The 71,472-nt window shown below is 48.5% G+C and overlaps 2 long non-coding RNA genes across 3 annotated transcripts; one reads left to right on the forward strand and one right to left on the reverse strand.

Moving 5' to 3' along the window:
- Positions 1-269: 269 nt before the first annotated feature.
- Positions 270-12,165, reverse strand: LOC140707671 (uncharacterized). 2 transcript variants are annotated; one of them, XR_012087853.2, is made up of 4 exons: positions 12,055-12,165; positions 8,763-8,938; positions 8,167-8,228; positions 270-4,667 (listed from the first exon to the last, which is right to left on the reverse strand). It is a non-coding gene; the product is annotated as an uncharacterized LOC140707671 (long non-coding RNA). The 2 variants fall into 2 exon arrangements; XR_013545738.1 differs by lacking the exon at positions 12,055-12,165 and adding an exon at positions 10,692-10,822 and having other exon boundaries at positions 8,763-8,936.
- Positions 12,166-12,234: 69 nt separating this feature from the next.
- On the forward strand, positions 12,235-31,216 carry LOC140707672 (uncharacterized). Its single transcript, XR_012087855.2, has 3 exons — positions 12,235-12,344; positions 19,464-19,662; positions 29,988-31,216. It is a non-coding gene; the product is annotated as an uncharacterized LOC140707672 (long non-coding RNA).
- Positions 31,217-71,472: the final 40,256 nt, after the last annotated feature.

The following is a 71,472-nucleotide window of genomic DNA, read 5'->3' on the forward strand; positions in this document are numbered from 1 at the left end:
TCCCAATTTAGTCCAAACGGATTCATAACACTTCAAATGGTTTTGGATCCCAAATAGAAATTGGAATTTGAATAATCTGTTGCGATTGATTGATTGATTGATTGATTGATTGATTGATTGATTGATTGATTGATTGATTGATTGAAGCATATGATATATTGACATACGAGAATTGTTTCAACTGCAGTCAGACTAAAGACAGATAGCACCATTTGTTGTCTGTGCAAGTCATCTTTAAAATTTTGCTTTTTCTTTTAAAAATTGAGATATTTTTCTTCATTTAGTTTACCATAAAATTCAGTTCTCTTTATTGTTTTATTTATAGTTGGTAACAGATATTGAAAACTTATGTAAAATCAGTTGAATGCTCAGTCCTGCTTTTTTGTGTGTGTGTGTGTGTGTGTGTGTGTGTGTGTGTGTGTGTGTGTGTGTGTGTGTGTGTGTGTGTGTGTGTGTGTGTGTGTGTGTGTGTGTGTGTGTGTGTGTGTGTGTGTGTGTGTGTGTGTGTGTGTGTGTGTGTGTGTGTGTGTTTCTTTTTGCCCTGTCATCTTCTTCCTAGTATTGGACATATCATACCCGAGCTCCTGAAAATGTGTGTTAAGATCAGGTTTGAAATGCTAAGGTGACACATTTCAGAAAAGTAAAGATGGTGATAAAGACAGCAACAGATACAGTTTCAGTATGAGCACTGAAGAGCTCAGACTGAAAAATAAAGTAACTTAGCTGAAATACTGCATTTGAATACATGATGCTTTTCTGCACTTGCTTTTTGTTCTGCACAGACATTGACAAAGATACTCTTTTGGAGAAAAATTCTTGCATCTCCCAGCCTGTATGGCCATGAATTCAAGAAAGGAACTCACAGCAAGAAAAGAATAGAAAAGATAAGATAAGATAAGAAAAAGTAGCTTTTATCTGGCTGTGAGTATATAATTAACACAGATGCAAAATTAAAAATTAGGCAGACAGAGCAGAAAAAAAAAGAAAGACAGAACACACTACAGAAACAAGATAGCTGTACAAAAATGCAATTTGTTGTTGATGTCTTTTCATTCTGTCCCATTCAGGGAGATGAACCAGAGTCCCTGTCTCGTCCTCTGAGCAGCGTTGCCATCCAATGTCATCATCCGTATGACATCTTCACATTCACCCTGGGATCTCTGATTGGCTGGGATCCTGCAGGGGAGAAGAACGGAACTCAGACCCAAGAGGCCACGGAAGTGGCGTCCAGGCAGTAGCAAATCCAAAGAGCAGTGACCGCAAACAGGCACAGGAGCACGAGCCGTTTCAGCTTGTGGATCTTTGGATGCTGAGGCAGGGCTCTTTTTGACCTTTTGTCCCCAAATTGTTCATGGGAAAGCATCCAGTTCTGTCGTGAAACGACTGGTTCCCTTATAATTAGCAGAGTACAAAATACAAAACAAACAGCTACGGCGCAGGGGAAACACAAAGGAGAGAATCGCTTAAAACATCCTGGTTACATCCCAAGTAGAAGAGGACAATGCCCAAAGCAGCTGGAAGCGGATGACAGAGTCTGAAAAACTGGTATTTTAGGGGTTAAACTCATATCAGAGGGAAGCATCCTGCAACCTATTTAAAAGAGGGGTGGCATATCCTTCAGGTTTCCGGGAGCTGCCAATGACAGGTTTTTCCTCACCTCGGGGAAGGCATTTCATTTAGTAAAGGATTTTGTGGTGATGGGAAGTGCAGAAACCGCCTTGGGCTTTTGTGTGTGTGTGTGTGTGTGTGTCAGTGTCACAGGAGGCCTTAGGGACCACTGCTGCCCACGGTTGCCTTTCCTGAATCCTTGCTCCACCTTCTCCCTCCTCTTCCTTGTTCTCCTGGAGCAGACTCCAGACTCTGCCAGGAGCTTGGCCAAGATCAGCAACAGCAGCCATCTTTGAAAGGCTGAAAGCAAAACCCTGGTTTTTGGAGTCATGTGGAGCTCCTGGGAATTTTCAGCTTGCCATTGTTGTTAATTCTGTTGATTATATTTGTCAAAACATGACATAGTTTGTGCTGTGTTTTCCGCTTTCCTTCTTCCCATAGTTAGATTCCATGTCTTGCAAAGAAAGAAGGCAGGCAGGAAGGCCAAGTTATCTGGAGAAAGGAGGCGCCTCCCCAGCTGAGAGGTCGGCCGCGCTGGGTCTTCGGCTGCTCCCTGACAAGCCCGGCTGTCGGTCACGAGGCCGCCTTCCCAGCATTCCAAGGCAGCCGGGTGCCATTGTTAGGAGCGCTCTTGGTCCCAGTTCTCTCCACAGTTGTCTAGGGGCAAGATGTTAATGATGCAAAAAGGCCCCTGGGGGCTTCTTGAACAGACAGGCTGTCTCGTGGATCCATTTGTGGAACAAAATAGCTTTCCTTGGCTCCAAGACACTTCCAAACCAGAGAGGTTTCCTTTCTGACTAACGGCTCATTCCCCGCTCATGGGAAGATTCTAAGTTGGCTTCCTCCTCGGGAGCTGCCTGTCCCTCCAAGTTTTGTCCATGACCAAATAAAGGCACGCAGGTTGATGCCTGACACCCTTGTGCCCTTCGAACGGGTCGGTCTACATGCATGCTGGTACGTGTGCATGTCCCACAAATCTCTGGCAGAATTATTGGTCCACCTTCATTCCTTATGCACAATGCCCTGTTGCAGGTGGCCTCTGAACCTCTTTTCAACCAGAGGTTCACCCTGTGTGTCTCTCACATGCATTGCTACGGAGCACTGCGCACACACAAGGACAAACCCAGCGCTCAAGCCACAGAGCATCTGCATAGCTGTCTGGACAGGATGTCCACACAAGCCTCCTGAGAGGGGAGTACAAAACCTGGTTGGTTGTCAACCTGTAGATGCTCACCATGAAAGTCCTTACAGCCAGCCATCCTGCACAGAGAGAGTCCAAAAAAGATAGGCATCTGGATCCATCCCCACATACAGCATGTTACAGTAATCCAGCCAGGATGCAGCTAAGGCATGAGCCATCATGACCAGATCAGACCTCTCAAGAAATGGGCACAGCTGGCACACTAGTTTTAATGGTCCAAAAGCACTTCTGACCATCTGCCAAAAGCTGGGCATCCAGACTCAGCGATGAATCCAGGAACATCCCCAAGCTGAGAGCCTGTGTTTTCAGAGGGAGTGGAACCCCATCCAGCACAGACTGCATCAGTATTCCTTGAACTGACCAGGAGCACCTCTGTCTTGTCTGGATTAAGTTTCAGTTTGTTCACCCGCATCTACTCCATTACTGATATGTACCAGTCACTGATGTAAAGCTGAAACAGCTTCCTCAGATTTAGATGGAAAGGAGACAGAAGAGTTGGTTCTTATCTGCATACTGGTGACACCGAACCCCAAAATTCTGGACAACTTCTCCCAGTGGTTTCACAGAAATGAACAGCATAGGGGACAAAACAGAACCCCGATGGACCCCACGGGCCAGCGGCCAGGATGTCGAACAGGAACCAGATAGCACCACCTTCTGAGTAGTTCTCCCCTCCAGGAAGGACCAGATCCACTGTAAAGCAATGCCTCCAAGTCCCGTTCCAGAGAGGTGGGTCAGAGGGATACCATGGTTGAAGGTATCAAAAGCCACTGAGAGGTCCAGCAGAACCAGGAGGAACACACTCCCCCTGTCTAGTTCCTGGTGTAAGTCATCCACCAAGGTGACCAAAGCAGTCTCTGCCCCATAACCAAGCCTGAAGCCAGACTGAAGTGGCTCTAGATCATCCGTCTCATCTAGGAACCCCTGGAGCTGAGAAGTCACAACTCGCTCCAACACCTTGAGGAAGTAGGGTCCAAAGAGGGCTTTCTCAACAATGGTCACGCTATTGCCCCCTCTAAGCCTAATGTCAACATCCCCCCGGCTGCCTGGGACACCCAAGAGCCCAACTAGAGACCTGCTAAAGGAAAACGGCAATGGGGTTTTCAAAAGCTCTCTCGGCCACCCTCTTTTCATCCTCCCTAGGAAACATCAGCTATCAGATCATGAACTGTTGACCTCAGGTTTGGGGCTGAGCCATGATCTCCAGATCTTTGGAGGAGCCTTGTTGGATTGCAACCTCTCAGCAGGAAGGCTCCGTTCCTTTCTCCACATGCTTGGCTTAGTCTACCACGCACAGTCTTTGGCTCCATCTGTAGCTTCATCTCAGAAGGAAAGGTCGGAAGGCCCAGAGCCTCCATCTCCCTTGACATGCTGATAGGTTCAGTGGTTGCCTCACAAAAGCCAACAAGAAACAGCTTCTCCTGCCAGACAACTGGGGGTGGGGGCGGGGGGCTCCAGCCAGCTAGAGTCCTGGAAAGGCAGAACAGCTCCAGAAAGGCTCAGGGTGTGTGTGCACCCTTGCCGGAAGAGCATTTTGCTCTTTTTTCAGGGGTTATCAAAGGAGAAGCGGTCCCTATGAATGATGGATAATCAATTCTAATCAAAAAGGGCTGGGACTTTCCCTTTCTATGGGAAAAATAAAGCACATGCTCTTGAGTTTACATCTGCATGAGTAACATTAGCCAACTTCAGGAAGCAAAGAGAAAATTAAAGCAGTATCACATATTCTTCCATTTTGATTTCGGGAGAGGAAATGGTGCTGTGCCTGCAGAATGAGGCAACCAGAAGAATGTGATGTATATCCAGACATTATTTCTTCTCTGTGATGACAATGAGTGTCTGGACACATTGAAACATCCTGTTGAAAAAAATAGGGAAAATGCCATGAGATTTTGTTTGCTCCTACATTTGGCGGAAAAGAGCAGGGATTTTTCTCATCATCACTTGGGCTTCTCCCCACCCCCACCTCGCGCCACGAGATGCTTTGATTCGACACAAAATACAATATTGTTAGTGCAAAATGCATGTTTTTAGCTCAGACAAATGTTTCTCTGTGGTTTCTTCTCCCCATAATGTGAAAAATAATTCCGGCTCTCATAATCTTGCACCTGCGAGAACAAAATAAGCAAATATTGGCATTCCTTGCCCAAAGTAGCCAACTATTTCTGCCCTGTTGGCTGTCAGAACCGAGCCAAAAATCTCATTTAGCCATCCGAAGAGTTTTGTTGAGATGGGGGAGTAGCTGCCTTTGGACGTCGCAAAGAAGGCACAAGTGGGGGGGGGGACATACCTTTACGGTGGACGGATGTCCGTCCTCTTGCTTATTGGCCCTTAATGGTGCCATGTCGACCCATTTTGAGTAAGTTCCACCACAGCTACAGAGCTCCCAAATGCAGTGATGGCTTGACCATGCACACAAAGCAAAACAGAGAAAGGTTTGATACAAGGCCTGGCTGCTCTTGGGCCAGCTTGAAAATCCCCTGTATATTTCCCCGAATATCTCTGTGCTGTTCCAGGACTTCTGCCTTGGTGATCTATGGCTCTAGCCTTTGGTGGATGCCATGTGTTCTCTGTGGGGCTGGGGGGGGGAGAGAAGAGGATTTGGAGACGCTTTTTGCCAGACCATTCCAACCAGTACAGTTTTGCCAGTGGCTGCCAAGGCTATGAACTCTGTTAAGAGTTTTGATTCCCCGACTACCCTGAGCAAGCTGGAGAGACCTGCATGTCCTTTTTATTTTGGTTACTGGGACCTCAGTGTCTCCTTGCTCATAACACTATTTTAAAAACAGAGTTTGAGAAGAGATGAGATTCTGGCAAGCCAGCCTGTCACCCCCACCCCCTCACATGTGTCTTGAATTCTTTGACTCGGTGAGCCATGCCCCAAGCAAAGATGGATCCCCCCCCCCCGCAGCTCCGGCTCTCAGAGGGACTCCTGTGCATTTCTCGTTAGTGGGGGTGGAGGGAGCATGAAGCGAGGGGGGGTGCAAATTGCTCCCAGGTATCGGTAGCAGGGAAGCCTGCCTATGTCTCTCCAAGGCGCGCCCCTCCCTCTCTCTGCTTTCCAAGAGAACCAGGTGGAAAGTTTCTGTCTTTGTGTGACAATCCCCAGAATCCACCAGCCAACCGGCCAGCCGGCCGACATCCTCCTTGGCCAGATTATACCTGCGAAATTCTGCGAGCTGTTCCCGTACACAGGAAAGGTTCCCGAGACTTGGATTTCCAGAGTTACACCACTGGACTCAGTTCAGAAGAACCATGGATAGAAACTGGTTGGGAATGTGGGCAGTTCAGCATGCAAAGGAAGGGTCCCTTCCAGCAGTGCAATTCTGAGATGATGATGATGATTGATGATGATGATGATGAGAGGAAGGAAGTGCCTGTCAAACAAACATGCTTGGTAGACTGCATGCTTTCCCCAATTAACCGCCCCTCTTTCCCCAATTAACTGACTTCTCTTTGGCAGTCCAAGATGACCCATCTCCTGTTTCTGCTCTTTGCTGGGACTCCACAGAGCACAGACTCCCTTTCTTTTTCTTTCTTTCTTTCTTTCTTTCTTTCTTTCTTTCTTTCTTTCTTTCTTTCTTTCTTTCTTTCTTTCTTTCTTTCTTTCTTTCTTTCTTTGAAATAGTTTTTTTATTTTCTATTATTATAACCTACACATAAACATATAACACAGAAACTAAAATGCAATTTAACTGTGTTCCCCACCACCATAAGCGGGACCTCTTGCTGTAATCTTCTTCCTCCACCTGTATTCATCTTCTTGTTTCTTCTTCTATTGTCCTCTTCTCCAGAATTGCATTGATTCTTGATTTGGAGACCCTCTTTGCAGGCTTTGGAGACTTGATTTGCAGACTCTCTTTATTTATTTGTTTGTTTGTTTGTTTGTTTGTTTGTTTGTGTTTGTTTGTTTGTTTGTTTGTTTGTTTGATTGATTGATTGATTGATTGATTGATTGATTGATTTATATCCCGCCCATCTGGTCTGGTCGACCACTCTGGGCGGCTCTTTCAAGCATCTCCGCCTCACGCCCACCATTTCAAGTATTTGCAAAGATGCAGAAGATGACAGCCAAACGAAGAGCAGGAGAACTGATCTATTAAATTCAAGGAATGTGAACCAAAAATTAGGGATGCTGAAATAGCAGTCTGATTAAGTTAAAATGAAGAAGACATGGCAACCCCATACTGAAGAGCCACACAGAAGAGATGAAAGGATGGCAAATGTCTTCAAAGAAGAATCCTTTGATGAAGAATCTACAGTGGTAGAAACTGAAGGGGAAACGGCTCTGAAATAAATCACCAGGAGGAGATGGGATGCCAGCAGAACTATTTCAAGCTATGGAGACTGAATCTATTGAAATCTTGTCATATGCCATCACATGCAGAAAACATGGCCCACAGACTAGAAATGCACAATGTACATTCAGTCCACCAAAAAAAGAGAGAGAGAGAGATAGTAGAAACTGTCATAAATAATAGGACCATTGCATTAAATGCCTGATATTCAAGCTGGATTTTGAAAAGGAAGCAGCACTAGAGATCATATTGCAAATATATGTTGGGGACTGGAGCATGCCAAAGAATCTCAGAAGAAAATCAGTTTGTGGACCTTGAAGAGGTAGATCATGTGAAGCAATGGACTGTCCTGAAAGAAAAGGGTGTGCCCCAGCATTTGATTGTCCTGATGCCTATCCTGCAAAAAGCTACTGATAAGACAGAATGAGGAGAAGCAGAATGGTTTCTTTTTAAGCTCGATGAAGTTCAACCTACCTCCTGCCGGAAGTATTTCTTCTCAGCCATGCAAACCAGGTCCAGGAAGCCAAATCTTTCCTAACAACACCCAGGTGATGAAACCCACTGAGCTACTTCTGCTCTATGGATGCTATAGCTCACCAGTGAAGTAACAAATGCTTCATAGTATTAAACTCTGGCTGATTCCACACATTCAAGAAAATGTGCCTTTTCTGCTGTTATAATGCTTCCCCTCTAGGCATGCAGTTGCTTCATACTGTAATTAGACTTTCAAATGCTTACCTCCTGATCACCAATCGAAAACAAAAAGCAAGCTCATTTGGCCATTTCTGTTGCAAACTGGAGCACATTTTTGCAGCCATCTGATCATCCCCCTCACCAGTTTCTTTGCCCCTTCAGACAACTCTCCCCCCCCCGCCCTCCAGAGTACATCAATGAACATCTCAGAACCTGGAGGTAAAGCAACAGACGGGTGGCCAAAGAAGATTGTTCCTTTCTGTTCGGCTAATTTCCTTTTCTACCAACCATGACCTTGGAGGATGTGTAAAGCAACGTTTTTCAACACTGTTTACCAGTCCAGGTGTGTCTGTTTTCCAGCTTTACCTGTACGTTGATAGGAGCTCGCATCCGGAGGGTTTCATCGTGTGACTTTAGTTCAATGCGGCCTGGGGTAGGGCAAAAGGGAGATGTGGCCACATTGTCTGATATGAAGCGACATGTGTAGGTAAAGCACACACACATTTTCCTTCACAACACGATTGCCTATACACTTAGTTGAGGAGCTGGAAATAAATCCTCCAGCCATGGATCAAGCCATTAAAAAATGATCCAGGCAGGATTTTGGCTTAAAATTATTACGGAAATATCTGCACTGCTATTCTGCTAGTTGTTCACCTCCAAACTCCTCTAGATCAATCCAAATCTTTTCTTCTTTCGCAAAAAGCAACTATTCCGCCTGTTCCCCCCCCCTTCCATGTGATTGCTTCCTTTCCACATCCATTTCATGACAAGTCTGTTTGCTGCTTTTGGCTGCCGGCGCTTGCGTCTGTCGGAGAACACAATGGGCCCTCTATTCCCTGCTCCGCCTGTGATACACACGCGCCGCCTTAAACGTGTGCCAGTGGCAACCCCCCATCCTTGCATCTCTCTTGTTACAGGGGACGCAGATAGAAAATAATCTGTTAAAAAAAGTCATTGACCTGGTCGTTGTTCCTGAGGTTCCGCTGACAGCTGGGCCTCCTTTGAAGAAGGGAGCAGGCTCCAGAGTCTTTCCGTTGGAAGTGAGTGCGTGTCTGCATGCGAAGGTCTGGTATTGTTTGGTAGTAAAACTTGGCTTCCCCAAAGAAAAGGCCGTCCGCAAACCAAGAAGACCACTCTGCAAGGAACAGGCGAGAGGTATGTTAAAAGTGTTTCGTGTACTCCTGCAGGTTTCAGTCTCTGAAAGGCCTACATTGTCACAATGAGGAGGTAGGCAATCTGGGAACTACGAGTGAGGTGGCTGGCCACTTATACAGACCCTCCCCCGAAAAGAGGTACACTGCAAAAACAACAACAAGAACAGGAACAACAAGAACAACAGAATAGCTACAATATTTACAGTAGACAACATTTGCTAATCTAGAGACAAAGATGCAAAACTAGAAATAATAAGACATAATTATCATATGCCATCAGATCAGTTCTTCTGACTTAGACTGGCCTGTTTTCAAGGTTTACCAGGTAGAGAAAACTCAGAAGTGGTTTCCCCTTCCCTTCCTGTAGGGGGCGCCCTGTGCCTGTGCAGCTGGCCCAAGGTCACCCAGGCTGGCTGTACTCGCAGGAGGCCCAGTGGAGGAATCAAACTCCCAACCTCTGGCTCTGCTACCAAACCACTGAGCTACCACTGAGCCAGCTCAATAACAACCATGTGCCGCCACGTCAATTCTGATTTATGATGACCTCCTTTTTTTAGCTTTGTTTCGTATAATTTAAAGAGAATTACAAGGGTTGTTGTGGGTTTTTCAGGTTCTTTGGCCATGTTCGGAAGGTTGTTCTTCCTAACGTTTCTCACAATTCAACAAAACTTGGCTTTCAGCTCTCAAAAATACTGCGTGCAAAAGGTCAACAACCACTACACACAAAAGACCAGCTAACGACACCCATCAGTCACAGTGACAGATAATCTCTCCTCCTTATCACAACAGTACACCCACAACAAGACACACTAATCACCCATCCCCTGAATAGGACAAAAGCCTATCTCACAGCCATAAATACTCCACTCCCAAGCCAACTACACCAGAGCACAGAGTGCTGTCCTCTGAAGATGCCCATGGCCACAGAGACTGGTGAAACTTTAGGAAGAACAACCTTCAGAATACGGCCAAAGAGCCCGAAAAACCCACAACGACCATCAGATCCCGGCCGTGAAAGCCTTCGCGAATACACAGAATTACAAGGCTTCACTAGAGTGGAGACCACGACAACCAGACCAATGTGCCTTCTGCTGACTCTGCTGTCCAGGTGAGCAACTTCCAGACTCTCTTTCCCCTCTTCTTTTGTAGAGTTCTAGTCTTTGAATAGACTTGGACAGGAGGGCCCCTCCATTAGAGGAACATTCCAAAGAGGGCTGTCCTGTTCCATCCCCTTGAACAGACACGTGTGGACACCCTCGCCTTAAGCGACAAGTGGCTCCTAGTCTAGTTCCCAGTAGCCCTCGGGGAGTGATGAGTTCAGACCTGGAGCAAGAACAGCCTGCCCTTCACCCAGTTGCCAGGTGAGCAGGGAGGAGGCAGCCAGAGGGCAGAAGGAGCGGCAGAAAGAAGAGGGACAAATCTAGGTCTCCTTTCGAGAAAAGCTTCCGAGGTGGTGCTACGGCACTGGACAAGGATCAGCAGGGTGGAAGGAGAAGAGGACCCACAGCGAGAATCTCTAGGGGCACATCGAGTCCTGCAAGGCCCTGTCCAAACTCTCCTTAGCTGAGCGGGAGCGACGCCCATCTGTCTCCGAGATGGATTCATCCCAGCATCCTTTGAGCGGCAGGGCCTTCTCATCCCATGAAATTTTTTCGGAGGCCCATTCCCAAGGCAGCCAAGGACTGACTGCCTCCTGTCTGGCCGGGAAGCCAGCCTGGAAGAAGGAACACCCACCACTCTCTCTCTCTCTCTCTCTCTGGACGCTCCGTCCGGTGACTGGATGACCCAAGGAATTGGGAGGCTCCCCAGGGGTTTCCTCCCAGCCTTCATGGTTTCTCCCTGTGGCTTCTTGGCCTTGATGTCTTCTGGAAGAAAGAGAAACCTCTGGCACAGCTGGGTATTATCATAGCCGGGAGGGAAGACCCATCAAACCCAGTCGGCCCAATACAGATGGATAGACGTAGTCGGATGGGCCGCGAAACAGAGCCGGGGGGGGCAGCTCAGAGCCTGACACGTTGGGCCGGGCAGCTGGCACCAGAGGACCAGGGTCAAGCCTTTCAGAGGCCACAAAACGTCTTGCTGCGGCACAAGGACAGGGCTAGAGGCAAACCTTGGCTCATTTCAATTCCGCTGCTGAGAAAGAAAGAAACGGCCAGCATTTTCCTTCCGGTGGGTTTTTGTGCATTTCTACCTCTTCTTGCAAAAAAAAAAAAAAAAAAAAAAAAAAACACCAACCTTACGGAACTAATATTTTTGGCACCAAAAAAAAACCCTTGCGTTTTGCTCAGAAAATCTTGCATTCTGGGCAAAATTCAAGGTTTTTGACGCAACGCCCCCGTTTTATTGCAAAAGCCCAGCTTTTTTGTTTTTGTTTGTTTGTTTGTTTATTTTTTGCGGGTCCAAGCGGCCTCTGGCTTCAGGACGGAAAAAAAAACCCCAACACCCGCAGGTTTTCTCTCTCCAACAGCCCTTCCCGGAACCGCGATCGCCAAGGCGCGCGTCCCGTGGTTTCCCGCGCTCCCCTTTTCGAGACCGGGCCCGCGAGTCCGCGCCGCTTCGACGGCAGGGAAGACGCCCCGCGGTCCAAATCCCGAAGTCTGAGGAGCGTCTGCCGGTGCGAACACGCGACCTCTCTCTGTGCGCGCGCGCGCGCGTTTGCTTTTTAAACCCCGCACGGTTCTGCGCCCGAGCGGCTCCGGGGAGAAGGCGGGCGCCCAGATGGCCGGGTGCCGCGCACGACCCACGGGCTTCCCCGGCGCCCCTTCCTGGCCCTGCGCCCTGGAAGCGCGGCGGCGGGAGAGATGCGGGCCGGCGGGCGGCCGAAGGAGCCCCCGCCCGGCCGCCGCGCTTTCCCGGAGAGGCACCGCCCGCGCCTGCCCAGGCAATGGAGTGGCGGCGAGGAAGCGACACCTCTGCCCGGGGAGCGGGGAGCGCCCGCCTGGCAGGTGTCCCGTCCGCCTCTCCTCGCCCTGCTCCCGGAGGCCGGGCCCGGCGGTGCACGAAAAGGACGCGCCGGGCCGCCTCACACAGGAATATAATAATAAGTCTTTAAGGTTCTTGGTGTTGCTCCCACGCTGACCAGATCCCTCCTACTTACGGTGACCCAAGAAAATGTCCTGCCCTGCTCTGCTCAAGGATGGGACTGTCTTTAGGGAGTCAATCCACCTCCTATTTGGCCGCCTTCTTTTCCTGTTGCCTTCAGATTTTCCTGCCATTGTTATCTTCTCCAGGAAGTCTTGTGAGCCATGATGTGCCCAAGGTAGGACAGCCTCGGTTTTATCCTTGTTGCTTCCAAGGAGAGCTCAGGATGGATTTGATCCAGGAACCGCTTGATCATCTGTCTGGTGGTCCATGATATCTGCAAAATTCTCTTCCAGCCTCTTTAAGGTGCCGTTAACATTATTGTTTATGTCTGTGTTTTTCTTTTTGTTTTGTTTTTATTTGGATAGGTCTTTTTTCTTTCTTTTTGGTAATAGCTCGTATTGAAACGTCCATCATTCCGCCCTGTCCAGTGGTATGGGAGTATCCAAGGCAGTCTCTCCTCATCATTCTCCCAGCAGAGCAAGGGCAGGCGGTCAGCAGAGAGAGCCTAGGGAACCGGGGGCGAGGGCCACAATGCAAGCGAGCGGCGAAACCAGAAGGCAGGGCTGGAGAGCAAGGCCGGAGTTGGAACTGAACATCAAGACCCAAAAACAGGAGAAGGGCCTTCTGCCTGAGAGAGGTCTAGTTGGAAAAAGGATGTACATGATACACTTTCCTCTTACCCGAGAAAGACCTTGGGAGATTCTTTATAGGCACCTCGCAACTGTAATGGTTAGCTCCTTTTTGGCAGGCAGGTTGCGCCTTCAGATCGGGGTCTCTCTCTCTCTCTCTTTCTCCCCCCCCTCTCTCTGTGTGTGTTGTAACCATATGCTGAGGATACCTGTGACAAGCCCCTTTTGTTCCTCCTCTCTCAGCACATGCAAGGTCCTCATGCTCTCCCCCTGGAAAATCCAGTCATGCTTCCCAGCTGGTGGGACTGCCCGTTGAAGTTAGGTCGGCATGCTTCTCTTGCTTGCTGGGTGCCCCATCCTTCCTCTGTGTCCCTGAAGCCCATCTCTCTTTCCGTCTGCCTGATTCCTGGGCTGGAACGGTCTCTGCTTGATGGTTGTCTGGAATCCTGGCCTTGGTTTGTCCACCTGCAGTTTCATGGTGCGAACACTGTGGGGCTCGTTTCAGGTTTTGTTCCCGGGACTGGCTCTAGCCAGTGGCTCTGTCACCGAGTACCACCGGCATCATGCGTCTGACACTAGATATTCCAGGCTCTTCGCACCTATGACGGAGCACCCCTGGCAGGGCAGCTGCTAGGACAAATTACAACGGAAGCACGCTTCGGCTTAGGCTTCCGTTCCATCAATCCCTCTCTCCCGAGAACAGGCATGATTAATATTTAAGCCTCTGTGGGTTGATTAATATGGTGCTTTTCATCGGCTGGTGTCCAGCCTTGAGGGCAAGCATCTATTCTGGCACCTCTGCTTGACCAAAGCTCTCAGGAGATGCCACGGGAACGTCACAGGCCTCACCACAGGAGCTGGAAGGTCTGAGGTGGAAATCTGTCCGCAGATATCAGGGTACCTTGTGGAGCTGCAGGAGATGGGGGTGAACTGCCCAGAGCACACATTTATGAATGTTTTAACAACAAACCACGAATCGGTTTGTTGATTTATCAGTACTTGGCTGTCTAGAAGAAAAAGCTGAGCCTCTCACTCCCACAGCCTGCTCCTTCCCCGCTCCCGTATCCCTACCTTGTACTGCTGACTTCTCCTCCTCCTCCACTGCCTAGGTGTCCGAGGAACAGCTGATCCATAGGGGCATAGGCAGACAGGGAAGCCACTGTTCCAAAGCGACCAAAAAAACCTAAAGAAACACAAAAACCTCAGATAAATATTTGTCGCTTTGTATTTGTCAGGGTCTCTGGAATTGATGAATATGTGATGAATCAGCGGTTTCCCACAAATATCACAATTTATTTTTATATTCATCCCTAAGTCTACAGGAAAACTTCCCAGGCTGAGTGTCAATCCAAAGTCTTGGCAGGCCTTGCTGAATCGATTTATGAGTTGTTGGAGGTCTTCAGCAGAGTGGGCAACAATGGCTGCATCGTCTGCAAAGAGGAAGTCCCTCATGCATTTCAGTTGGACTTTGGTCTTCGCTCTCAATCTAGAGAGACTAAAGAGCTTTCCATCTGATCTAGTCCGGAGATAGACACCTTCTGTTGCAGTTCCAAAGGCCTGCTTCAGCATGACAGCAAAAAAGATCCCAAACAGGGTCGACATGAGGACACAGCCCTGTTTCACTCCACTTTGGATTTCAAAGGGATCTGATGTTGAGCCATCAAAAACTACGGTGCCTTTCATTCCCTCATGAAAGGACTTGATGATGTTAAGGAGTCGAGGTGGACATCCAATCTTGGGAAGGATTTTAAAAAGGCCATTCCCTGCTAACCAAGTCAAAGGCCTTTGTGAGATCTATGAAGGCCACTAAGAGTGGCTGTTGTTGGTCCCTAAATTTCTCTTGCAACTGTCTGAGGGAGAATACCATGTCAGTGGTGGACCACATTATTTTTAAATAAATAATAAATAAATATTTATTAATGCACTTTTAAAAATTGTTTTTTCACTCCCTTGGCCTTTCTGTTGAGCCGAGGCAGTGTATAATTTGCCAATATCCTAAAGTAGCTCTTTTCTTGGCCACCTCCCGATAGGAGCCATTGACAGGAAGCCTGGCATTTGGTTCGGTTCCAGCGATCACACATGCTGGAAATGAACCGAAACTGAGAGAGAGAGATCTTATCAGCACCCAAAAAAGGAGAAGCCCCTGGCAGGGGCCAGGAAGGTACGGGTAGCATTGCTCTGGGAGTGGCTGGCTAGCTCGAGCAAAGATGTCATCCGACGGCCATCCTGAGGAGTCAACCAGCCCATCCGTGAGGTGGGCCCAACAGTGGCTATATACCTGTGTTGTCAGCCCCATGCTGTCTTTATGGAAGTGGATGCTCCAACACTGGAGGCCTTCAAGAGAAAATTGGACCACCGTCTGTCAGATCTGCTTGGATTCGGGTTCCTGCATTAAGCCAGGGGTTTGGACTTGATGGCCTCGGAGGCCCCTCCTGACTCCATGATTCTAGGGGTCTTAAGTTGCTTGATTTTTCAAACAGGAAATGTGATTCTTACAAGGAGAGGCTTAACGATTGACTCAGAAGAAAGAGTTCTGATTTTAATAAAGGTAAAATAATACTCTTATCAACTTGAACTTAAAACACAGGCAGCAGACAATTTGTAATCTGCTGCAGTCTTTTTTTGAAACCAGTGTTTCCATGGGGACCACAGAGGGGAGCGAACGGCTTGCCCTGCGCGGCGGCTGCCCACGGGCCACTGTTTGCTGGCCCCCTGCTTGGAAATGTCCAAGTGCATCATGATGATTGTTCCTCATCTTGTCTACGAGTCCCTTGATTCAATGTACAGCCCAGACTAAGGGCCCAGGCTTAGGCCTGAATTGTTGTGCATCGAGGCAGAGTCCAGTTCAAACTGAAATTTGGAAATCTATATTGAAATTCAGAAAGCCTAATCTGCACACCTCCTGTTTGTTGTGTTAGAAAATTTAAATGGCTGTTGCTTTTTTTGTCTGCATTTCAAAGAAGATGCATGACACTTGGAAATGTGGGAGCCACCTCACAGCAGTTCGTTCCTACTGTATTGTGCCAGAAATTATATGTATAGTGACAGAGTTCTGACTCCTGTCCTCTGAAGATGCCGGCCACAGAGACTGGCGAAACATTAGGAAGAAAAACCTTAGGAACATGGCCAAACAGACCGGAAAACCCACAACAACCATTATATGTATACAGTAATTTGACCCTCTGAATGCAAATCGTAGGTGTTTCCATTTTTGCAAACTGTCTTCATCTTGAAGCACCTTCCAACATAACTGAACTGCAGCAATCAAACATTTAGGTTTCAGCTTCTCCACTGATAAGGCCTGGCTGAAGAAACAGAAAGCCAGATGGAGAATGAACCAATTCCCCAGCCCTCTTCTGGGATTGGTACCCCCACCCCCAGTTGTCTAAAGCCACTCAGCCGAGACAGACAACAACATTTTGATCACAGGGCATTAAAAAAGCTACTTGGATTCCTAGCAAATGTTTCTCTTGGACTTTGGAGGGAGCCCAGTAATGGTCAGGTACAATAGCCACAGAGACCAACCCTTTCAATGTCTGGGGCCAAGTAAAATCAGTGACAGCTCCACCAAGAATGTTGGAATTCTATGATTAGATGAGCCAGAGAAGAACAGTTCCTGAAGGGGTGGAGGAGACCGTCCAGAGGAGCTACCGTTCTGGCGTCTGGGCTTATTGGACCGTCTCAGTTCTCTCCGAGGAAAGGAAACTCATATAGGCCACAGGAAGTGTTTCTCGTGCCCCCAAACTTCTAGTGGAAAGTTTTGCCCCGCAGAGAGGGTGCAGGTAGCCATGCCGAGATCTCCTCTGGAAGAGCGGTGGGTCCTTCCAGTGTGGGAGCTGCTAGGAGAGGTGGCTGCTTGAATTGGAAGTGGAAAAGTGATTCCCGACAGGTAGGCGTTTACAAGAAGGTGCTTCTGCTGGCTATACCTTCTTTCTGTCTCAGGACAAGCCCCCTTCCCCTTGGAATGTCAGATCCCAGAAATGGCATGACAGATCCCAGCCTTGTAAATCTACTGAAACTTGGCCATTTAGAACATACGAGGAGTCTTAAACTTGGAAAAAGACAGTGACCAACAGCAGCCATGAAGTCGGTGGCGTACATGTCTCTGGGAGCGGACAAGAGTACGACAGAGTTCAACGTTTGTCACACCATTTGATCCCTGGTTTTGCCTGAACGGCGTTCCCACTGCCGCACACGGGGCCAGACCTGACCTTTGCAGGAGACGTGTGACCCCAGGAGGTAGAAGTGACATTTGGGAGCATTAGCCCTTAAAAACCCAAACGGTGACAGTCAGTGAAAGCGCAATCATCATTTCTGAGAGTTCCGCCATGGAACATGGCCTTCTCTTTCTCTCATCACCCCGTCACATTGCAATTATTTTGTCAGTTTATCCCCAAGACCTGCAGGAAATAGGAAAGTTTGAAAAAGACACTATTTGGAGGGCGGGTGGGCTAATGCTGTCTTTACTTTCTTTCCCCATCCCTTACAAACTCTAAGTTGCCAGTCAAAGACTTTGTTGGCTTTGTGGCGAAGAGGTCAAATAGTTTGGATGGAGCTTTTCAAAACACTAATGAAAATGGACATATTTAATCATTAAGATCAGTTAAAAATAATATTTGTTTTTTCAGAGATCAAGGATTTGTCAAGCCATTGTTGTTCTAGTAAAATCCTTCCCCGTTGAATCATCCACAGCCAGAAGGCTAAAGCAGGCCATGTTGGAAGGGTGAAAAACAGAGGGGGGGGGAGAGGAGGATGGAGGGGGCTCCTTATTGATCCCAGAAATGGCAAACAGGAGAGACTGGGATTGGAAGGGCCAAATAGAGAGTTTTTCCCCAGGACTACTCATGAGGAGCCTTTATGACCCCTGAGCTCCTGTCTCTCCTACCCACAGATCTGCCGTTAGAACTGCTACCACATATGTTCCAGCATTTTATGCTCTTTAGACTTCTCTAACAGTCAGATCCAAGGCAATAAATCCAGGGGATGGGGGGAGACAACCCATTTTAACCTCCTTGGGATTAAAGGGGCAGTTTCGGATTTGGGTTGGCTTCACTCTCTCAATTTGACCACAGTGCTGCCCGCTCATACTGCTGCTTGAGGTGTGGGATACCCGAAGACCATTTGGCTTATTTGGTACAGGAGATCCTTCGGGAAATGAGCATTTCCAAGCCGGCAAACCACCAAATCACACTTGGTTCTTCAGCCCTATTTGGCAACTTGCTCGAATATATGAGGGTTTTCCAAAGGAAGATAAGGCCACCTTCCTGGCAGCTCATGAACATTTAACATGGCAGTGAACATCATACAGGGCACCTAACTTAGTTCTGAGGTAGTTATTCCATAGAATCATAGAATTGTTGTCGGGTTGGAAGGGACTTTGGAGGTCTTCTAGTCTGACCCCCCTGCCCATGACAGGAGACTTCAGACCATCCCAGACAGAGGGCTGTCCCATCTTTTCTTGAAAACCTCCAGTGATGGGACCCCCACCCCATCGGGAGGCAAGCTGTTCCACTGCTTGATGGTTTATTTCTGGCTGGGAGAGGAAGCCTCACGGGCTCCTCTGCCTTGTCCCTTCCTTTGCACAGAGGGTGTGCTGGTCCACTCACAGATCTGGATGGGCAGCCTGCTCATGCAAGACTTGCACAAATGCCCGGGGGGTCTGAAAGGTCAGGTCAGCTCGTGGTCAGTGGGAAGGGCTGGAGGAGGTGAGATGATCCCTCAGGCCAAGTCAAGATCCAAAGCCACAAATGAAGATCCAAGGGGCCAGGTTAGGGGTGGGGGAGGAATTAATTCCTATGAACTCACCCTGGTGAATTGGGGCATGCCTTTAGGTCAAAGCTGTGCTTTTCAGTAGCTTGCCATGAGAGTCAGGCGGGTGGTGGGAGACAAACAGGTGTCCTTTTGAAAATATGTGCCCAAAAATGTCTACATCTGGAGGGAAAAAATACAAGCGCAAAGAAGCATGTTTGGAAGAATTAGACAATGACCCATGAAAAGGGCATACATTCAGAGAAATGTGCCTCAACAGTTTGAGTCAATGGAGAAATCATTTGTAAGCATCCCTAGATTTAATAAACAAAATCCATTCCTTTAAACAAATGCATCCAGAACAGATAGGTTTTTGAAAAATGTACACACAGAGAGACATATGGATGTGGGCCAAATGTTGCTGAGGTTCTCATTCTGCCCCAACTAATATGACTCTGGGGCACAATGAGAACCTGCGTGACCTCCTAAAGCAGCCACCGTTTATATCCTATACATATACAGTACTGTTTATAGGTCAGTCTGTCCTCCCGACCAGGGACAGCGCTGTATCTGGCCATGATGCGGTTGAGCGTAGCAGTAAAGCTGGGATCAGGCCCACCTCCCTCCCCCTTCCCCCAGTGGTTCAGGCCCCCGAAAGCTGCCCTGGCAACCCAACATTCAAATCAGGGCCACAGAAATCTTTCTATCTCAACGTGGTTGGCCTCCTGAATGTCACCCGTATTTGCCTCCCATTTTTTTATGAAGCTGCAAAACTTTGCATTTTTATACATATTTTGCCTGATTTCTCTCCCCAACATATGCATTTACTTGTGCATTTTGACTCATGTACAGATTTTTCCTCCATTGGCTTTTGCTAGATTGTACTTATTTTCACAACTGCATGGATTTTTTTTGGCCTTCCCTTCCCTGGATTTTAAAATGTGTACATAGTTCTATGCAGTTTTGTTTCTTGAAAAAAAATCCTGTGATCCTTGCAAATTTTGCAAATTCTCCAGGAAAGCAGCTTTTTTTTTTCCTTTCTCAGAATGGATCTCAAAAAAAGCTCCTTTCACTGAGACTGTTGAACACATGGGGAACACTTTCCCACCTCAGGCTCCAGACACTTCGCTGCTTCCATTGGATTCCTCAAGCCTTTCTGGCATGTAGGCTCTGAATAGGTGCAATGGACAGCTTTGGACCATCGTTTGCCCAGGACTGAAATCGGGAAGGTAACAAAGGGACAGGTGAGCGTCGCTCTTGCTTAGTATCCTTAGGAGTAAATCGGTGAATTTCTTCTCCATCGGAAGGGATCTCCACCCCCAGCATCCCCCGTCCTGCCGCATCCCTTACTTCAGTGACGGAAGGGTCCTCCGTTCCCGCGGCGTCAGAGCCAGTCCTGACCTCTTGTAGCTCCCAATATGTTCACAGTAACATCCACAGCTTTTAAAAACCGAGCATAATGCCTGCAAAGCCTTAAACAAACAGGCGGCATGTTTATACGAGATGATATGGTAATTGTTTCTTTTGAAAAGCTGATTATTAAAAGCAGGCTCGTGCACAATCGTGGGGGTGGGCAGGGTGGGTGAAATAAAATACACATTTCAGCTTTAGCCAGACTGTTTTTGATCATCCCCCAGTACTTCGCTCAACACGTGGCAGAAATTTCACTCTCTCACTCTTTCTTATAAATCTAATTCTCAGCTTAAGGTGACAGTAATAATATGTTAAATACCGTCAGATTATTAGAAACACATTCATTGAAAATTGCCCATGTAATAGATGGTTATCTGTGACATCACGAGCCTAAATACATGCAGATGTTGCCCAGATGAGTGAGAGAGAGAAAGAGAGAGAGAAAGAATCAGAATGTAACTATATTTTGTTTTAGGGGCTTTGAGCCTCCGTGAAGTCTATTTATTTGTGCATTTTCTAGTCCTGAAATAGTGCACATACCTTGCATTCCGGGGCAATGTGTTCTTAGGCAAAGGAAAGGCATTGCAACAATCATAATAAATGTTGTTTGTCCGGCACCCACTGGCCAGAGCTGCCTCGGATGCTTGGCAAACAACGACATGGATACCCACCGAGCATCAGAATGCGCGAAGGATCAAGCAAAGCAGCCAAGCGAGAAATAAAACTCAGCATCTATTACAGAGTGGATGTTGGCTGTAGGGCGCTTTGTAGGGCCAAAATCTCGGGGGCTCTTCTAGGAGAGGTTTTAATCTTCTCCAGGCACACTGGGGGCTCCTGCAACAGTAATCACAAAATGGGGAACCATGTTCTACAAACAGAGGAAGCTGACGTAGATGCCAAGATGGATTCACAGAGCTCAGTCTTCTGGCCGGACTGATCAGCACCGTCTCCCTGACGTTTCAGAGGTAGGATTTGCACTGGGGACTTTCCACATGTTCACCATGTGCTCAGGTGCTAAGCCAGCAGTCCTGGGTTTGCTGCTTCCAGTGGGAAGTAGGGAGTGAACTCCAGAATCCATGAAGTCCCCTTGAAACAAATGGATCCCCAAATCTCAGCAAGAGCAAAGTATCTGCAAGGATCAATGCATCGTAGGGTGGGCTTGGACTTCTGCCTATTTGGCCCCAGTGAAGAAGCAGATGGATTGAAACCACCTGCCCATCCACACCAAGAGGCCAAAGGTAGCCTCTGGTGGTCTAAATTTGCTTTCAACCCTGGAGACTTTGGTGGAAATACTTAGAGGCGTCCATGAGGCTTCCAGGTCAGAGAATTTCATGGAGCTGGAAATGTCAATGTTATGAAACTCATGATCCTTGAACGCTTCCAGATCTCCCTTGAAATGTCAGCATAGGAGCCGTGAATCTGGTTGATGGTCCCACCACGCTCGCCCCATGGTGGTTCCTTATCTCAAGCAGACTCGGAGGAAGAAGGCACATGTGAAGAAAGAAATAACGTGTAGTGTTTAGACGGGATGACCAACAACTGGGCTCTTGTGAGGTGCGTCCCTGAGAAAGAAGACAACAGGAGTTGGGGGGGGAGGTGTGGCTGCATTCCACAGAGTGCATCCCCTCCCCTCCAGGTGGCCCTTCAGCTTCTTGCGTTTGGGGGCTGCCATGAATGCAGGGATTGTTCTTCACCTCTTATAATTTGCTTGGCGAGGGCCCCCTAAATTGCCCTTCCTGCAAACGAGTCAGGGAAGGATCTTCCTTCGTGTGTTCAAGATTCAGCTCTGCTACCAATTAGCAGAGGAAACTCCAAACGGCCCCGAAGATGTACCGCGAGCCCATTCGGAAAGCAAAAAAGGGAGAGCAGGAATCTGTTTGTATGCCTCTGTGTGTGTGTGTGAGTGAGTCACTCACTTGCACAGAGGGAGCTTTTATAGGCAGCCCTAATGCAAACCAAATGGCCCAGTTTTCCAGAAGTGGAATCAAACGATCAAATCTGTTTTAAAATCCAGGATCGATGGTACGGTGGTGTGGCTTGCATTGCCCAAAGCGGCAAGATGGAGTTCCTAGACCCAAGGGCTGTTGCCAGCCCTTCCCAATGGTGGGGCTGGATGACCGAAGACGCTTTTGGTGGGCTGACCGCCTGCCCTTGAGGCCGTTGGGAGGCTTGTTGCGAGAACAGAACACGGGGAGCCTGCCCACCACTTTGTGATGAGGTGTGAAGACGGTTCAGCCAACATGCTCACATCTGCAGGCACTTCCTTTTGACCATCTGTGGTCTCAGGACAAAGCGCTGGCCCTGACCTCCAAACCCGGGACTCCTGTCCCCAAATGTCACCAGTGGTGAAACTCGAGGCAAATTTCAACGGCCAGGTTTGCACTGGTAGGGAATTGGGTGTGTGTGTGTGTTAAGATCAGGGGGATCCGTTGAGCAACAAGTTATGCAATCGCTGAAGGTGATTTTAAATAGGGTGTTAAGAAGCACCGAGAGTGGCCCCTTTCACCGGGCTTGGAGGAACACTTTGTCCGTGGTCTGCTTGCTTATTTTTACATTTTGAACAGCAAAAAAACAAAAACCCTCCCGTTTGCTCTCAGGAAGCAAACAGCATCTGCAGGAACTCATCTGAGATGAGTGAGGAGGAAAGGAAGTCCACACACCCACCCCCCGAGGAGGAACATTTCTGCCGAAGGGACCCTCACAGCCTCCCGGGGTCCCTGGGCAGAAACAGTCACAGCCTCTCCCTCTGCCATGGCTGGCCCCACCCAGAGGCAAAGCGAGGAGGTCTTCGTCTCAGATGGAAGATGAGGAGAGATGCCCGCGAGGGATTGTGTGGGCCCTGTGGGCCCCCAGGAGGGTCCCCTCTCCAGGCTTGCCACCTTTAACCGCTACGGAGGAAGCTTCCCCTTCTTTTCCTCAGTTGGGACGATTCCTCCAGCCCGCAGAGGACGGGAGGGTGCTATTGTGTTCTTGTTGATCTAAGGCTTGTGAAAGTTACTTTTATTTACTGCTTAAGAAGGAGTTTGGCAGTCTGAAACAGGACCACAGGAGGGTGACCAGAACTTAAAAGAACCAGGAAACCTGGAGGGGGGAAATGGCATGGGGATGTGATGGCCACTTTCAGGCACCTGCAGCATGGTGACCTTTAGGGACCGGTCTCTATTCCACTTTTCTCTGATTACCATTGGTTACAACCTCCCAGAATCCCCCAGCTGGCCGGCCAGCAGGTCTAGTGGCCAGTGGCTTCTGGGAGGCATTGCCCCCAAAGGTAACTTTCCCAGCTCCTCGGGTCTTTAACCATTTCCTCAGGATCCCATGGCTGCAGAGGCACCTCTCCTGCGTGCACGCCAGTGAGAGAAGCGGGATGCCAGCCTTGTGGCACTGCGGGGGCTCCTTTTTTGTTCCATGGGGTGCAGCCTGTTCGGCTGCTCGATCCCAAGGTCATCGATCATCAGGGGCCTCGGGAGCAGCTCTCCTGCCGGGATCAGCACAGCTGCTCTCTTTCTGAACTTCAGGAGGAAGGAAAGCAGGCAAGGCAAAAAGTCATCCCACCCCATCCTATCCCAGTTGCCAGCAGCCTTCATCTGTTTTCAACTATCCCGAGGTCCTCCGGAGAGTGTTGTGTGCGGCTGCTTGGGATACCGCATCCCCTCCTTCCGCCCCCGCTCGCTGGCTGCCTTGTGTGAGTTCACTTTAGGATCACACAATGTAACAGACACAGTTACACGTCCTCAGTCCAAGTCTGTTGATTGTTTGGAAGCACAAGTGGTTGTTAAAGCAAGGCTGGCCCGTCTCCTGAACTTGCTTGTGGGTCGTGACCTCTCAGGGGACATTTGGGCAGCCATCCTGTGAACTACAAGTAGTTTGTGCAGGCTCTCAAAGAGCCACCATGTTGCACCAGGTCCAGCAGGTGGTTTTGCTTTGTAGATCCAGGATGGCAGAAGGCTGAAGACCAAGGCGAAGGCAGAAGAGCAAGACGAAGGCTGAAGACCAAGACAAAGGTTGAAGACTGAGACAAAGGCTGAAGACTGAGATGAAGGCAGAAGAGCAAGATGAAGGCAGAAGACTGAGATGAAGGCTGAAGACTGAGACGAAGGCTGAAGACCGAGACGAAGGCTGAAGACCGAGGAGAAGGCAGAAGAGCAAGACGAAGGCTGAAGACTGAGATGAAGGCTGAAGACTGAGACAAAGGCAGAAGACCGAGATGAAGGCAGAAGACCAAGGAGAAGGCAGAAGAGCAAGACGAAGACTGAAGACCGAGATGAAGGCAGAAGGCAGCCACTAAGGAAGGAGACTCAGAACAAGAATTAGTCAGGATGGAAGCCAAGATCAGATTCAAGGCAGGAGATCAAGACAAAGGTCAGGATGAAGACGGAGAAGCCAATCAAAATCAAGACTAAGGGAAGATACTGTACAAAGCTTCAGCTGTGGGGAACAAAGAAGTATGTTTCTTGAATATACATAAGTAATTCGGAGTACATGTTTCATACACTGCAGTATCCACTCAAACGAGGAGGACAAAACCAAGTCCGATACTGACTGGGCAAGATGAGTTCCCAGAAATTGCCTAGCCCAAGACACGTCTAAAAAAAAGAAAATAACACAACACAGCATTGTGGTAGTCACCTACGGCTGCCAACAGAGACAACCCCAATCTATCATCTACAATCTATAGCCCTTTCTGGACAATGGCACTTCTCTCTCCCATGCTCTCAGGGCTTGGCCTGTACTCACTTACAGACAGCTTCACACACCATACAACACAACACAATGCCCCCATGTTGAACAATGATTGACAAAACAACAGAGCCCAGGACACAGATATGGGGACACGAATAAGACCCTGCTAAAATCCAGATGCCACGTCTATTCTGGTAGTACCATTATGATACTGACAAAGTCACTCACAAGATCAGGGGCTCATGTAGATCTTGATCTGCTAATGCGATCTACATCATCCTATAGGAGAATCTCTGAGCAAGAGGACTAAAATGGGACATCAGAAATGGCCACGGACAAAAGCCAATTTCAGAACACTCTGGCCTCTCAGGGTAGGCAAGAACAAAACAAAAAGTAAAAAAAAAAAAATATAAAGATGACAAAAATGTGGTGGCACCTCGAAGACTAGCTCCTATATTTTAACGAAAGCTTTTGTGGAAAAGTCCACTTCTTCAGCCTCTCAGGATGCTTAGTGACAGATCTCAAAGCAAGCTGTGGAGAAAAGGAAAGTCCAAAGGAAGATTTAAAATGGAGTGGACTATATTCACAAATTTCAGTGTATGCTGGAAGGTTTAAATAAGGATCAGGGACTCTTAGCACAATATATAGATCAATGGTCCAGGTTTTTCCAAATTCATTGGTATAGTTGTAACTCAAATGTTCTTTTCCTTGGCATATCTCTGTCTTAGCACAAGTACCTAGCTGCTGATAAAGGGACGTTTGTATAATTGTTACTGGTACCACTGCCCTCTTAAAAGCTCACCACTACCTATGTAATGGTCATCATCCTTGTCCCATTTCACGTGGTCCCTACCCCTCTGCCATGTAGTCTGCATCTATAAATGGGTGGCCTAAAAATTAGCATCCATGTGTCGGAGGAAATAGACTGTAACCCACAAAGGCTCACATTGAAGTAAATCAATTAGTCCTTAAGGCGCTACAACTCTTTTGTTTCTGATCTAGGCACCGAAACAGATGAGCATGGCTACTTTGCTTGTAAACTGGAAGTGGAAGGCTCTGTTCCCTTCGGTTGAGGTTTGGCGACCAAGCATCGCCTCCGACTCCAGGGGGCCTCCGTCAAACAGAACTTTGGACAGATGACCGTGGCTGGTGGAGGCAAAGGACGGAAGACCCTTTCGGTCTTCTTCAGACATCGGAGTCTCCGGTTGCTCTTGGTCATCCAAGTGCTGCGTGCTGGGCAGTAGCTGAGCTTAGGCAACACCCAGGCCTGTACAGCACATCTCCATGCCAACCAGTGGACTGTCCAACCACGGCTGTCACGCAGCACTCGTCCTGTTTCCCTTGGCTGCTCCGAGCAAGGCAAGGTCCACTTGCCCTCAAGTCATGAGTAGGAAATTTGGAAAAGACCTATGAGGTCATCTTGACTTTACCCGCCCTTGGCCAAGGCAGACTCGTTCCTCGCCCCCGGGGTCCAGTCTGACATAGATTAACGAACGGGGTTTCCACCTCTGCCTCTGGGACTCTCTTCTAGCTGGCTTACCGTGGGGATGGCTCATTTTTTCCATTGCTCACTTTGATCTCATATTTGCTATTTATAATATTGGCGTCCTATCTTCTACTGCTTCCTAAATCTTTCCCACATTTCTTAGCCTTCGACAGTTCTTCACATTTGTTCCTCAACTGGCCTGTGCCCTGGGAATTCCCTTGGCCTGGAGGAGTTTCCTTGTGAACCATGAGGCAGCCTTTCATGCTGTGGATGAGACGAATGTTTTCCATCCTACGAATGTGGAGGACAAGCCCACCATTGCACCAAACGGGAGTTGGGACCAATGGTTTTTTTTTTTTTTGGTTTTTTTTTTTGAGTGAGTCTTGGAAGGATGATTTCATGCACACTACAGAGAAGGACTTTCTGTGTAGGAATGACTTTAAAGACCTGGTGTGGACTGCAAGTAATGAGGGTTGATCCAAGGGGAACTCTATTTGCAGCATTCATAGAACACCTTTCGACAAAGCCTCTAGAAGGTTTACACTACGAGTTTACAATACTTGGAAAATCCCTACTTATTGGTGATTTCCCATGTCTCACCATGACAAGGCTTTCTGCCATGACTTCCCTGGGCACCAGTGAGATTTCTTAGCTTTTTGTGAAAGCAAGGCACACACACACACTCCTTACACACCTATATCTCCAGACTGGGCAAAACAGATCATGCTTGGACCCACCGAACCCTTTTAGCCAGAGGATCAGGGTTGGGTGTTCTTCCATGACTGAGGGACCATGTGGTCTCCCTCCAAATCTCTACAGAAAGAGAGAGAGGAGGAGGAGGAGGAGAGATAGTGAGGTTAAGTAGAGTGTGTGCTGCTTTTTGCTATGTGCCAGCAGGTTCCTTCGACTTATTGCAACCCTCTGAATCAGTGATTTCAAAACAGAATAATATAGATAAGACTGTCATCAACTGCCCCAGCTCAAGCCTTCCAAATGCAAGACCGTGGCTTCCTTTGTTGAGTCAGTCCATCTTAGAGTCCATCTTCCTCTTGTGTTAAACTTCCAGCGAATTTGATCTCTGGTGAGTGAGGATGAAAACAGAACATGTCAGTAAAGAGTGTGTGATTTGCTGAAACAAGTCCTTGATAAAATATTGATCTATGAACTGAGGGTCTGAAAAATCCCCTTATGCCTAAACAGATAAAAAATAGCAAACTTTTTTTTAAAAAAATGAATAAATAGAGACCACTACTTACAATAATACCATCTTACGTCTTTGTTTTTCACAGTTCCTTCAGCATCCCTCCAAAGAGTGCAAACTTTCCATAGGAACGCCTACAAAGTGGAGCACCCGATCAAGTGAGAGCTGAGAGTTTGGAAAAGTTACTGTTTTCACTCTGAAAGTCTCAAAACAGAGGTGATCATCTTGAGAAGTAATTTTTCCAAATGCAGCAAAAATCTATAGCACACCTTGAACCACCAAAAGCCAGTTGATGTAGCCCATCCACTCTGTCGCTGAAGTGAATCCTAATTAGCTGGCGGTACTGAAAGCAAGTGGTGCTGAGGTCTGGGAATTACGGGACTGACCAGCCCTGGGTGGGTTTTGCACTCATCCTGAAGAGACCGGCTTACCAGGAAAGGGTGCAGCCAGCACCCTTCAAGACAGTGAGAAGGAAGGCCTGTTCGCATAGGACACAGACTAACACAGCAGAATTCACTACCAACCAGGTGTGGCCATTGTTACGAAGTTGAAGACTTTTAGAAGAGGTTTGGACAAATTCACAGAGTTTTAGAATTGGAAGGGACCCTGAAGGGTCAAACTCCCTGGTGAAGTAGGAAGAGAATCCAGAACTAGAGGGTTCTTGACAGGTGGCCCAGAGTGCATCTCACCTCACTTGTCGGTGGAGGGTTACACAGCGGCTCACCTCCATGCCTTGTTGAAGCCCATCCCACATCATCTGAGATGTCAAGGCGCCCAAGAAGCTCAGAAGCAGCCTTTGGGGACCACTCAGAGAGCACTTGTCAAGGGGTGGGGTGGGGTGGCAGGGGATCCAGGTGACGCCTGCCTGCAAGACCTCGCACGGGCGCAAAAGGGTCTCTGGAGTACAACTTGCATCCAATTCAACACAAGCAAAAAAAAAAAAAAAAGGAAGGGGTGACTGGGAGAAGCCTCTCTCTCTCTCTCTCTCTCTTTAAACCCTGAAGTATTTACCATTCACTGAAAGTATGGCATCCTTTGCAAAGTTATGTGATATTCTTTCAGTAAACAAACACTCTCCACGTCTAGTACAGATTCTGAAAAGATGTGCCTCTAAATCCCCTTTGTAACAGACACCTACCCTAGAGTTTCTTGATGATCTTTTTCCGGTCCTGTGGAAAATATTGCAATAAAGAGATTTAGAGTAGAGCATTTTAACATCCATTTTGATTCACTTAAGTTCTCTTTGTTGTAAACCCAGCTGGCTTAGAATGCTCCAGTGAAGCAGAAAAAAATATACATTTTAAAAAGTAAAGGCTTCCCATCTACAGCCAGAGAAATGGGGGTGGGGTGGGGGGAATTCCTCCGGGACGTATTGGCGCTATCTTTGGAAAACATTGGATCATTGGATGAAGGAAGGGATAAAAATCTTCCGAAGGAGTAAATAAAAACAGTGGATGCATGTGCCCCTAATGAAGACCACGACCCGTATCTGCCCATGTGGTTTTATTTTACTGCATGTGTCCCACACCAGAATGTTCAGCTGGGGGACAAGAGGGACGCCCTGAAAGAGTAGGTATCTTGTTTATAAAGGATGCAGTTTGGGTCTCAGAGGGAAAATGAAATTTGGGAGAATTTCTCTAGTACCTTCTCCCAATTCATGTCTGCTTGCAAACCTTTCTGTGCATGCTTCGGGAGATGAGCAGAATCTTGCACAGTGGTCCCTTCTGATGGGCTAAGAGGTCCAAAATGGCTGTTCCGATGAGGATGAGGATGGTAGGTGAGTAAACAACAAGGATGCCCTGATCATCTGTTTGTCTGAAAAAGCATGGCACACCCCACCCAAAAAGTAAGCATTTTTAAATGCAAGGCTTAGGTCCAAACCCATAAGTTGTAGTTCATATATCTTTAGAGTGGAAGTTACATCAGAATTCAAGAGATATAGCCAAGATAGCATTTTATGGCTGAGAAAGCAGATTTCAAATGTAAGGACATGCCTAAGACCTGAAGGTCAATCACAAGATGGAGAAGGCTAATTTGAAAACTGGGGCAGGTAGGGAAGGTGACGATCACATGCAATCATCATCACTTAAGGAATCTCTGGTTCTAATCATAGGTGGCCTGCAACAGCTAGCCCACAGGCCATGCTTGCACCGTGGAAATGGGGCTCAGTGGACACCTCATACATTGGACTGGATTACATCCAGGGCGGGCCAGTACACAGACATCTGTCTGTGTTCTGGTGTAGTGTGTGGGATAGTTGAGTCTTTGTAGCTGTGGGATCAGCTTTTTGTCCTTTTCAGAAGATTGGGTGATTATGGTGATCAGGGTGTTTTTTTTGTTATGGATGTATTGTTGTGATAAGGGAGGAGATGGCACCCATGAGCACTTGCAAATGATGAACAGCATTCTGTGATGTTCAAGAGCGAGATTTCCTAGGACAATGAAGTTATTGCAACATAAACATTAGGGTGATCCCATTTGTAGCTTTGCTGGTTTGGGACAGGAAGTACGGTAAGAAATATGGAAAGGGCGCAACCAAAGCTCAGGGGTGAGACTCAACCCTGAGAAGAAGAAGAAGCTCCCAGAATATCCAGACAAAGGCACACAACAAAAATGTTGTGGCACCTTAAGGACTATTTCAACATGAGCTTTTGGGGACCAAAATCCACTGCCTAAGACACACCAGTACCAGCTCAGTTAGGGTGGCCACTCACATATCACTTTAAATAAGGAAGAAGAAGGAGAAGCCTACATTGCATAAAATGATGTATGTTAATTAATATTTGCAGATGCAAAATTTCCCAAGAAGCTGAGAATGCATCTCACCCAAAGGGGAAGAGACTGCAACCTGCCGTGTTCCTCCTGATGAATCCACGGTCCATGTGCTGCTCACGAGGACGATGGACCATGTTGAGGCTCTGGCTGTCCATCCTTCCAGTTCTTTATTTTAAAACCGAACATGGGTGGAATGGCCTTTCCAGATGAAGAAACCGTCATAAAGAGCTCTGCGTTTCAAGTCGAGGACTGGTGGGCACCTGGGGTTCAGCCATGCCACTTCCAGTGAAAGACCATCAGGTGGACCTGGTGATGTGGGGGTGGGGGCTGGACTCTGCTGGAGAACAGATCTGGGTCACCCCCTCCCTCCCTCCCTCCCTCCCTCCAGGGAGACAGGTGGACCTGGTCTTCAGTGTCATGACTCAATGGAGTTGACCTGCCCTGTTTGAGCCTCCCCTCAACCACTTGACAGCATGAGATTGTTTGTTACTCACGGGCTCAAGCTACAGGAAGCCAGATTTAGGCTGAAGATCAGGAAAAACTTCTTAACCATTAGAGCAGTAGAACAACGGAACCCATGACCTCATGGGGAGGTGGTGAGCGCTCCAGCGCTGGAAAGGCACTCAAGAGAAAGGTGGACAAGTCTTCTCCCAGCTGACCAAGGTCCCAGATCCCCCTGCAGCTCGGAAGGGCCTGATGCCCATCTCCAGAGGCCGGCGGGTAAAAGAATGGCCAAGGGAGTTCAGGTTGCAAGTTCAGGCTCGCACGCTTTGGAAATCCTCTGGGAGGCCCTTCTCTGTTTACGTTTCCTGCGGAGCACCTGATCCATTCGGCACGCCATGGCTCTTAACACGGGGAGGAGGAGGAAGAGGGACCTTCCTCACCTTGATATGTTTTGCCTTCCGACCGTTGCTGCCCCCCCTCCCCGCATCCCCATCCCAGGTGCAGCATCCAGGGGTGGGTCTGGAACACCAAGCTGCTTGTCAACCAAAGGGCCTTGATGTTTTCCAGAGGTGGCTTTTCCCCTCTGTTCCCCGACAGAAGGAATTAGTTTGTAATTTAATAAGAGCTTGTAGTTTTCGTTTACACAAAGAACGGACAATATCTTTGTCTCTCTCTCTCTCTCTCTCTCTGCTGGGGAAACTTAAAACTCCCTGTTAATTTTGTATTTCTCTTCCCCCCCCCCGTCCTTGCCCACATGGGCTGGGGAGGGGCAAAGAAAGAGCTTCTTTCATCCTGTTTACCTCCTTTTGCCTAATTACTTCATTTATTCTGTGTTTATGAAGGGATCAGTTTCGGAGATGGCCAGGGAGGGAGGAACGCGCCCGTTGATTGGAAAAAGGATCGGATGGCCCAAAATATGGAAATATGCTAATGATCCCCATGGTTCAGAAAGATACAGGCACCAGCCGTGGTGGGGAGGGGGGGTAGATTTCTGTGGTGTGGGCCGGGAATGGAGCTGAGATTAAATTAAAAAAAGAAAACGTGGCTAACAAGAGCGGATGAAATCAGCCCCCGTGAGGGAGGGCTTGTTAAGCAGTGGCATTTCTGGAATTCTGGATTAATCAACAGGCTTGCCCTAGAGGAGCGTAGCCAGAATTTCCTTACTTTACTGGGTTTGTGTTCCATGGGGAACGTCTGAGACAGGAGACCGATCAAGGAGGGCAGGGGCTCCCGCAGAAGAGCCGCCGGGACCTGTGCAAGAGAACCGCCCTTCTTCTCGGTCTGCCTTGGGCAGGAGCCCTTCCCTTCCACAGGACCTTCCCACCGTGGACTCTTTCCCGGATGTCTCCATGGGGGGGTGGCAGAGGCACCTCCAGTCCGGGCGCTGGATGGGCAGGGCCGCTTAGGTCACCTGCGCGGGGCCACTCCGACCTTTGGACATCACTGCCTCCTGAGTGCCCTCTCTCCCCCCCCCCAACACGTTCCCCATTCATTCCTTTGTGGGAAGGGAGCTCATCCTTCTCCCGTGGTCTTGATCCAGGACTCTTTTAGGCCCATTTTCCAAGTCACGCTCCAGGGTTTGGGGAGGGGATCGTTCCAGCACCTGGCACCATCCCTCCAGAGGAAGTGGCAAGTAATTGGAGCGTCCCTTGTGGTTGGGGGGGGGGCTGTTTCCATTTGTTTCTTCATTTTTTACTTTATTTATTTACCAAAAGAAGGTCTGAGGGCTTCTCTACCTTACTCTAGAGAAGAGCCCCTGCTCCCACTCTTAGGCCTCCCCCTGAAACCCCCTGGCCACCAGCCAGCCTTCTCCCTTTGCTTCCCAGGTAGCGGTCACCCCGTCCCCTCAGCCCCCACCCTCACGCTGGCCACCTCTGGTCTTGCCCTTCCAGCACAGCGGAAACACAACCCCCGAGGGTGTCCCCGCCCTTTCGTGACACCCCTGCGGCTCTTCCTTCGCTGCCCTGATGCTCCCGGACAGAGGTGGCCTTCGGAATCACAACATCCAAGGCTGTTGCTGAGTCAAGGGGAGGCCCATCTCTGGCCATCCTCGAGTTTGCAGAAGTATCCGGCGGCCCAGAGGCCAGCTTCATGCTTAGAGGGTGAGCAAACCCTTCTTCTCTAAAGACACCATCCTTCCACGTCCTTCCTTTGTGCCGCCAATGTGCAAATGAAGCCTGAGCTGACCTCCTAGAGACGAGTCATCCGGGAGAGGCAGGTGAATAGGCCAGTGGCGGAACGGAGACACCTCGGTCGGTCGAAGAAAAGCCGGTGCCGCTCCCTTTGAAGGGGTTCTGCTTTTAACAAGAGAAGACTGTCTCTTTGGAACTCACGGTTTGCACTCGAGTCCCTCTCCCTTGGCTTCACCTGTGCCTTTCCACCGGCCAGGGCTGAGTGGCCACGTCTGTTTAGAGTGCAGAGGAACACATCATTGGCTTAGCTTCTGACCAACAAGGCGGGTGACTCAATTAATACGCCGTCGTCGCCAACTCCATGTCCAAACGTGAACATTCGGCAAGCCTCCACAAAAGGGAATCGCGAAGCAACATCCGAGAATAGGTCTCTGCTTGCCCTCGTTGCATCGATTCGGCACCAAGAGGGAATCGTTCTGACAACGGCCATCTAGACAACTCTCAGGGGAGAGGCGGGAGGAAGCAGCACCTGAGGTATGTATGGGGGACTCAGACTACTCAGCCCTCCACCCCCACCCTGAAACAGCATCTTGAATTGTTCCCAGATGACAATCAGAGCCAGGCCAGATGCTTCGGTGCTGCTTTAAACCATATCAACCCCTGGTGCTGCAAGAACGGGGGGGGGGGGGGAGAGGAGAGGGAGAGACGGCATTCCACACCAGAGATGCATCGGGACTGGACTCTGGGCTTCCGGCATCTCCTGCTTTGGGAAATGGCAAAAAGCTGGTGCAGAAACAGGACAGGCAGAAACAGACACCCAGCCACCCACCCCCACAAAAGTATTGTGGCTTCCTCCCGCATGGGTTTTCTGGAATACTGCCCACTTCTTCAGAGACATGGATATATGGAATATTGAGTTTGTATTGGCGAAGGCTTTCACTGCCGGGATCTAATGGTTGTTGTGGGTTTTTCGGGCTCTTTGGCCGTGTTCTGAAGGTGGTTCTTCCTGACGTTTCCTCTGTGCTGTCCTCTGAAGATGCCCATGGCCACAGAGACTGGTGAAACATTAGGAAGAACAACCTTCAGAACAAAGAGCCCAGAAAACCCACAACAACGAATATTGAGTTCTTTGGCAAAACCCTCCCCACAGCACAACCAACTGCAGCCAAACCATTGTCAGTCCAACAGACGAGCTCATCTCTCTGCCTCCTGCTAACATGTTTATCTCCTCAACACACTGAACGCCCCTTATCCATGTTAAAAATGCTGCTAGGGTTGGTATAATAGCAATCTTGCATGTATTAGCACTCAGTATCAGTGGGATGCGCTTTACAGACTACTGTGATTGTCCATTGCCACTGACTTGACTGGTAAAGTTTTTTCCCACTTTTGGCAATTGAGGCAAGCCCCTCCCCCGCTTCCTCTTCCTGTTTTCTTTGTTTGTTTTGCCTCCATTGTTTCGTTGATTACTTCTTCTTTTCTTCCAACCATCCTCCAAGCAGCAAACATTCAGGGAGCTCCTGCATGCAAGAGACTCCATTTTCTGCCCTTTTCTCTCTAACTGTAACTACAGATTATTACTGTAAGTAAAGATACATTTCCCCTCTCCTTTGACTCTCCAAATTTGGGGGCCAACCCAACTTTGGGTCTTGTGTATGGTGGTGGTCTGGTCCTCACGCTCTCTTCCTTTGAGGGCTCAGTGCACTGCTTAGAGTGGCTCCTCCACACCTCAGCTTTTGGAGCCCCCAAGGACCATCGCTCGTTCCTGATCCCAGGGATTGTCGTCCTCTGCTTTGTCCTCCTGCTGGTCGTTCTGAGCTATTCCTACGGCCCCACCCTCAGACTTCAAGGTGCCCCATGGAATGGGCCTTCCGCCTTCTTTCCTTATCAAGGAGGGGAAAGGATAATCCAGAAGCAATGGCCTCGTGGGCAGAGGGAGTTTGTTTTTTGGGAGGGCAGCCGTGGATAAAAGTGGGAGCCAGGACTCAAGACGGACCTGAACCACCAAAAAATGGTAGTTTGTGTTACCCACGAACCACGAACTTTCGGAACTTAAAAAACAACTACAACAATACAACACCATGAGCTGATTTGTTTTTTGTTTTTTTAAAGTTTTGTGGCCTGGGGAGTGGGGGAACTAAACTCCATTCCACCCACACTGCCGGCCCCCGCTTCCCCTTCTCACTACCCCCATCACATCCCTAGCTTGTGCTGCCTCCTCCTCCTCCTCCTCTTCCTCCATGGCCACCTTGAGAGGCAGTAGCTGGCTTCCCTTCCAGGAGCTGGCCCTGTGCAGAGAAGGCACTTTTAGTTTGAATGACCTCCGAACCGAACCGAACCAAGGACCCATCAACATTTGTCAAACTTCCTGACTTTCTTTTGGCTTCGTGCCCATCTCGAGCCAGGGCAGAACACATCACGGGCTCTCGTACATTCATTTTAAGTGGATCCCAATGGATCAAGGAGTTGCTTGCATTATTGGGATCTTCATGCTTGCTAGCCTCAAGTTAACTAATATCAAAGACGATGCAGGGGGAGATATTCGTGTGTCACAACTGCAGGTCATTCATGAAATGTTAAGATTACACGGTGAGAGGGGAGCAGAGTTTAGTGTCAGAGCCCCCTTTTCACATGTGGGAGGTGCCCAGTTCTTTCCCCATCACCTCCAGGTGGGGCTAAGGAGAGACATCAGAGCAACCCATGAAACCTTGAAGCTCACAAAACTCGGAAGAGCACCCTTGGCCGCCGTGGGCAACTCTCACTGTGATGGACACAAGCCCCTGGCTCAACTGCTGGGCTGCTTCCCAGGTTGCCCGCGTGTACGCCACTGTGGACGGTGCCTGGGCAGAGCTGGGCTGCTCAGGACCCTAAGCCCCACAAAACAAAGTAGAACTGCCTGCATTAAAGCATCTTGAGCCCTCCAAAACCACTAGCAAGGGTGATGGGGCCACCAGAGGTGCCAGCCTGTTCATTCCCAGGTGCTTCACTGAACCCGGCGCTTAGGGCTCGGAGAGCCGGCACGAAACCGAAGCATATCATGCAGATTTCTCACCCAGCTGCATCTCACCCATTTAAACCATGGAGTAACCTTTTCTCCAGAGCAGCTCCAGATTACACAAGTCATCCCATAATCTGAGCCTGAGGATGTGAGGCCACCAGGCCTCCTGTCATACGCTGCTTTTGGAAGGGGGAGGGTGAAGCTTCTCGGCGGCTTTCTCCCAATGCCATTACAAAGATTCCATCGTCCTTTTATTTAGTTTTTCTGCCCTGCTGTTGAGATCAAAGGTAGCTTACAAGAATAACAGCAGCAACATGTCCACAAACATTGATGATGAATCACTGAGAGCCAGAACACAAAGCAATCCGGAGAAAACCAACCCTAAATGTTAATCCTAATAGGAAGCAGCCAACATCTTTGTCCTCTGTAAGGTGGTGAAGCTGTGGGCTAAACCGCAGAAGCCTGTGCTGCAGGGTCAGAAGACCAGCAGTTGTAAGTTCGAATCCACGCGACGGAATGAGCACCCATCGCCTGTCCCAGCTCCCGCCAACCTAGCGCTTCGAAAGCATGCAAATGCGAGTAGATCAATAGGGACCACCTCGGTGGGAAGGTAAACAGCGTTCTGTGTCTAAATCACACTGGCCATGTGACCACGGAAAGATTGTCTTCGGACAAACGCTGGCTCTATGGCTTGAAGAGCGGGATGAGCGCCGCCCCCTAGAGTCGGACACGACTGGACAAAAATTGTCAAGGGGAACCTTTACCTTTACCTTTAAAAATGGTAGGCAGCTCACCAGTCTCCAGACTCTTGATAAAACACCGTGGAGACACTGCAGTCCAGGCTATACATTATTGATAGCACATCATTAGAGCAAAGAATTCCCTAAGGGCTGAAATCATCTGATTGTTACAACAGGAACTTTCCCCATATCCAGCAACTTACTTTTTAAAAAAAATAGTGGTTGATCTTTAGGCTCTTTTTCTGCAAGTCTGAATTCTCAAGCACAAAAGTCTTCTGAAGTCGTATCTCTGACATGCTGACACATTTTCAACAGAATCAGGATTACCCGTAGAGCCCAGTTTGCTTCCCAGCCCATTGGCCTCGAGGCTCCAAGAGGCAGGCGGTGGCTGGCCATGACTGGGAGACCTTTCTTATGGGAGGCTCCATGACCGAGGTTTCCTTCTGTGGGCGCTCAGGCTGATGGCGAAGCAGAACCTCCCTCGATTCTGCTAGACTAGGGTAGGGGAGTTCACTGTGCAGAAGAGCCCCTCTCTCTGAAAATGCCAGCCCAGGCCACTGAACGGGGTTCAGAAGGCAGCATCAACGACGAAGGCTTCTGTCTTGGCACCATCGAATTCCCGCAGCCAGTCCTGGCCAGGAGTTGGGACCTGCCCTTCAACAGGGGCCTGAAAGGTGAAGTCCTGGAGGGATGACCTACTGGACAGTGAATGACCGGGGCCCGTGCGGCAGGAGGGAGGCCTCTATTATTCAAACCTGGGCATAATCGGCACCAGAGAACTCCCTAGAATAATGCCGCCTTCAAGCACAACTCCACACAGCGATCATGATTGGGGGGGGGGGGGGGAATGGGTTCGAAAAAGGTAGCCCTCTGCAGAAATGAAACATGCAGTCCATGAAGGCGTGCAGTACCTGTTTCGGGACAGGACCACTTGCCGCCATCTTTGAGGGAGCTGGTGGCTGGATTTAGCCCTCCATAAAAAGGAATGGTTGCCTATCGGGAACTCCATAGGTAAGGCTAATTTTTTAAAAAAAATCAAAAAGATGGGAGCCACCACGAGTATCTTGTCCCTCACTTTTTTTTGTTTATATAATGCACCATGAGTGCAACACACTATTCTGGGCAGTTTACCATAGATAAAATCAAATTGATAAAAACAAAATGATAGAAGTCCTACAGGTAGAGTCAAATCATGAAGCACTGAAATATCTCTGAGTTTTCCGGTACCCATGGTCGCCGGTGGCATCCGGAAGCCTCTGCAGAGGGGTGTGTGTGTGTATTGCTGAAGGGGAGCCTGCTGTGATTCCACCAGACCACCCTCTCTGTTTCCCTCCACTTTTTCATCCCTCGCTGTCCTTCTGATCCCCCCCCCAAAAAAAGCACGCATGCCATTCTGAGACTCAGTCGATGGAGTAGCCTCTTCCTCCTCCTCCTCCTCCTCTTCCTCAGCTAATCCCTCCCTCTCCCCCCTCAGGGTGGTTCTGCAAACTGGGCCCAGAGAGAGCCAGCGGGCAGCTGGGCATCAGGGGGGAAGGGCAGCAGGGGGAACCCCTCCAGTGGAATGGCAGCTGGTCTTCAGTGGCAGCACCCCACACCTACAGCCCAAAAGAAATGCAGGGTTTTTTCGTCCAGTGGGAGACGTTCCCCAAATCCCACCACCTGCTTTCGGTGGCTTTTAGGCAGCCTCCCCGGGGCTGCGCATCTCCGATGGTCTTTAGCGGAGCATGTCCTGCTCTCCAACAGCTGGAGAGCAGCGTGCGGAGGGCTGAGGAGGATGGGATGGGCTTCCAGCTGGCTTCCACCCACCCCTCTGGCTGCCTTTTCGATTTCCCTCGTCGGCTCCAGGATAACCCCGCCGAGGCCGTTCACCCCTCGTCCTAACCTCTGGCCAGGGTGGAGCTTGCTTGCTCTCTCGGTGCCCACGGTGTGGCACCTTCAGCCGGGTTGCCCTTCCCTACACGCTGCCCTTAAGCAGGAGAACAGCCAGGCGGTGGTGGGGTGTCCTCTCGAATCCTCGCTGGCTGGCTGTCTTCCCCTTGCCTCCATTCTGAGTCGTCCCACGGCCAAGTTTCCTGACCTTTGGATGAACTCCACGAAAGAGACGGTCTTTGGAGCCTGCCTTCGTTTGCCGGTTCCACATCTGTGACCCGTTCCAACTTAAATGCTCCTTCTGTTTGGAACAGCAAAGGGGAGAGGGGCAGAAAAAAAGATGCAAGGAGACAAAGTGAGGCTTAAAAAAAGAACCTTCTGCCGAACTTAGAAAGGAGCGAGCCTCGAAGAAGAAAAATCGAGGCAAGAACAAAATACACTGGACGTTTCAGAATAAATTTCTCTCCAGACTGATCTCCTCCTCCACCCCTCCTGGCCTCCAAGCCCTTTTTCTACTTAAAGAGAAGGCGGCGTTAGAGGAGCGTCTGCTGGACCTTTCCTTCTGTACATCAGAAGCCTTAAAATGGGGGTCAAGAAATAGGACGGCCGGCAGTAAACACAGCTATGGCTGGGGAATCCAAACAGCAACATGCGAAAGCAGATTTGCCTTGCAGGTTAGAAAGGTTCCAATCCCACCCTCATTGTAAGAGAAGTTCCCCCGTGGAATAAATGCCCTGGAAAGCATGTCTCCGTCCTGTTCCAGGACACGTTTTAATTGAGATATATTTTAACATAACTCGTATTAGGGGAGGAACACCTGCCGTGGGTGAGGTCTTGGGGAAGTTTTTCCTTGCCCACTAATTCAGTGGGTCTCTCTCCTGACCTTCAACCCATGAACAGCTACCAACCTCAACCATGGGGGCAGCTTTGTGATCTCTGCGCCTGTACTTACTGACTTTTTGCTGGTGGCATCTTTTTGTTGGAATGCAAGAACAGCTTGAGTTTTAGGACTGCTTTTAGGCCCTCCATTGTTTCAACGGTTCACCAGGACAGTCGGCCGTTCATAAGCTGATTCAAGTTTAACTGCAATATGGCTGAAAACCAACTGGGGAGGTGGGGGGGAGCCAGGGACCAGCGGGCAACTCAGAAGCCAGAGCCGAAGAAGAACTGAGCCGTAAAAAGAAAGGGACGCAACATTGCCAAGGCAGGCTTTGTGCGACCCAGTCCAAGACCAAGAGTAACAGGGAGCCCTCTTCTACGACTTCCTGCCCAAGATCATCCAACGGCCAGCCCGGGTGGACAAAGCCTGTGGCAACCACCCTCTGCCACTCTGTAGCCGGCCACACTGGCCAGCAGCCCCCAGATCCAACTGCTCCTGGCATAATGGAGGTGTGTCTAACAAATTAAGGGTGAATTGATCTCCATTCCCTTATTGATCCATGGCCGACTACACCATCCGGTGGAAGTCCAAGCGGAAGCCTCCCCCCCCCCGCTTCTATAACCATTTATGTCGGAGAGGACCGAATGCCTCAATGTGACTTCATAGCAAGGGAAGGTGGGTTAATTCTCATTTCCCTTGCTGCCTAGTCACAGCCTAAATCTAGAGATTTTTTTTTTTTTTGGCCTAAGCGGAAGCAGGAAAGAAGGCAGTGAATGTTAAGTGCAAGCTGTGTTGATGATGATGAGAGTTTGTTCTCGCTCTCTCGAACGTGGCAGTGTCTGGAAGACAGTCCTAGAGTCCAGCTCCAGAGGCCCTCTCAGCATCAGTGATGGGGAGTGGAGCCGGGGGGGGGAAAGAACCATCATGTCATCAATGTGTTCCCTCAGCTTCAGTCAGCAGCTGATTGTTCCTTGGCTACCAGGACATACTTCCAGCATCCAATTTAAGAAAAAACATTTCGGGGACAGAGTTTCTGGAGGTCTTTCTGGATATTTGTTTTATAAGAACTTACATTCAGTGGTCAGAAAATAGCTTTGCACAATTTAAGCCCGTCTTTCAGTTCTTGCACTAGAGTGCTATTGTGTGTCTGTGCACCACATATTCTCAGAGAATTGAAATAGGTGCTTCTGTATGTGTACGGTCCTTTGCTTAACACAGAAAACCAGTTGTGGCCCTGATGATTTCTTGTTTTCTGCAGCCAAGTTTCATCAGCAGGGCTGAGACTTTTGAGAGACTGCAGGAAAACAGGCCCCTGCCTGCTTCCGGAAAACCTTTGGTCCAAAATCTGACACAGCCGGGAAAAAGTGGGAAGAAACAGAAGCAATGTGATGATTGGGTCCTCCCTGCTCTCCCTCACCCACCACCAGGTTTCTCTCCATAGGCTTGGGGGCAGCCTACCAGCTGAAATCTGGAATACATTTGCAAGAGGGTAAGGCCCACTGCATGCAGAAGGACCTACCCTGAAGTAAGCGTGCAAAAAAGTACACTGCAACATGCAGCCTTTTGCACAAGGGGGATGCAGGGCTTTGGCTAAAGATCTTGCGAAAGGTGGACAAGAGATAAGAAGGTAGGCGAGAGAAGCAGGCAGGCAGACACTTCGTGAGATCATAGAATCGCTGAGTTGGCCCTTGACCTCTCAGGCCATTGAGTCCAACTTTCTGCTCGTTCCCATGAGACTCTCTTATTCCTCATAAAGTTTCCCTGGGGAATGTTCGGGCTCCCTCCTGTTAAGCAGCAGGAGGAGGAAAGCAGCTAAACTGAAGAGAAGGAGAGATAGCTAAAGAAAGAAAGAAAGAAAGAAAGAAAGAAAGAAAGAAAGAAAGAAAGAAAGAAAGAAAGAAAGAAATCTATGTGCCTTATTTTTGTAATCCTGGGGGAAGGCATATATTTTCCTTCCCTTTCTGTATGTAAGAAAACTAGCCACATGAAGTCACAAAATTACAGTTTGTCTTTTTAACTTCTAGTTTAGACCAAGCTCTCTAAAAAGGGCCAAAGACTCAACCCTTCCAGGAAGTTCTCGTGCACAATGATCAGGGAAGTGCACGGAAGCATATGCGAGACCTTAAGTTGAAGGAGGTCTTGGGGGACTGTGTCCTAAACCAAGGGTCGATTAAAGGTATCACCTGCTCCTGCATTTTTATTGTTTCCATGACCATCCGGGCTTTTCCTGATTTTTACTGAACTGTAAGATACCATAGAGTGGCTGATCAGAGCATCAACTGAAGTCCCATATGAGTTCTCGGACGTCATGGACTCTTGACACTAAACAAGGAGTCCTGTATGCTAAAGGGAGCATCCACTAGGTAAAACTACTTATTTAGCTTTCATTTGGCTCAGATTGGCTGTTCCTGGCAGTTTAACTAACTTAGTGGTCCCAACTCTGTTAGAGACGGGTCATATTAATTGGGTAGCCTTCCCTCCCCCAGCTAAACAGAAACTCTCCGGGCTTCAAAAAGGCAGAAAGGGAGAAGAAGGGGCCCCCAGATTGCCTGGGACGGTCCTCTGTTTTAAAAGATGGACCATACATTCCTTCTGCAGCTATTTCCATCTAAGACTCTTACCTGGCCTCTACACCGTCAGCCAGGTGAATTTTGGACATTAAAAACAGCCCATAAATTTGTAACGGCCCACGAGAACTTGGTGCTCAGCCTTGAAGAAGATGATTTATCATCGAAAAACTGCTGGGTTTGTTTTGTTTTTTGTTTGTTTTGTTTCATTGTTTTATATTCTTAATGGTCAATTAAAGATATCACCTGCATTTGTACTAAATCAAGGGTGTCACTCCTTGGAGACAGGACTGCACAGAGGCTGCTCGTGAGGCAGAACAGAATGAGGGTGCTGCAAGTAATCCCTCAATCCTGCTCTTTCTCCCCCCCAAAAAAATTGTCTTCCTGCTTCATCACACCTTTGCCCGCAGAATGCCCATGCCTTCCTTCATAACAATCGTCAAAATCAGCAGCGCTTGCTTACAGGTCCTGCTTAAAAGTAATCCCTTTCTCTTCCTCATTATAGTGATCGGACAAGTAATACATTCCATTTACAAAGTAAACGTGTTACTCCTCGGTTTCCTTGGGTCTTTTCCATTACCATACAGTATGTCACTGAAACAGGAGAAGGAAGAGAATGACAGAAAAGCATGAAACATTTCCTTAACTTAAAAGGAAACTTTCTAAACTAACCAAAAATGACTGCTGATTAATAAACAAAGTCACACACAGACACACACACTTTTCATGGCCACTGTAATCTTTCCCGTTTGTTATGTTTTCTTTGGAAATGGAACAGGGTTGGGCCCCTTTTTAAGAGACAGGGCATTTCATGACAGGTCGTTGCATGGCCTGTGACTCCTTGCTTCAAAGTTCTAGGCAGGGCATGTCTGAAAATTGAACGACACCAAGAACAGCCCTGGGCTTTAGGTCAGGCGTCGAGAGTTCGATTCCCGACTTGGCAAGGGCTGGACTCAACGATCCAACGGGTCCCTTCCAGCTCTGCAGTGCTAAGATTATTACTGAACTGCTGGATAGCTCAGTGGTTTAAGTCTCTGGCAGCTGAGCCAGAGGCTGGGGGTTCGATTCCCCCACTTGGCAGGTTGACTCAACCATCTACAGTATAGGGTCCTTTCCAGCTCTGTAATGCTAGGATTATTCCTGAGCTGGCTGGCTTGCTCCGTGGTTGAGGTCTTTGGCTGCAGGGCCAGAGGCTGGGCGTTTGATTCCTCCTCCTGCCCGGGCTTCTTTGACAGGATCTGGACTCCGTGATCCATCGGGTCCCTTCCAACTCTGCAGTCCTACGGTAATGATGATGAGTAAAGGCTGTTGTCCACATACCCTGTGGTGTGTACAATACAAATACATTTCCATGGTGGACGGATGGAACTGGATGTGATGCTGAAGAGGAACCAAATTGATTTTCCTGAAGCTGCCTTTCAGCCACAGTTGGGAGCCTCCCCTCACACCTCAGCCCTCTAGAACATTTCCCCTTGAAATGCTCTTGAAATCCTACACCGTTTCACCCAGCCCATTTCCACCTCGATCCTAGTCCCGAATCAATGTTCTTCCAATTCACTTATGCCACGGTTAATTTTTTTAAATGTATGACCTGCCTCTTTTTGCAGCCGTGGAGAGAAGGTCTTATCCCACAAATGTGGTCCTTCGCCATCCGTCAGGAGGACACAGCCAAGGGACGAGCCCGAGGTCTGGGCCAGGGGCTCATGAATGAGGGTTTGGATCTCAGTGAGACAGAGCCCCCGATGGCCATGATTTCCAGGTTGTAGGCATGGATATGGGAAGAATGCAGGGAGATGAGGACAAACCCATGTCAGGTCCATCAATCGCACCTAATCCCAATGGTCTAAGAGGATCTTCTGTCTTTGCAGAACAAAGACCCCCGAAACCTTCTCTCCCCTGACAAGCCGACATTGATTAAGGTTCTCTGGCAAAGGCCCAGAGACCATTGGCTTGCAGGAAGCTGGAATTGTGGGGGGTGGGTTGGGCTCAAGAAGGTGGGGGGGGATGAAGCACATTCGGGAAGAGTGGAACTCTTTCTTCCCTTTGGTCAGGCCTGGCGGTAAAATAAAACAGACCCGGCGTTTCTTGGGAGTGAGAGAGGAGACCAGCTCTGCAAGTGCAAAAGGATGAAGGGTCGCAGGGAGCAGCAGCTGGGTGAGGGGAAAAGCCGCTCAGAACAGAAGAGCAGACGAAAACCCAAGTTGGGACACACTCACCAACGTACACTGTTCTTAGACAATCCACGAGGAGTAACAGCAGATGCAGCACCAACTGCGAAAAGGAAGAAATGCCCCCAAAACAGAGAGGGGGAAAAATCTAAACACCAGTTAGAAATTAATACATTTTCCTCAAAGCTAAATCTGGATTCAGCTACAAGCCCTCAACACTGGGCTGCCTCTGAGCTGCCCCACAGGTACCTTCAGAGATGGAATCAGGGTCAGATCTCACAGGTCCATTTCCCAGGTAGGCAGATCTTTCAGTGCTGTGGACCGTGAGACAGCAGGCATGCAAACAAAACCACGTCATATCCCAACTGACCCATCGCTGGCAACAGGAAGCTTATTTGTCGGCTGGTGACTGAGGTAAGCCTGTCCCCAGAGGGTGCCAGAAACAGCAAAATGAGTTGGAATGGGGAAAATATCTACTACTAGGCAGGAAGAATCAGATGCACAAACAGAGGATGAGAGAGAATTGGCTTCACTGCGGTACGATGTGTGAAAAGGATCCTGGCATCTGAGTAGACCACAAGGTAGACATGAGTCAACACTGTGAGTCAGTAACAATGGAAAGGAAGGCCATAGCAGATCTGCAGGTGTCCAGGTCAAGGAAAGTAAAAGCACCACTCTGCTTTGGTGAGAACCCACCTGGAATCCTGCATCTAGTTCTGAGCACCACATCAATATCAGAAGGAAATCAACAAGCCAAAATGTGTCTGGTGATGGGGAGACCAAAACGGTCATAAAGATCTAGAAACCAAGCCCTGGGAAGAACAATTGAGGAAGATGGGCATGTTTTGCCTGGAGAAGAGAAGAGGGAGAGGTGATACGACAATAGCCATGTTCTAATACCTTGAATAGTTGTCACATGGAAAAGCATCCATCCATCCATCCATCCATCCATCCATCCATCCATCCATCCATCCATCCATCCATCCATCCATCCATCCATCCATCCATCCATCCATCCATCCATCCATTCATTCATTCAATAAGCTGACTTCCTCCTCAGAGCAGGCTCAAGGCAACTCAAAAATCAATTAAAACAACATAATAGCCACAATTAAAAACACTGCAAGATGTAATATTTTAAAAACCCTGCTTTGGCAGAAGACATGAAGGACCTTCCCTCCCCTCCCTGCCACCCTGGCTTCTGAATGGATTTATTTGGACACCCCTCGGGTCCCTCTCGATCCCAAGCAGTTCCTGCTCCTCCCATACCTCACCTGTCTTGCCTCTGTGAAAGCACAGGTAGTTCTCCTCTTGTCTCAGGTTTTGGCCTTGAAACCTCAAAGGACAGGAGGAGGTCCCCAAAATGAACATCAAGGCAAGACAAGATGGACACCAACTTCCTGCAGTACTGCTTTGGCCAGAATGCTTGTGTGTGGAGCATCGTATTTATTTATGATTTATTTACGCCATTTCCTCATTAAAAAAGGACCCAAGGTGGCTTACATCATTGGAAGGCAATATTTAAGAACAGAGCAATTGGTGTGCAATCATGAAAATACAATATTTAAAGCTAAAAACCACTAAGTATAGAAATGTTTAAAAGGAACAGATGCCACTCTGAGAAATGGAAAATGCAAGCAACATAGTCAAAGCAGCCATCTGAGGTCATCCTGTAAGAAAACCGGGTCCCTCCCAGACCAACTGCTGCTGTTCTTCCACCGCACGGAAGCAGCTCCTCTTTGTTCCTGCGACCCAATTCCGGAAGAGCCAATCCCCTGGATGCTTCCTCCACCTTCTGGAAGAGGATGTTGTCTGCAAGGCCAGCGAGGGAGCTCTTGGTCCTCCCATTCTTGGCAGCCTTGGGACTTCCAGCAGGTATCAGGGTAACGGGAGTCTCCCATGATTACTGTCCCTCTCCTCTCTGAAGGGTTGGTCATCTGATCTAGGAGGGCATAGTCTAGCGAGGAGGCCTGTAGAAGACCTGCCCCCTCCCTCCAGATATGCACACCGTCACGCCGCTCTCGTTTCTCTTTCTTCCAATGTTTATCCAAATGTGCTTGGCTCCAAATCATGGATCTCCTCACGGAGGTGCATTCAGTAGACCCAGAGTTGGAATAAACCTAGGTTTGCAAACCTTTGCAAGGCAAAGCCCCCTCTGCTGGAAGAGGTTGTGGGCTCTGCGGGTGGCGGTTAATGCCAGAACCCAGCCAAGAGGTTCAGGAAGTGACGGTTGGGTGTGCCTAGCCTCCTCGTGGGGTTCCCCTGGCTGGAGATGCTAGGGATGGGACCCAGGGCCTCTCCCATGCATAACAGCTGACTCTACTACCAATTTGTTTTCCGGTCTGCAAGGAACGTCCATCAATGGAGGAAGACTCTGAGCAGTTCCACTTGTTTTTTTTCCCCCCACTGCCCGAATCCATGGAAGGTGCAGAAACTTTGCCCAGAGTTGGCCCTGCCGAGGCACCGCCAAGCCCCCTCCTCTGCCATATACATCCTAGGAGCTTCAGTGAATGAACCTGGGCAGGGTGGGGAATGGGCTGGGGGAAAAAAGGGGGTGCAGAACGGGAGAGGGAGGAATGGCATCCTCTGAAGCAATGGTTCTCAAACTGAGGTCCCCAGAAGTTCTTGGACTGCAGTTCCCAGAAGCCTTCACCCCTAACTATGCTGGCCAAGATTTCTGGGAGTTGTAGTCCAAGAACCTCTAGGGGACCCCAGTTGGAGAACCACTGCTCTGAAGCATACAGTGAGTGTTGAGAGCTACTCCTTGCACAGGGGCTGCTGACCTCTCTGTGTTGGGTTACTTTTTCTGTCTTCAGTCACTTTTGTCTAGAGATACGTGAACCGGCCCGGATAGACGTGTGTCCAAACTGTTCTTCACACAGATGGAGGCTCCTTAAGGATGCCCCCCTCTTCCACCAAGTGGTAGGAAGTTTGTGCAGGCAACTCGGAGAGGCCAGCCTCTTCAGGAGCGGCTGTGGCTTTTCCCTTCTTGCGAAGGGCGGCCGACTGATCATGGGGCCCACGTGGGTCTCTCTCTCTCTCTCTCTGTCTGAGAGCTGGCCCACCTTTGCTGTACAGAAGCTCTCGATACCAAACCTTTGGCCCAGCCATGCTGGGGAAACTTATTTTCTCTCTCGCTAGGAGAACTTTAATGGACAAAGAACTTCCAAATGGCAAGCAGCCACCTGTCAACAGGATCAGCCGTCAACGTGCAAAGTGAAGGCTGGGGAGCCGTGATAAAGAAAGGGCTCCTCTATATGCATGGAAAAGAACAGGAGAACCGGCAGGGGGGGGGGGAAGAAGCGGGGAGCAGGCTCGGAGCAGCCAAAAATATCCCAACCATATTGCCTCCTTGGGAATTTAGAACATTTTACCCACAATGCTCTGCCTTGAAAAACAATCTGTTTGGAGCCTGGCGTAACCTAAAGTGACTGTATATTATTAAGGATTTAACTTTGATATTCAGCATTTGGTTCCCATTATATAACCATTAATATCCTCCGCCCCTTCCCTTCGGCTCGAATCCTTCATGCGACGTTGCCTGCTCTCCAAGTCCCTGAGCAACAGCCTTTTGACTTCAGCGGCCCTTTCCAGGGCCATCACTCTTTCCTACAACAAGAGCCGGCATCTGTTTAAAGCCGGGATCCGACGGTGCGCCCTGGCTTGGGTGTGTGCAAGGCAGCCAGATATGGTTCGTCCTTCACCCCCTTCACTCCTCTTGCTCTGACCTCCCCTGCGGACCGCTTTATCACTCCATGTGCTAAGAAATCTTTAACACACAGGAGGCCCCTTCCACTGTTCCGGTCATGCATGGTCCCCCACATGGAAGCGGTTGAGTGGACCAGAGAGGGAGAGACTCCCAAAACCAAGCAGCAGTTGGGGTGGTGGGGGGAACCCTCCTGCCAAAGGCCAATGCACACTCTTCCTTCTCCCATCTGTAGGAGAAGTCCAGCGTCAGCGGCTCAGCCCTTGGAAGGAAAGGACCATAGGAAGCCCACAGACCAAAGCAAAGCAAAGGACAAGCTGGGTTAAGGGTTAGGGTTAGAGCTTTTGGAAAACACAAATGAGAAAAAAATGAAGCAAAATAAAATGAGAAAGTCAGTCCCTTTCATGTTAAACAAAAGTTCTGGTACACTAAGAAAGAAAGAAAGAAAGAAAGAAAGAAAGAAAGAAAGAAAGAAAGAAAGAAAGAAAGAAAGAAAGAAAAAGAAAGAGGCGCCATCTGAAAGAACATGAAATGAAACAAACAAGAACATTTCTGCAGTGCACATTCCCAGTCATAGCCCTTTATTCTCCTTAATTTCATGTTGTTGTTTTTTTACTATATGGGCAAATACAAATATACACAAATATTCTGCAATATTGAGGTACAAATCAAATCAGATCGGCTACAAATGAACTGAAAGAGAAGCAGTTGCAATTTGGAAAACAGATAATGTGAATCAAATTGAAGCAGATGGTAGTTACACATATCCAGTCCATACGACAGTGTTTCTGAATCCAGTGCATGGATGTGGAAGCTCAATAAAGTCGACAGGGGTGTGTGGATAATGTTCTGTGGGCTGAGTGCTTTCCAGGTCCCATAGACCACCCCTTAGACAAAGAAGTGGGTGTGCGGTCCAGTTAAGCCTGCGCTTCATCTAGAAGCAAAATGACAAAACTGGGACAGTCTTACTTTGGAAGTATCGCAAGACTCATCGGAGGAGGCAATAATAACACTGGGGAAAACTGAAGGCACCACGAACAGACGAAGACCAAAGAGGAGAAGGGTTGATTATTTTATTTTTATCTATTTATTTTATTAGATTTCTACCCCGCCCATCTAGAACAAAGGTCTACTTTTAGGAAGAAAGCCCCAGCGTTAAACTTGCAAGGCCTGAGCATGGATATTAACAATAGAATCATAGAATAATGGAGCTGGAAGGAGCCCTACAAGGCCATCCAGTCCAACCGCCTGCTGGAGGCAGGAATACAGATCAAAGGAGATCTGCCAGGCAGTGGTCTACCTTTCTCTGGAAGGCCTCTGGTGCTGGAGCACTGCTCACCACCTCCTGAGGACCTTTTGGAGGTCTAAGTCCTCGTTATTTGAGGTGAGTTCTTTTAAAGGTGGTCATTTTGTGTTTCCTTGGCAAGACAAAAGGGTTCGTCTTACAATGCCCCAAATATTTGTCCTTTCATGGACTCAGTTGCTGTAATATCTTGGGCCGGTCCCAGTGAAGGAGCTTTTGGGATGGTGGCCTCGGGCAAAGTCTCCGGTAAAACTACCTCCCTATGTTGTTGTGCAGATAAAATGGGATAAACTCGAGGTGGAGCACAAATACGACAAAGCCAGCTTCAGAAATAGCCTCAGTTCTTCAAGAGTTCTTTCGTTGGCTCAGAGTTAATTTTAAGTATCGTATGGGGATTAAAATTGGTAACCCATTGGTCTATAGGTATGATTTTCTGCAGGCTTTTAAAGTTAAGAATTTAAACTTTATAGATGTTTGGTCGGTCTGTTTGAAATGGCCCTTATATAAGTTTTATGCATTCATTTATGGGGTTTCTTCCTGCCTTTAAATGTCTGCCTTTCATTTCACTGCTGTCCTTGGCCGAATTGCTTTCCAAATTCATATTAATTGCTATTTTATCTCTGGCAGGTTTCTTTTCTCCTTGGCCATTTGGTTTTGATGCCGTTTGTGTTTTAAGTAGAGGATGCTCTAGAGACACACGGTCAAGATATAAATCTGATATTATTCTTACATGTCTTGCACATTTGTTGCATTTTATCCAAAATCCTCTCTTCAGGCATCCTGTGCGGTGGTCCTTTACAATCGAAGAAGTGCAGGGAAGGGAAACCAAGGGTCTCAGCTAGCTTAACCCAATGACAAAGCACGACATTCACAAGAAACGCAAATCTGCATGATGCTTTACATTTGCTACATCTAAAGCATCCCTAAGAATTTCATAGCAAAAGTGTCCTTGAGAGCTCACAAGAAGACTGGGTTTTATTTAAAATATATCATAGAACTATTGAATAATCCTAGGATAATTGAGTTGGAAGTGGCCTCTACAGTCATTGAGTCAGACCCCCACCCACCCACCCACCTGGGCTCAATGCAGGAACCCAAAATCCAAACCCAAGTCAAAGCAGATCTGACCGAGGGTTGTCCAGTTTCCTCCTGAATGCCTCCAGTGTTGGAGCACTTACCACCTCTTGAGGTCATGGGTTCCCTTGTTGTAGGGTTAACACTACTTGGAGGTGCTGCGCCAAGCGCTGATGGGCTGGATGCCATCCCTTTGCACCCTCCCCTGTCACCCTGGACTGAGATTGTTTGTAGGGGTTGAATTTTGCAGAATTCCAGGGCTTTGGGAATCACCTAGAATCCCCCAGGCAGATCTCTGGGGATGGAAGAGGAAGAGGAAGAAGGCAGATTATTTCATGTTCATCAGTTGGGATGAAGAAGGGGAAAACCCCTCCACCCTACTGCTTGCTAGGGACTTTCCTAGCGCACCATGGAGAGCGTGGTCTCCCTGCCCAGTGAAGTCTTCCCACTGAATTACCCTCCCATGGGGCAGGGAGGCAATGCCAGGAAACCATGCAACTGAGTGGGCGTGCTTCCTTCTTCTGTCCAACGGAACCGTGGAGAAGGAAAGGGCCACGGTCCCACCTTCAATCAGATTGAGTAGCTGCCTCCCAATGAGAGAAGACCACCGATATAAAGCAATGTGCTAGGTCTCCTGTGGAATTTCATCCCGTCCGCCCCTCCTGTGCACCCTCATGGCCCATGGCTAAGAGGAGGGGCAGATCAGAAGAACGTGGGCCTTCCACTCTTTCTCCATCATTTCCCTTTGGGCCCTCTGGGGGGAAACAAGCCTCCCATAGGCCTACTACGCGAGGTTATGAAATACAAATTTGAGCTCCTTGGTGGCATAAGGTGAATGGTGCAGTTGAAATTAAATCATGTTTAGATTAAAGAGGACAGAGTATTGAAAATATTTTCCTTAGAGTTTTACAGTACAATTAGGAACTGTTTAAGCTTGCGATTCTCGCGGCTTCTGAGTCAGGGCTGTGGTTAACCGAGTGTTCAAGATATATTCCTTTCAGCTTCGACCGGGGAAGGCCATCCTTGTTTAGTTGTGGAATTATACCTTCCACTACAGAGGACGCTTATCTTAGAATCTGCAATTTGCAGGGTCTCCCGCAAAAGGAAATCTTTTATTAAGCACTCTATTTTCCTTTGCTCCAGGCAGGCAGACTAAATAAACTCACGGGTAGACTTTGCACTTTTTCTTCGCGATGGCCGCATCCAAGAATCACAGACAATGCCGGTTTGCAAGAAAGAGAGAATTTTAAGAAAAACAAGCGGCCCGAAACCCCTCATCAACTCCTCCTGCTGGATTCCTCAAAAGAATTTATTTCATTACTCTAAGTGCTGTTGACTTAGGGTTAGTTTCAGCACTTGGATTCTTGGATAGCTTGAAGAAAACAGTGATCTCCAAGATAAATATATTATGCAAAGCATGACCTTCATTCTTTTACTGATATGTGGTCGGATTCCAGCTGTAACCTCACGGAAAGGAACGTCCTGGGCTAGGCAAAGGATGGGGCCTCGAGTGGCCCTCACTCGGTCAGCCGTGGTGATGGAAGGAAGCCGGTGGGGGAGGAAAGGCCAAAATGTCCATGCGCAAATTGGGTGCTCGGTGGGACCTTAGCAGTGATGGGATACCCTAGATCAGCTTCTCCCCGAACTGGAGTCTTCTAGAATTGTCACTACAGCACCCATCATCCTGGCCAACATGGGAGTGGTAGTCCAACACTTTCATGTAGGGGAAGGTATATGATGGACCCCTGACAGCTACTCAGTCCTGGTGATTGGCATACGGAGGAGAAGGGCCTTGGTCTCTCTCACGGCTTCTCTCTGGCTAGAGGTGGGCAGAACCTCCCGGAGGCGCTTTGCTAGGCTTGCCAAAACTCCTTGAGCTTCCCTTGAAACCAGGGCCAGAGCAAAGGTGGGCCACCTCCAGCCTTGGCTCAGGATGCCCCAGCAGAGTCGCCTGCCGCTGGAAGGACGCCAACACGCCGTCCTGAAGCGTGTCTCCTCTCTGCCTCAAACTGGTCCTTGCTCTTGAGAAGGAGACCCAAGGCAGACGGGGTGGCACAGAATGTAGGTGGGCACGCCATGCTCAGCCTCTGGTATCGCTCTCTGTTCCTTGGGTCTTTTCCTCATGTGACCCAAAAGGGTCTGGACCAAAAGGGCAGCACACCTCCCAGCTCCAGAACCTCCGGTTGCAACTCCACCCTTGGTATGTTATCTGAGGAGGAAACCCTCCGGCCTCCTTCAAACCTCAATTCTGGCACGCTTTGCATGCCCCCTTTTGGGCTTCCAGTTGGCCACAGTGGGGTAAGATGGCTGCCCTGCCACAACGACCAATCCTCCTTGGGGCAGGTCCAGGTTCCTGAACCTGTTTACCTTGGCCATCATTCTTCTGGACACAGAAACCCAGTAAGCGGCCCCTCCCACTAGCTCGGTTCAACAGGGAGAAGGTCCAGAAACACAGAGAGGGAGGGAGAGAGGGAGGGAGGGAGGGAGAATGATTTGGGGAACCACCTTCCTTCCCCCTGCAGGCAAATCTTTTTCTCCCTAATATTCCCAGTATTCCCTTCACTCCCAGGGTCAGAACCAGAGACCAGCACTTGGGATGGCATAGGAGCTAAGATCCTGTGCACAACAGCAGAGGGTTGTGCACGAGAGAGCGCACGGGAGAGAAACATAATTAAACCTTGTCCTCCCCCTGAGGTTCTCCTGACCCCGAACTCTCTCCTCCTGGTTTAAGAGCCCTCCGGGTCCCTGGCAATTCCCTGAGATGACGGGCAGCTCCCTGGCTGTTTCTGCCACCACCCCCCAGGCACCGGGGCCGTGTGAGCCAAGAAGGTAGGAGACCAGAGAGGCCGAGGGAGGGGTAGCTGGAGCCCCAAAACCTCAGGGGAGGGGAGGCTACCGGCCTCACCGCTATGCATGCGGGTGCTAAGCTGCACTGGGAGCGGCAGGATGAATGAATGGCCCACTGGCTTAATTAAGGAATAGACACTGCAGAGCAAGTGGTTTTATACTAAAGCTTGAGAGACCTGGCCAGCTGGCACCTCACCCGGCACCCTAAAGAAACTGCACCCTGCAGAGGATTGGATGGCCAAGCTGGTGCAAAAGCTGGGTCCCCGGAAGGCAGGAAGTCTACAAACCATCCGATCCCTGGGAGGCCCCTCTGTGCGAGCTTCAGACAAAATTTTGAAGATGACTTGCATAGACACCAAAAGTGCTATCTGTCTTTAGTCTGACTGCAGTTGAAACAATTCGTGTTCTTTGGTAGAGCTTGAGGTCATGGGATGGGAGAGGGAAACATTGGGTTTCGAACACTGGGAAAGTTGCGGTCATCCTTGTGATGGGGGAGCCTGTGGCATCCAGCCTCCCCCTTACTCCCTCCCACCCCACCCCACCCCACCCCCTGGGATGGGCCACAGATCCTGCCGCCTGAGTCATATCCAGCCATCCTGAAAGCAGGGGGGGGGGGAGGAGGAGGAATCTTTGGGGCTTGAGAGCATCAAGCTAGGCTATGAGGAACAGGATGGGAGGGATGACCGGATGGAGGACTCCGCGCCATGGAAGTATTTGCCTTCTTTAGTGTCTCAGCAAGACCCGCCCAGACAAACACAAGATGATCACAGGACCAGGGTTTACATACCAGCGTGTTAGTGGCACTCATTCGTCACTCGTCTGTGGAGCCTCCATGTCCTGACGGGAACATGGGTTGACATTCCTGGACAAGAAGGCCAACCCATAAGGGGGAAGGAGAGCCAAGGACCTCGAAGGGGGCCATCCTCCAGTGGGCAGCACCCACAGCAGCAGGCAGAGGGGTCACCTGGCCAACGTCTTCCACACCTGGGTGAGAGGCATGGCGGCTCCGTATAAATTATAAGCACCATCACCACGTTTGCCTGTCGCACACAGTTCCATGCTAATCAGCATCACTTTTCAATCCTCTTCGCTGGCATGTTGCAGGGGCCACGCTAACCCCCCAGCACATGATTTGGCTAGAGTGTGACGGAGCCTCCTGCCATGGCTCTGCTTGTATCCGATGCATCTATGGGGTGGCAGAGTTAGTTAGTTAGTTAGTTAGTTAGTTAGTTAGTTAGTTAGTTAGTTAGTTAGTTAGTTAGTTAGTTAGTTAGTTAGTTAGTTAGTTAGTTAGTTAGTTAGTTAGTTAGTTAGTTAGTTAGTTAGGTCAGTCGGTCGGTCGGTCGGTCGGTCGTTCATTCGTTCGGTCGTTTGTTCAATTTGTCTACTGCCCCATCTGGCTACTAAGGTCACTCTGGGTGGAACTTAAAAGTGATGTTTCAAATAGGGACACTTACTTAGTAGCAGCTTCAGCACAATTAAATGATGGGTTCATGTCCTTGTGAAAGAAGAGCAATAAGAAGGAGGACCTCCCGAAATGTGGAGGAAAGTGAAACGCCTCCTGCAGCCTCTGCGGCCATATCAGAGGCCAAAGGCGGCACGCGGTTAGGGAGATGCCAGCTTTGGGCTGGAGTGGGAAGCCCTGGTCCTGATCAAGGGAACCAAGACAACCACTTCCTGCGCCTCCGCCACCATCAGATGTAGTCCAACGGATGCTCAGGAGCAAAACGACCTAGCATCTCCCCGGAAGCATCCGCTCACCCACCCAGCCACTCCCACTGCTTCGAGTTGCTTCTCTTGACCCACAGCCAGACTTTCACTTGAGTAACAGCAGCCTGACTGGCGAGAAGCAGTAAGTAATGCAAAAAGTTCCTTTTCCAGCGTCCGTGTTCCAGGCTTTGACAGACCCCATGAGAATGGTGACAGATTCTCCGCTGAACCACCTGATGCATCACTTTTTTGACGAAGGTTCTGCTGGACCTTTCTCCATCCCCTGCATGGGATGGGAACCTACATGTTTTGGGAGAGGAGACCGTGGTGGTCCAGGTGCTCACACCCCTTGCACCTGCCCTGAGGAAGGGAAACCCTTTTGTGACGGGTCTTAGTGCCAAAGTCTAGGAAACCCGAACTTCACAGTTAGAAAGGGGTAAAACGTTGTCCCTCCAGAGAGACAGTTCAAAGCTGCCTACCTCCCAGGTCGTGAGTAACCATCAAGCAAAAGCCAAGCGAATTGGCAGCTTGCAAGACGGTGGAAACCTCATGCTTGGATAAACAAAAGTTTTGGACCCTTCAAGAAGCTCCGCATCTCATGGAGAAGGCAGGACTCTTGGTCCTGAACTGGCAAAAAGGAGGGAGGCGTTTTTACAGGTGAGCCCAAGGGGTTGGAGGCTTGCTGTTTGCAACCCTGCTTCCCATTCCACCCATTTTGGGCAGCAGGCGGTGAAGGCTCCTGCCAGACTTCTCCTCTCCCTTATCCAGTTGAGTTCCCAGCCTCTCGTAAGGCCAAGCGAGAGAGCTCTCAGATGTCTTCCTGCAGTCTAAAAATACCTCGGCTGCAACGCCTGGCTAAAGCGGGCCCTGATCACTTCTCAGGCTATCTCGCTTTGCTCATTTATTTTGGTGGAGGCTTAGAAGGGCGCTTGTCAAACCGATGATTAAGTGTCCCCTCCTTGTTCTTTCATGAATGAAAGGCCCCCATCCAGACACGAAGGAGAGCCAGCTCACGCAGCGGGCGGTCCCTCGCGCACCTCCCGGCAGCTCCGAACAAATTTCGCTCCCTTTTTTTTCTCCTGCTGCCAAACGGAGGGTCAAAAAGGAAATACACGCTGAAGAGAGAGAGAGAGAGAGAGAGAGAGAGAGGGAGGGAGAGAAAGGCAGGCAGGCATTGGCCCCAAAAGAGATCCTGAAAGAGAAGCATGTTGACAGTTGAATAAATTGGGGGATGTAAAAGGTGAGGAGACGTCCCCCGCCAGAAGGTCTGCATGTGGCCTCTTGCCGTTTCCACGTCAAGCAAACCCCCCTGATGTGGTAGGCCATCCATGGCAGCACCAGGCAGTGGGTCACATGTGTGAATGGCCCAGGAGAATCACACCTTTGGGTTGCGATCACTGCTCTTTTTTTGGGGGGGGAAGGGAGCAACATTTCCTGAGGACACATTTCCCCCTCACCTGCCCTGCTCCCTCCTCTGGTTTTCCCCTTTGCTGCTGCTGCCTTAGCACACGGTCTCCCCACTTCTCCTTAGTGTGGCCCCCTTCATCCCTCGAGCCAATTTGAGATTGCCGTTATGCAATGAGTGACCCCGAGTGGTTCTCGGAAGTCAGTCAGACTTGGCTATTGGATTATAACGATGCCACTGAGGGCAGTTCAGGAGCGAAAGGAGGGCTTCTTGGGTTAGTAGAATATAAACGAGGTGTTTGTACGTTATGACATGTGAGAGCACTTTTCAAAGACTGGAAAGGCTGTCATAAAGAGGAGGGTCAGGATCTGTTCTCAATCCTCCCAGAGTGCAGGACATGTCAGAAGCAACAGGAAACCAGATTTATGCTAAGTATCAGCAAAAGCTTCTTAACTGTTAGAGCAGTACGATGAAGGAACCCATGACCTCAGGAAGTGGTGAGCGCTCCAGCGCTGGAGGAATTCAAGAGAAATTTAGACATCCACCTGGCAGATATTCTTTGCCCTGAGCCGGTGGTTGGACTCAACGGCCTTAGAGGCCCCTTCCAACTTCACACTTCTATGATTTTATGATTTTTGAATTTTCAGACGGTGAACCTTCGCTGACTGGGATCTGGGAGAGAAGAAGTAAAAAAGGATGCTCCTAAAGAGATGTGATTGACTAAAGAGGAAAGAAGATGAGTAGAAGCAACCAGGAACAGACTTAAAACATGTAACAGAGGAAGCCTGAAGAAAAAACAATCAGAATTGCCTGCATACGGAATATATCGAACCTACTTCACTAGGAGGGTCATCCCTGAGCTACACAATACTGACATTCTCACAATGGGTGGTTTGGAGCATGCTCTCCCGACATGTCAGCTCATCGCTTGTAGACGCTAGTGCACTTATTTATTTATTTATTTATTTATTTATTCATTCATTCATTCATTCATTCATTCATTCATTCATTCATTCATAGAAGTCTACCCTGCCCGTCTAGACCAAAGGTCTACTCTATAATTCTACAATACTATAATTCCCAGAATACTTCCGAGGGCACAGTGTCGTGGCATACACCAAAGAAGAGCCAGAAATGCTCCCTGTAAATATTGCTCAGGTTGTACCATAATTCCCCCTACTGGATGCACACCTGAACACGGTAAGGGGGGGTCGCGTGTGTGAGAGCGATGCCGTCGGGCAGCCGGACTGCACTTCCATCAGGGTCACCCAAGGCAGAATGGTTACAGCTGAGGTGGTACCAGCCTAAGAAGCTTCCGACCTTTGTCAGGAGGAGAAACGGCTGCCTCGGCCGAAGAGGCCAGGTCCTTCCTGCAGGGATGGGAGTGCAGAGGTTCCCAACGGGCAGGCCCTGGGCAGCAGCTGTGACTGAAGCGGACGCTGGCAGAGGACCGTTCACAGATAACGGTGGTGAGGCTTCAGGTAACCTTTGTTAGGAGTGTGCAGGAGGCGGCCATGGGTAACCCCTGCTGGATATCTTTTTTGCATTCTATGAAGAGAGCAGGTCCATGAGGGCAGTTTAAGTGAAGAAGTGTACAATTTCACAAGGTGTGCCAAGGAAACAAGCGGTCTGCATACTCCCCGACTGTTTTTGAGAAACCAGGAGCCACTCCGTCTGCACCTTGGACTTCACAGATGCATCCTCCGGGCAGAGGAGAGTCACATAGGAGCCGACACCCCTCTTTGCTCAATCCGAGACGTGCTTAATAGTATGCTCCACTTTTTTTGCTCCCCAACCTGAGCCCATACCTTGCACACCATAAATATCAAGTATAGCAGATCAACCATTTCAGAAAGAGTGAGTGAGCGAAAGAGAAGGTCTTTAAAAGTTTCCATATTACGAAGTCTATGGTCTGGGGGCTGGGAAGGCATATCGCTGCTGCCCTCTACTGGGAGCATTCTGAAGTGAAGGTGAGTATCCCTCTCAGCTGGAGGAGGTCAGAAGGACATCTCAGGACCTTGGAGGACCGTGTTCCTCTATTACTAGTTCTGCTCTTCCATTCAACGGATCAATCTTACTCAAGGAAAAAAAGAAGAAAATATCCCAAACTTTATTTTCCTAAACTTTGTAAGTAGCACAAATTTTCCCCTCAGACATCTTGTCTCCTCCATTAACGTCCTTCCCCAACTGTGTCCGCCGCTCACCCCGAAAACAGCAATAGAAGCTGGTAGTGATTCTACGGAGTTTTGCACCCGAACCATCAAGGGCTGGGTTTCCTTTCCAGCGAGAATCACACAACACAAACAAATTTGAAGAGAGGTGAGAAAACTTGACCAGGGGGCAATCTTCGGCATTTAACGAATCCCTGCTCCTAAGGACAGGTGCCAATCTGATCATTTTAGATTATAATCTTATAATCTTTGTTGTTTGGTCTGACCCTGATGTGCTTTCAGCTCTTTCGTTTTAGGGATGGTCCCAATAAGTATTCCCAAACTAGCAAAACACTTGACGTTAGGGAGAGGGCTGTCTGGATTGAAGACCCTTTTCTGTGGCAACTGGAGGACCCTTGTTCACCCCGTGTCGCCTAGGCGCCTGTGAACCTCAACCAAATGAGGTGAAGATGGGGTGTGGGATCCTTTTATACACACAGCCCTGAAAACTGCAAAGCCCTGGAGATGGACTTCCATCCTTCCTGTGTTACCTTTGCATTTATTCGCCCCGGTTCTACTGCACTTCCATGCACATCTCGAAACAGTCCTTAAAAGCTGCGTGAAAATCCACAATTCAGTGAGCTCCTTATCTCGTCTCACTCAAAATCCTTATTTTCATTTCAAAATATACATCTCATCATGTAAAATGTATTTAGGCTGTAAACAAGATGAGAACTGGTGCATGGAACAGCCATCTTGGGTCCCCTTGGGCAGAAAGGCAGGATAGAAATTCAATGAACATATCAATAAGTTCTTTTTTTGGCAAAGGATCCCGGGACCCTCGTTGCTGTGCCGGCTGGAGAATTCAGGAGATGCCATCTTGAAGAGTAACTTTTCTAGCTCTGATTGGAATATTTGGGAAGCCCAGAAGCCAGAGAAGTCCTGGCTCGCCCGTCAGGTGCCCTTGAGCGGCAGCTCTTGTCCATTTATGTCAGGATTCAAAAACAGACGGGCTTCAGAGTTTCTCACAAGGGTGTTTCAATCAGAGGGCTGGAGGAAGATGAGGATCGGGGTGGGGTGGGGGTCTTAGCGCCAGTCCCAAAGTCACTTGCTTTGCAAATGAATGATGTCAGAATGAGTCCAAGGTTCTTGGTGGTGTTTTCCACTCACCCTGTTTACAAATGGCTGTGATGCACCCGTCGGCTGTCCCGTCATACTCACGGCATGGCACAGCTGCTGGAGAAAAACAAGTGGCCGATGTTCCCCTCCTTGGCCATTGAGGAGCAGCCCATATACCAGGAAATGACACATGTTCTGCATAGGATGCAATCCGGGGATAAAGTCAACAGCTGCATCATCATAACCCAAACAAACAGAAAGCTTGTGGAGGCAGTCCTCGGTCAAGAGGGCCCAGATGCTTGGGGGGCAGCCCAAGGAGGGCATCAGGAGGAGGAGGAGGAGGAGGTGTGGGGGGAACAAGAGGCAAGACAGAGCGCTTTGAAAGGTCTCCTGTGTTGGGAGCCTTTTGGTGACATCTGAACATTGCCAGTGAAAGAAAGGGACCATTTCTCCCCAGAGAGGACCCCAACCTTAAGAGGATGTGCTGGGCACCTGTAAAGAGAAAGGGAGAAAAAGAGCCAGCAGGTGGAGAGTTTGCCTTCGGACATGCGACGTGGAGAGGGGCACCCCACTTGCGAGGCATTTCCCCCCCCCCCCGCCTCATTCCTTCAGATAATCACGCAGGGATACAGATGGGCTAGGAATCCAGGGCTTACATAGGAAATTCCCTTCTTTGCACCCCAGGAAGGGGTGGGATTCGGGGCCACCAGGGCTGGCTGCTGCTTGCCGCTGGGGTTCCAGGGCTTCTCCTCTCTTCCTCCCATCACAGGTGGAAGGGTTCTTCTCCCTCAGCCTCAAGGTGCCCCTCCAGGAAGCCGGCAAGACATTGGTCAGGGTGATCGCAATACCCTTTTGCTGGGGTCCTTCCATGACACAGACCTGTGGCAGGGCCCAGATCTTATCTGGAGGTCTGTTTGGGGCTTCTGGAAAGATCCCCGTCTGATCTGGAATGATCTGAAGCCCAGATCTAGACCCCAGGTGGTTTTTTTTTTAAGCCTCCCATTGACTTGCACTGGAAAAATCAAATTGGCCATCACTTTATCGCTTTTGCATGGATGCTGCTGAAATTGGTAGGCATGTTAGACCTTCGAGAGGGGAAGTGCTTCCTCCAAATTTCATTGGTTGGCCTACGAGTCCCTTTTAAACTGACTTCTTTCAAAAAGAGAAAGAAAAAAAAAGACCCGAAGTGATTTGTGCCCTATTTGCTTGGATTCGTGCCCCAGATGCAAATCCATTTCCAAATTTGCTTTGCTTTGCTCCAGAATCCAGTTGAGCTGATCTGTTCCAATCCAGGCTTCACACAATTTGATCAGGCTGATCTTCTCAGTCCTTTTGGGTTGCTCCCTATCTTGTTCACAGCCTTCAGAGACAGGATTAGCAGCCACTGAAAACCTGCTTGTCCCCGACTTTCTCTAATCCAGTCTATAAAGAAAGCCACGCAAGCTGAGGGCCCACCAGGATGTCCTGTTGAAATAAATTCCATCCTTTGAGGCAGCGCTGAAGAGGAGCTTCTCCATCTCCCACCCTTTTGCTTCCTGTCCATCCTCTCAGATGCCACTTGGACTATTATTTGCAGGTGTCACCCAGAAGGTGCCTCTCGGTACCTTCCGGTGAAAGCATGGGAGGACAGAGCCACTCGGAGGAAGAAGCCCGCAGGTAGACTCCACCTGCACTCTTTGTGTCTTTTGGGGAAAGGATAGTCCCCTCTTTGAGTTGAAGAACCTCCACCTGATGCCCACCTCCTAGTCCACGCCTTGCCCGGTGGCATCCTTGATCCTTCCATATAGAGCTGCCGCCATGCCCCCTTAGGCAGCAACGTTCTGTATGAATCACATTTGATTGAATCTTACCCAGAACCTAAGACCAGCAGTACCTCAAAGAGGTAGAGAAAATATAAGACCGGTCAACATAACTCATAGTGTGGCCTTGCATCTTCTTTTCCGGGAGGAAAGACCCTCTAGCCACCTAGAGTGGTCCGGTGGGCCAGATAAGCGGGGTATAAATTAAATAAATAAAAATAAAAAAATAAATAAATGGCTGCTAACGGGGTGGCCTCCATTCTCAAGTGCCCGCCATTTGAACCGCTGTCTGTGCCCAGGATGGTTTACAAATAGCGAGCCATAAGAAGAAAAGATGATGAGCCCTGAAGGAGTTGCCCATCATCCACAGGGAGCAACGGGCCCACAGGCCACCTGGTCACAGGCATTCTGCTTAAATTATAAAGGTCATTCCTAGCTTTGTATTTGTAGCTGCCGGTTTTCATGGCCTTTTTTCACAAACCAGGGGCCTCCTGTACCCTCTTTTTTCTGAACAAACATCTCCTCATTTCTAGTGTTTCTTACATGGCCACCCTGTCCCTGGAGGAAAGTGAGGAATCTGGCTTTATTTATTTATGTATTTATTTATTTCCATTTTAAACTGCCCACCCTTTAAACTGCCCTACTCTAAAACACTATACAGTACTGTATAACAAATTTTAAAAATACAATACAAGCTGTCACTCACTAGCCAAAACTACTTTTGAACAACAATTTTTTTAAAAGTACACAAATTAAAACTCATTTGAACATCTCAGGACAATATTAACCACTAGTAGAAGGCAGCTTAATATAATTATATCTTAATTAGCTTCCTAGAAACCAAGAGGGATCGTGCCTGGTGAACCGCAGTAGGAAGCTTTTTCCAGAGTGAAGGAGCCACAACCGACCAAGCTCTGTTCTTTGCGTTGACTTTTTTGGTCTCCTTGGGTTGGGTGTTATAGTTCTTAACACCCGGGAATGCAAAGAGCATGTGAGACAGGTAGCTCTTTTGTGGGAGAGACATGCTGTCAAATATTGAGGCTTTATAGGTTATATAACCGCTGACTTAAATTGAGTGTGGAAACTAACAGGGAGGTGGCTGGATCTGAGCATTGTTAATTCTTATCCAAATTTATCTGCTCTACACTTCACAGACCAACACATATGGGAGCAGATATTTCCTGCATTTTGGACCTGCCAAAACGTTCTAAGAGAGTGTGCAGCTTGTGATGCATACAAAAGTCTGTTTTCATGGGGGGAAATATGTTTAACATTGCATAATGTTTGAGAGAAAAAACTCTTTGGAGTATATAGCATGTGTGAATTTCCATCCGGATTTGATTAACATGGTGGAGAAGGAGAACTGGGGAAACTTACAATTAAGTACCTGTGAAAGAGAAATCTATCTGGTTTGTTGTGGGTTTTTCGGGCTCTTTGGCCGTGTTCTGAAGGTTGTTCTTCCTAACGTTTTGCCAGTCTCTGTGGCCGGCATCTTCAGAGGACAGGAGTAGCACTCTGTGCTCTGGTGCGGTTTGTTTGGGAGTTGAGTATTTATGGCTGTGGGGTCAGCTTTTGTCCTTTTCAGGAGATGAATGAGTATGAAGCAGACCTTAAACAAAAAAGAAGAAAGTTTAAAACTCAACAAAGCTTGGCTCCCAGCACTGAAAAATACAGCCTGCAAAGGGTCAACAAACTTTACCCAGCCGCAAGGACTGGTAATCACTACACACAAAAGACCAGCTAACAACACCCATCAATCACAGTGACAGATAATCTTGCCTCCTTATCACAACAGTACACCCACAACAAGACACACTAATCACCCATCCCTTGAATAGGACAAAAGCCTCTCACAGCCATAAATACTCCACTCCTAAGCCAACTACACCAGAGCACAGAGTGCTGTCCTCTGAAGATGCCCATGGCCACAGAGACTGGCGAAACATTAGGAAGAACAACCTTCAGAACACGGCCAAAGAGCCCGACAAACTAGGGTGGTTCATTGTTCATTTCACGACCCCCTCCCAGGCATAAACTGGGGGAAAAACCTGCAAAGATTTCCTTTTTCTCAGAGTCTGTGGCTAACAACGAACCATGAAGTGTCACGAACGACCGGGTTCCCAGTTTGTGCCCATCTTTAATTAGGAACCACTTGCAAAATGGCCCTTGGTTAAAATAAAGCAGCCGAAGAAGCCCCAATGTTGGCCATCTGGAAATCACCCCTGTGGAGGATGTGATCTGAGTCAGAGGCTTCATCTTGCCCACAAAGGGCACCAAATAACTGCTCACAGTAATTAAGGTTGTGGCTTTCAGCCATCCTTGGGACTTTCTCTGCCCATTCATGCAACACCCTTTCAGAACCGGGAAAGAACAGAGCAGCCCTTGTGACCCATAAATGACTCCTGAAATCAGAGAAAGGCAACGTCTTCTTTTAGGGCCACAGAGAGGTTGCAAAATTGGCACAGAGAGTTGTGTGAACTGTCAGGTTTGGTAGACCCCCTTCACCAGACAAAAAACATGGAATGGGGAAGAAACAGCAAGTCCAGAACACGGGCCTGCTGAAGGCGATGGGCATCAAAGTATCCGTTCATGGCATGCTTGCTAGGATGTGTAGTTTATGCTGTCTTTTGACCACTCAAATGCCAATCTGTTGCCTTCTTGCAGACTTACAGGTCCCAGGTGTGCCTAGGACCCAGAGGCATGGGGGGGGGGGATACCAACTTCAGTTTGGGAAAAAGGGGAATATGGTGACACTCTATTATCCACTCAGCCGGCTCAGTAAACTTGTGTGTCCTTTTTAGATGTGACGGAGTATGCCCAGAACATTTCTGGCTAAACCATGAAACATCATGAGGTTTCCTTCAGGAAGTCAAAAGGGAGAGATGAGGTTGAGCTAGAGAGATGATTGGTCTTTTACACCACAAGCTTTCCTGCAATTTCATTGCTACCCATGGCAGAGGGTCTCTCGCTTTGTACTGGTGAATTTTTTTTTTAATTCGGTATTCTGAGTCAGTCTGCCATGAGCAACCGGGTTGTCCAAGGGGCTGTCACGGCGGGCTGAGGTCAGATCCTGCTGCTGCTCCTTGTCTGAATCTGAACCAAAACCAATAAACTGTTCTGGGCTCCCCAGCAACCACTAGCACGAGAACTCCGCCTCAAAGCAAAAATGGAAAGACCCTCTCCCACATTATTTCTGAAACAATGGTTTTCAAGGCCCTTTAAGGCAATGTGTTTTTTTTAATTAATACCTTGATGGCGATGAGATCACCATTCATAAATGTCCCGCCGGGTAAATAACCCCATTAAAATCCAAAGTGAGCCCATCAGGCCAAGGATAAAAACAACCATCTCTTTGGAAAATGTCAAAGTTGTCAATTCAGCTGTAATCGTGTGTTTATCAAATCTTTAACACTACAAACCTTAAGAACAGCAAACGATAACATGAACTCTGTTTTTGTAACAACAGTCAATAGGCTGAGATTACCAGCGGAAGGTCTTCATTTTCTTCCAGTCCAAAAATGTTCTCGGTTTCTTCGTGACTAGCTAGCAGCATTTGATAGCTAACAGCAAGGTGTTCGTTTCCAACTTCACCTCTGTTTTACATCTGTGGGCTGTGCAGCATTTAAGGCTGTTGCAGTCTAGGATCTCCCTACAAGGTTGGCTCTCCACCAGAAGGGTGCGTCCCAGTGAATGAATGGACACAGAAGCAGACTACATGGAGCACACTGGGTCCATAACAGTCGTCAAGACTTCCCCCGCTCTCTCTCTCTCGGCCCCAGTGTCTTCCTTACAAGCATCACATGCTGCTCTCCTGCTCACAATCTGCTGTAGATTATCCATCGCTGACCTTTGACATGCTAGCCACATATTAGACATACAGTGTTTCTCTTAATCACAACTGACTGTACCTGATGTTCCAGCTACTGTATATTTCTAAGGGCATAGTGCCAGTGGCTTAAATCTCAGTGGCCAGGAAAGGTCGGGAAGACGGGACAGGCGTTTCCTCTTGCAAGCCAAGTGGCACAATTGGTGTCCAGAAAGGAAATGCATAGACTTCTTAATGTATACCAAAGTTACCCTGCTGGCATTATACTGCTTAGTGTAACTTATAGGATCCTGGCCATTACCTGCAAACAGATAAATAAATGTCCTTCCCCCCAAAAAAGCGGGCTTATTTGTTTTTAATCACAGTGGATTCCAGTTTCTTTGGCAGGATGGCAAGAGACCTTAAAGTTGAGAATACTGGCCTCACCAGACTCTGGGCCCGTTGCTCGGCTGATATCCTCGGTTCTGCACTCTATGTAGGACAAACAGCCCAATCTCTGTGCAAAAGAATTAATGGACATAAATCTGATATCAGGAATGGCCATACACGAAAAAAAACCTGTTTCAGAATATTTCCATCTACCTGGACACTCTTAGAGCGACTTTTAAAAAAAATCACTATTCTGGGGGATGGGGGGAATGCACGCAGAGTACAAAACAAATAGTAAGGGATAGAGTATTGGAGGCCCACTGAGAGGGACTGAGAGCATCCATCAAAGGTTCTTAAGCTATGGCCAAGTGTGAGATGCTACGTTGATTCACACTGTTTGCCCCTTATGACAACTATGCTGTTGCTAGCTGGTAGTCTAAAAACGGACATTCTTCACAGCCTGACCACGCATTCCTTTACGAACGAACCTTTGCCACTGCGTCCATTAGCTCTACTGCCACCGGGTGATGGGGCCTGTGTTGCATGGGTCAACAGCAAGAAAACTGTGTTTATTGAGACCATTCCTAATTGTTCCATATAAACAATGGGCTCCAAACTTAGACTAATCCGGAATGGGTTGATCCCCATGAGGGACGGGTTGGAATGCTCTAACAAGACCATCATGCCATCAACATCTGTAGAGAGGTCTCAACCCAGCAAGGGTTGAGATCTCTCTAAAGCAAGGAAGGGGCTGCTACAGAGTGGGTTAAACTGCCATGTAGCCAACCTCTGAGTGAAATGGACCAGTGCTTTTATTCAGTAAAAATGCAAGTATATATGGTTTGGAAGTGCAGTATTGCAAGTAATAATAATGGCGCCTGTACTGCATTGCTTGGGGGAGGGGTGTTTGACACGGCCCTAAGAAAGCTCCTTCAGCAAAATATTGTTACTGGCCATTGACGTGGTTCTTTTCTTCTTCTTCTTCTGGTTCCTTTGAGGGAGTCCATTCCAAACCATAAGCCATTGACTCACTTTCTGATCTGGACGTTTTATATTTAAAGTAGTAGAAAGGAGGTGACTATCTCAATGACAAACTTAATTAGCAACTCTCTTTTTTTTTGGCAACATCAACAATATCTGTTTACTCATGGGAATTCCTAAGTTGCATAACAATAGTAATAAAAAAATTCTCCGTTGGGTCTTATTAGAGGTTCACAGAAAGAAAGGTTCCCACACCCTCCTCCCTTGAAGGCAGATGCATCTCCCTGCCACCCCCCCCCCCAAAAAAAGACTTTCTGGGAAAATCAAGGCTGGCTGGCCTGGAACAACATGGTGGGAGGAATCGGAGGCTCAGAAAGACCCGTTTGGATGTTGGCTTGAGTTAAAACATTGCCTTAGCTGGAAAGTCCCCTCTGGGCTGGCTTCCTCTACCCACAACAGCAGGTCTGCGTTCCCTATCCGATGTTCTTCCGAATTGGGGACCCTGACCTTCTGAGGGTGCAGATTGCTTCTGGTGGTTGTGAGGAAATTGGGAGGTCTTCCCGCCATCTTCTTTGAATCAACTGACTTGGGATTCAGGCTTACGTTCCAGGCTCCTCCTTATCAATGAATTGCATTCTTCCTCTTAAACAAATAATTGCTGGTTTGCCATCGATCGGAGCCTTTCCAGGATTTAACTATACAGCATCTGCTCAAGCCCTGCTCAGAGCAGGAGTTTTATATTCCCTGCATTCCATAGGGCAGAACACGAGGCCAATTCCTAAAACTTTATGAGAGGATATTGTTCTTTTTAAAAGCCACACGCACAACGAGCAAGGATTACCGTTAAAACTTTGTATACGAGAACCGATAAAGGAAAAATTGCCGTGCCTAACCATGAATGATTGGCTTGTTTTTACAATGGGCTGTTGAGGAAAATCGTGCCCAGTGGGCCAAGGCAAATCAAACCCCGCAAGAGGTGATGATAGCCCTATGAAAACCAAAGAATAACGTTAAAAGTTTGGGAATAAACGGAGAACAACTTTTGTCACCATGAAATTTCTTCACTCTTTCTATGGAATTTTAATGAGGTTTCTACGTAGAGCTGTTTCTTAAGAAAGTATGAAGGCTTTCCAAGAGATGTATAAAAATAACCCATTTCTTACCATACAGTTGTTACAACAAATGAGTCCATAAACCAAGTCTTTAAGGTGTGAATATTTATTACCTGCAAAAAAAGGAACAGGTAACAGAGGGTCCGCTAACTGGAACAGAAAACTCTGTTTGAAACTTTGGTAGCTTTAATCTCCAATCTAACCGCTACCACTCTATCACTTTTTTTTTGCCTGATCATGCCTAGAATGGATTTATTCCAGGTACTGTAACCACTCTGAGGAATCACTTATGTGCACCTGTGCATGTTCCAATGCACTTCTTAGCACATGTCCTGGCATGTTGGCATGTTGACACCGGCAGGATGACACGCCAACATAGACAACATGGGTGCCTTTCTGGTTTGCCCGTCTCACACACAAAACAACCATTGATCAGTCCGCATGACAAAGTTGAGGGGTGTGCTGGACAATGTAGCACAAATAGCAACCAACAAATTAATTAATTTTAGTTTAATTTAACTCCACCTGCAGAATCCAAGAGGGCTTGCTGACGTGCATTAAAAGCAGACACAGCTCAAAACACAAGCTGCGACAGTCAAACGTTAAGGCCAAAATCCTCTTGGACGTTTGCACCATGGAAACACAATAAATCTCTTTGACCAATTGCCAGAAGTTGAGGAGTGAGCCTAGCCATTTGCTGGTTCACACTGGCAGGTGACTTAGTCCGCAAGGGCCAGTGACTTCTTAAGGGAATTCACACTTCTTTTTTTTAAATAGATAAAAATAAAAATTAATCACACAAATTGATATAAATAAATAACCAAGCAAGCAAGCAAGCAAGCAACGAAACAACCAAACCAACCAGCAAACAAATGGACAATCAGGTGAATTCTGACTTTTTCAGGGTTTTCCAGGTAGAGAATACTCAGAATTGGTTTATCACTCCCTTCTTCTGGAGCTACCCTGAAATTGTACAGCTTGCTCCAGGCCACCCAAGCTGGCTCTACTCACACGGAGGCCCAGTGAGGAATTGATCTCCCAACCTCTGGCTCCACAGGTGTATAACTAAACCACTAAGCAATCCCAGCAGCTAAAAATGATCACGTACTGTCAAGTCAATCTGGACTGATGCCGACCTTTTCCAGGGCTTTCTAGGTAGAAAGAGAGAACTCAAAAGTGGTTTACCCTTTCCCCTTCTCATCTGGGGGGAACCCTGGGGCCACATGGCTTGCCCAAGGCCACACAGGCTGGCTCTACTCACAGGAAGCACCCAGTGGGGAATCAAGCTCCCAAGGCCTGGCTCCTCAGCCAGAGACCGAAACCACTGAACTGATCAGCCAGACATGGTATCATAAAGACTTGAGTGCCTAGAAAACCCTGGAAAGAGTTGCCATGAGTCAGAGTTGAGTCAATGGCAAGTACTGTAATTATTATGAGTCTTTACTGGCTGTGGAGCCTCATGACCCAGTGGTTAAGCTGCGGTGCTGTGCTGAAGAGTCTAGTCAAGACCTGAGTTCAATTCCAGGCTCAGGTAGTTGTCTTGAGGCTAAGTCAACCTTTCTTTCTTCTGAGGTTGGTAAATTGAGTACCCGGGGCGGGGTGGGGGGCATAGTGTAGCCTACATAACTGAATTGTAAATGGCTCAGAGAGAGCTTCCAGCCCTATGGGGCAGTGTATAAGCAGCCAACTTTGCTTCACTTGCTATCGAATTAATTTTGGATGATGGCCACCCTTTTCAGGGTTTGTTAGGCACTCAGAGTCAGTTGACCCTTCCCTGCTTCTCAGAGTGCCTTGGGATTCCTGTACCGCTTGCCCAAGGCCACACAGGCTGGCTGTTCTCCCAGCAGGCGCCCATTGGGGAATCAAACTCCACCAGAGAACGACACCGGCCAGCTAATTGCACCATGCCAGGGAGCACAGCTAGTCGGACTTTCCTATTAAGTAAGCTTACTTCTTAGAAACAAGCAGCAAATTAAAATTTATATCCCAGCTTTCCATCGCATTATCAGAGGGGTTTACAACAATACAATTTTATGAAGGTAATAAAATAACTAGCACAGAAGGAAAAAAATAATAAAATAAGTAGCATAGAAAAAACAATCTATGAAACTTTGCCAAAGCAAATCTATAAAATCTGTTTAACATATTGTATGAGACGGAATAGAACAGAGCAAGACATCTGAGGAAATGCAAAGGAAGTTTTCTGGGCAGAAAAACAGGGATAAAGAGAAAGTTTCTCATTTCTCCACGGATGCTAGAATGCCACTGGGTCACCTGTTCTGGTGGGAGTATTCAAAAGCTGGGGTTTCACACATACACACACCCAAAGAAAACATCCGCTTAATAACCACCTGCTGCGTCTCAGATACCAGAGAAAACTAGAGGAGGACTTAAGAGGATGATGGCCAAGTACCAGCGCCTAGACAGAAAGCCAACCCCTCAGGTGTCCCACGCCACCCCCGTGGAAATGGACTGGAGGCTGACATTTTATCCTTAGAATCCTGACTACTACAAGATCTTTCAATTCGAATGGGAAGCATCTGGTGAGTTTGCTTTGTTGCATAATTTTTCAAGCATAGGAGGAAAAATCATCCTCTCTTTTCTTTACAAAGAAAAGTGCACAGCAGGAGAAGAAAGAACGAAAATTGCAGAGCCTTCTCCGTCCAACTTAATCATTTTAAGGCGTGCTATTTCAATCAGATAGTTAAGCATGTCTTTCATCAGGTTTACCTGGAAGTAAACTGTACTCTGTTCAGCTACGGTAGTGTCCATACAACTGCAGCCCTAATGTCCTCTGTTGGAAAGTGCTACTTTGCGATTTTTTTTTCAAATTTGTATTTTAAAATGTCAAAATTCAGATTTTTACACAAGAGTTTCCATTCTTCCCTTCCAACTCTTCCCCAGGCCCCCGTCACACCTGCCTTCCACCGAAAAGGAATGCTCTCTGTTTCTTTGTTTCTGCAAGGCCATGGGTGTGCCATTGGGTGTATATTTTTTAGCAAGGCAGGACTCAGCTTCTGCTGGGAAGCGAAACCGAATGACCCAACTCATTGGGCGAATGAATCTGGAAACCCTGTACGTCCCTCCACGGGGGATCGGACTGCGGAGGGCCGTACCGCTTGGTTCAGATGAAGATCCGCAAAGAAGACTTTGGGTCTGGAGAACATTTGAGCCAAGAAGAGCATCTCTTTCTGAACTTGAGGTCAGGAGGAGAAGCTCCGCACGTCCCCAGTTCCAAGCTGCTCCAGCATGAGCAGAACGCACAGCTCACCTCTCTGGCTGGAGAAAGCAGAGGCTGGGAATCTTTGTGCAGGAGTGACAGACTCGAGGTGGATCAGCCCGAGGAAATCTCCTCCTCCTCCTCCTCCGGCTGTAGCCTACGGCTGTGCCTAGTTGACTTTGCCTGGCAGAGATTTCTAGCAGCGAAGCCAAGGGGGAAGCGGAGTGTTTGGGAAATGGCTGCCAAACATATTAAACTAAACTTTTTGGAACACCCAGAAAAATGTCCTAATTGGACTTTGCTCTGAGGTTCACGTTTGCCAACCAAGTTCACCCGTAGCCGCCGTAACTCACCTCCCTGCCTCTTTAAGCCGGTGGCGGTGTGTGTGTGTGTGGGGGGGGGAATGACCATTTTGCAGCCTTCCATGAGAACCCTTTCCACCTCTCCTTCCTCTTTCAGATGGGTTTGTCTTGGAAGAGCAGCCCCATGGTGTGCTGTTGGCTGCGGTTCTCCTTGGCCTAACGAGAAACCCAAAGAGCAAAAATTAGTTTTAATTTTAATGGTAACATTCGCGGTACCTTGAAAATTCTGGAAGACACCTCGACGCATAACGCTCACCAGAAACCCACACGGCTTCTTCTCTTAAACCCCACCAAGCATCAGCTTTGGAACGCAGACAGGACTTAATTGCAGGCCTTTGCTATTTTGGCTGGTGTGAATGAATAAAAAAGAGACTGACTGGAGTTTTAACAGCACCGATACGATTTGGCTGCTCCCAGCCCGAGCCGGCCACCGGGACGAGGGGCCTGCAGGATGATCCGAACGGACAAAGCTGATTGGGTTCTGGAAGGAGGTGTGGGAGCTCAGAAAGTTGGATGCGGGTTCACAGCGGAGGAGGACGCATTGCAACCACACACGGAAAATCTGCCTGAGAAGAAAAGCGACGGGGACATAAATCCATGGGAGATGCCATGGCGAGCGGAGCGATGAAAGCAACCCTGGAGTCCTAGGAGGGGAGAAGAAGGGCCGGCCAAATGGGAAGACTCCGGTGGCTGGGCCCACTCCCGGGCGGGTGGGCTC

Source organism: Pogona vitticeps, chromosome 5, assembly GCF_051106095.1.
Source record: "Pogona vitticeps strain Pit_001003342236 chromosome 5, PviZW2.1, whole genome shotgun sequence".
Lineage (NCBI taxonomy): Eukaryota > Metazoa > Chordata > Lepidosauria > Squamata > Agamidae > Pogona > Pogona vitticeps.